Here is a 72,089-nt window from a genome sequence, read left to right as displayed (position 1 = left end):
TTACAAATTTAGACATCACGTTCCGTATAAGCAAGCAGTTGGCCATTCTGTATCTCAACTAAAGTCTTAGGGAGCATAATGAACATCAGAGGGTTTCATACAAACATACTACAACAGGCAAAACTATGCAATCATTAGCGTAGTATAAACTAGATTGCGAGCCTCATGCAATAATAGTTGGTTAATAGACTTCAAAGCTTCAGGCACATTTAGGCAGAGTAATTAAATGGTAAGGCCTTTAATTATGTCAACTAATAGTTATACAAGTACCGAACATTAGGCATGATTATTTGGGCATCTCATTAACTGAGGACAAATAAAGCAATTGAAAAGAGCAAATTAACTATGCCTGAAACAAACAAGGAATTGAACAGTTGAGTTGCATACAGTGACTTACCTTAGCAGGTTGAAGAGGCTCAGCGCAGCTCCTACTTCTCTTGCAAGGCTCCTTCCTAACATCTTGTACTTGGAAATCCTCAATCTTATCTTCATTGCACCCCCTCTGCAAGGTGACACAAACTAGGTACTCGTCTCCTTGGAAGATAAATATGCATACTTTCTAGTCTATGAACACAAAAGGATGAGATTATAACAAAACAACACCACATAATGAAACATGCCGCATCTCTTGCACTTGCACACAATGAAATGAGCATTTACTATGTCTGCACTATGTAAAAACTAGGCATACCTTCGAACTGGATCTCCAGGTACTCTTGGAGAGCCTACTGTAGTGTACAACCAAACCTTTATGTCACCTATGAGTTAGACAAGGCCCCACTACAGCAGCCCTTAGTGTTTAAATCATTGACAAGCGCTGTTAGAGTGTTAGGTCAAGAGCGGCAAGTAATCAAAGCAAACAATCCTAGTATGGTTGGCTGATGCAAACAAGCAATTGAACAGATGTGTGAGCAAATCTTACATATCAAGAAAAGAAGCAAAGAAGGAGGCTTAAAGACCATCACTTGACTGACCAGATTTAAGGGGCATTTAAACATCATGTGCAACATATGAACTAACATAAACATTGCATATTCCACATTCTACAATGGAATGCACATGTATTAGGTTATGCCATGTATGATGATGCCTAAATGTACAGATAGCAGGTATGAGTGATTCATCATTGCATGCACAATTGAATTGCATGTTAAGGGCCAGTTCGATTCCGCCTTTTCAGGGAATATTGTCAAAATAAGCCATAAAAGATGTAAAGAAGTCATTTTTGAGTTATGGGCTTGGGCTTAACTAATTTAGCTTTGGAGGGGGGTGTTTCGGGTAGAACCTCACTAAAAATTGAAGGGAAGGGGAATAGTGAAATGACTCTGTTGTCTGCCTATATTACACTCAAAATGCAACTGTTAACGCCCGTGTCACACTTGAACCTCAAGTAAAAAACAAACATGCAAGCATTCATTGCCTGCCCACTTGCATCTCCTCTCCCCTTTCCCTCTACCTCGATCCCCTGCCTGCAGCGCTAGGGTTCCTCCAGCGAGCCGTCACCACTGGTCCCATCTGGCCTGGTCCTCGATGATGCTATGTCCAGCTAGGCTACATGGCCGGTGGGTAGGGGCAAATCTCCCTGGCTGTTCCTCCCTCTGGCGCCGCCCCTCATTCTCATGGTCTCCAGCAGCTGCTCCATTGTGGTTCGTCCAATGCACTACTCCGGCGGGCGCTGCACAACTACAGCTGATACCACACTGCGGCAGAAGGCACCTTATTCCCCCTCCCCTCCTCCCAGGCCATGGCCTTGAGGTGCTATTGAAGGATGAGCTCATCCAACAAGGTGAGGATCTCCTTTGATTTTTTGCCAAATTTTCATTCTGATCCACTATACGATGAATTGCTATGAGCTGCTTCTGCTGCTGCTATATGATGCATTTCTATGAGCTGCTCCTGCTGCTGCTATATGATGAATTGCTATGAGCTGCTGCTGCTGTATGATGAGTTGCTATGAGCTGCTGTTGCTGCTATATGATGAATTGCTATGAGCTGCTGCTGCTATATGATGAGTTGCTATAAGCTGCTCCTGCTGCTGCTATATGATGAATTGCTATGAGCCGCTCCTGCTGCTGCTATACGATGAATTGCTATGAGCTGCTCCTGCTGCTGTTATATGATGAATTGCTACGAGCTGCTGCTGGTATATGATGAATTGCAGACTGCTGCTGCTGTATGATGAGTTGCTATGAGCTGCTGTTGCTGCTATATGATGCTTTCAGGTGGTGCTGCTATATGATAATAACCAGCCACTTGGACCATCAAATTTCAATAAATAATTGTTCTTCATTTAAATGTGGGTCATGCGTTCTTCGTTTAAATTAGGCAATGGGATCTCTATGGAAAACATTGACCAAAGTAGATTGTGCCAAGTAGATGGTATCTTTGTATTTGCATTTTGAGAAAATAGTGATGGTCTGTTTTCCCATCATATTAATTACTGCATTGGGTTCAATTTGTGATGTTTGCAAGTCAAATTAATTTCCATATGGGCAGCAAAATGAAAAAATATATAATGCAATCTAGACTTTCCACTGATCATACCAAAGATAAGCTGAAAACGCAATGAAAAGAACTGGTTGGCTTATTACATGGAGCTTATATTCATAGGTGCTTATTTTCTTAGGATAACTCGTAATAACTGTCCCTAAGAAACTTGGCTAATAGAACTGGCATACAAATAACTGCAATGGAGGAGTGACGTACCATAGCACACTGTATAGGCTCACCGCCGCCTCTCCTTTTTTTGCGATGTTCCATGAAATTGCCACATACATCTTGTACTTTTTCATTGTGTAACCCTATCTGCAAGTTGACACGGCTAATTTTAGACATCTCTACATGATACGACATTGCATATCCCTTGCGCATATTTAAACCACCAATTAACGATTGTGTGCGTACCATAAACTAGCCATGAATCTGTATGCTGGACTAGCAGGCACTCTAAGGGAGCCTAATGTAGTGCACTGGAATTCCTACATGCCACCTACGATTTTGTGTAATGTACTGCCCCTATTCCTAAATATATGTCTTTATAGAGATTCCAGTATGGACCACATACAAATGTATATAGATGCATTTTCGAGTGTAGATTCACTCATTTTGCTCCGTATGTAGCCTATACTGGAATCTCTAGAAAGACTTATATTTAGGAACGGAGGTACGAGGTAGTATCATGTATGACATCTACATATCTAATTTAGCAGCCAGTAGTAGAAATCATTGTCTGCACAAAGGGATTACTGGTCGAAAATCCTAGCAAAGCACGCTAGCAGGTACAGAACAACACAAGAGAGAGAGAGACGCGCTTACAAGATCATAGCAATGCCTCAGTCCAGGATCTTGGTTGGCCAAGCTGTTAGATCCAGAAGAAACATCGTCCTTGTAGTTTTTGCCAGCTGCATAATAGGTAACAGCGACCATTTAGTATATTTGAAGTACATTGGGCAGGTGATGTTGGACGGGTTTAAAGGTGACAAGTACCTAGGCCGTGGCGGGTGCTTGGCATCTCTCTAGATGGTGGGAATCAGGTTAGAAACGTCAAGGGTGATGACACTGCGCTGGCTGTCGGGGTACGGTAAGGAGATCTAGAACCGTCGAGTAGGGTGTTTGTGGAGCGGCTCCGGCAGGGTGGACTACATTGTGGGCGAAGCGGGTCTGTGGCCATGGACGAGGGCGTAGGTGAAGCTGCTCCGGTGGTTGGGTTAAGGATGCTGTTGACGACACGGATCTGCGGCCGTGGACAGGGCGTCAGAAGCTGCTTCGGTGGTTGGGTTAAGGATGGTGTCGATGACGCGGATTTGCGGTCGTGGACGGGGCGTCAGAAGCTGCTCTGATGGTTGGGTTAAGGGTGGTGTCGATGATGCGGATCTGCAGCCATGGACGTGGCGTCAGAAGTTGCTCCGGTAGGTTGGATGAGGGTGCGAGGAAGCGGATCTGAGGCCGTGGACTACTGAGTTGGCAAAGCGGCCCCGGTAGGGTTGAGAATGGTATAGGCGAAGCTACTCCGGTAGGTTTGATGATGGTGTCGGCGAAGCGGCTCCGGTAGGGTTGAGGAAGGTGTCGGCTGATACGTCTCCGTCTTATCTACTTTTGCAAACACTTTTGACCTTGTTTTGGACTCTAACTTGTATGATTTGAATGGAACTAACTCGGACTGACACTGTTTTCAGCAGAATTGCCATGATGTTGTTTTATGTGCAGAAAATAAAAGTTCTCGGAATGACCTGAAACTCCACGGAACACCTTAGAAAAAACAATAAAAAATCTTCGCCAAAGATGAATACCAGGGGGCCCAAACCCTGTCCACAATGGTGGGGGGTGCCCCCCCTAGGGCGCGCCCCCTACCTCGTGGGCCCCCTGGTGGCCCTCCGATGCCAACCCAACTCCATATATTGGCTTTCGGGGAGAAAAAAATCGGAGAGAAGAAATCATCGCGTTTTACGATACGGAGCCGCCGCCAAGCCCTAATCTCTCTCGGGAGGGCTGATCTGGAGTCCGTTCGGGGCTCCAGAGAGGGGGATTCGTCGCCGTCGTCATCATCAACCATCCTCCATCACCAATTTCATGATGCTCACCGCCGTGCGTGAGTAATTCCATCATAGGCTTGCTGGACGGTGATGGGTTGGATGAGATTTATCATGTAATCGAGTTAGTTTTGTTAGGGTTTGATCCCTAGTATCCACTATGTTCTAAGATTGATATTGTTATGACTTTGCTATGCTTAATGCTTGTCACTAGGGCCCGAGTGCCATGATTTCAGATCTGAACCTATTATGTTTTCATGAATATATGTGTGTTCTTGATCCTATCTTGCAAGTCTATAGTCACCTACTATGTGTTATGATCCGGCAACCCCGAAGTGACAATAATCGGAACCACTCCCGGTGATGACCATAGTTTGAGGAGTTCATGTATTCACTATGTGCTAATGCTTTGTTCCGGTTCTCTATTAAAAGGTGGCCTTAATATCCCTTAGTTTCCAATAGGACCCCGCTGCCACGGGAGGGTAGGACAAAACATGTCATGCAAGTTCTTTCCCATAAGCACGTATGACTATATTCGGAATACATGCCTACATTACATTGATGAACTAGAGCTAGTTCTGTGTCACCCTATGTTATGACTGTTACATGATGAACCACATCCGGCATAATTATCCATCACTGATCTGGTGCCTACGAGTTTTCCATATACTGGTTCTCGCTTATTTACTTTTCCGTTGTTACTGTTACAATCACTACAAAATACCAAAAACATTACTTTTGTTGTCTTTACTTTTGTTACCATTACTACCACTATCATATTACTTTGCTACTAAACACTTTGCTGCAGATACTAAGTTTCCACGTGTGGTTGAATTGACAACTCAGCTGCTAATACGTGAGAATATTCTTTGGCTCCCCTTGTGTCGAATTAATAAATTTGGGTTGAATACTCTACCCTCGAAAACTGTTGCGATCTCCTATACTTGTGGGTTATCAAGACCTTTTTCTGGTGCCGTTGCTGGGGAGCATAGCTCTATTCTTTGAGTCACTTGGGATTTATATCTGCTGGACACTATGAAGAACTTGAAAGATGATCGAACTACTATTTTGCCCTCAACTACGAGGGGAGGTAAGGACATGCCATCTAGCTCTGCACTATATTCTCCTTCTGTTATAAATAAGCTTGCGACACCTAAACCTGCTACTGCTATGAATTCTGATATGTCGCATATTATTGATGATGCCACTTCTGCTATGCATGACACTTATGATGAAACCACTTCTGTGCTTGATAATACTGTACCCCTTGGTAAATTTCTCGATGAGCAAATTGCTAGGTCTAGATAAAGAGAAATTATTGCACCTGAATACGATGATGATAGTGATGATGAAAATATGCCTGCTATTCCCGAGGGTTATCTTTTTGATGCGGAATCTTCTGCAGCTATTTTTGCTTGCCAGGATAGATATGAACTTAAGAGGTTGCTAGTTAAATGGAGTAAAGAATCTTTTAGAGATAGAATGAGACCCGACCCTACTTTTGCTACTTCACCTATTTGTGTTCCCGATAAGGATTATTATGATTTTTCTGTTGATCCAGATATAATTACTTTGGTTGAATCTGATCCTTTCTATGGCTATGAATCTGAAACCGTTGTGGCACATCTTACTAAGTTAAATGATATAGCCGCCCTGTTTACCAATAATGAGAGATCGCGCTACCTTTATTTACTCAAAATATTTCCATTCTCATTAAAGGGTGATGCTAAGATATGGTTTAATTCTCTTGATCCTGGTTGTGTGCAAAGTCCCCAGGATATGATCTATTACTTCTCTACTAAATATTTCCCTACTCATAAGAAACAAGCTGCTTTGAGGGAAATATACAACTTCGTGCAAATTGAAGAAGAGAGTCTCCCACAAGCTTGGGGGAGGCTTCTCAAGTTACTTAATGCTTTGCCTGATCATCCTCTTAAGAAACCTGAAATACTCGATATCTTTTATAATGGACTAACCGATGCTTCCAGAGATTACCTGGATAGTTGTGCTGGTTCTCTTTTCAGGGAAAAAACACCGGATGAAGCTGAAATTCTATTGAATAATATGTTGACAATGAAAATAATTGGGAACCTCCTGAGCCAGCTCCTGAGCCAATTTCTGAGCCAATTATTGAGCCTATTCCTAAACCAACTCCGAAGAAGAGAGGTGTTCTATTTCTCAGCCCCGAAGATATGCAAGAGGCAAAGAAATCTATGAAAGGAAAAGGTATTAAAGCTGAAGATGTTAAGAATTTACCTCCTATTGAAGAAATACACGGTCTTAATTTACCGCCTGTTGAAGAAGTATATGATCTAAATTACTTATTTACTCAAGAACCTCCCGATATCCCGACACAGGTAGTAAAGGTAAATTCTCTCTATAGATATGATAAAGCTGAAGTCCCTCCTACTAAAATTGCTAGTCAGTGCTTGGATGAGTTTGATAACTTTATGTTTAAGCAAGATGACTTTAATGCTTATTTTGGTAGACAATTAAAGCAAGATGCTTATATGATTAAACACTTGGGTGATTATATGTCGGGTATTAGAGGTGAACTTAAACTTGTTAGCAAACATGCTTCTATGGTTACCACTCAAGTAGAACAAGTACTTAAAGCTCAAAAAGAAGTGCTTGATGAAATGAATAGTAAGAAAAATGATTATGCTGTTAGAGTGGCTACTAGAACTGGTCGAATGACTCAGGAACCTTTGTATCCTGAAGGCCACCCTAAGAGAACCGAGCAAGATTCTCAGAGAAATGATATTGATGTACCTAGTTCTTCTAAAAGGAAGAAAAAGAAAAATGATAGGACTTTGCAAACTTCTAGTGAACCTATTGCTGAGTCACCTGAGAATCCAAATGATATCTCTATGTCTGATGCTGAAACACAATCTGGTGATGAACATGAACCTAGTGAAAATGTTAATGATGATGTTCATGATAATGCTCAACCTAGTAATGATAATGATGTAGAAGCTGAACCTGCTGTTGATCTTGATAACCCACAATCAAGGAATCAACTTATGATAAAAGAGACTTCGTTGCTAGGAAACATGGTAAAGAAAGGGAACCATGGGTTCAGAAACCCATGCCTTTTCCTCCGAAACCATCTAAGAAAAAGGATGATGAGGATTTTGAGCACTTTGCTAAAATGATTAGACCCATCTTTTTGCATATGCGATTAACTGATGTGCTCAAAACAAATCCTTATGCTAAGTATATGAAGGATATTATTACTAATAAAAGAAAGATACCTGAAGCTGAAATTTCCACCATGCTTGCTAATTATACTTTTAAGGGTGGAATACCAAAGAAACTTGGAGACCCCGGAGTACCTACTATACCATGCTCCAGTAAGAGAAATTATGTTAAAACTGCTTTATGTGATCTTGGAGCCGGTGTTAGTGTTATGCCTCTCTCTTTACATCGTAGACTTGACTTGAATAAGTTGACACCTACTGAAATATCTTTGCAAATGGCTGATAAATCAACTGCTATACCTGTCGGTATTTGTGAAGATGTGCCTATTGTGGTTGCAAACGTTACTATTCCAACGGACTTTGTTATTCTTGATATTCCCGAGGATGATAGTATGTCTATTATTCTTGGAAGATCTTTTCCTAATACTGCAGGGGCTGTTATTGATTGCAACAAAGGCAATATCACTTTTCATGTTAATGGCAATGAGCACACGGTACACTTTCCGAGGAAACAACCTCAGGTTTGTAGTATCAATTCTATTGGAAAAATTCCATCGATTATATTTGGAGGTTTTGAATTTCCTCTCCCTACCGCCAAGAAAAAGTATGATATACTTATTATTGGGGATGTCCATATCCCTGTTGAGGTAACATAGTGGTACTCGAAATTTCTCCGGTTCCATGTTAATCGGAATGAGTTTGTTAACAAGACTTGATCAACCTTGTTAGTGGATTCTTTTTGATGAGCATGAGATGGATGAAACTAGAAGCACAACCTTCTATACCCTCTTTATATTTTCTGTTATCTAGTAGAAATAAAGTAAAATAATATTTTTTCTGTCTGTTTCCCGACTTATCCGTGCAATAAAAAAACATCCTGAAAATTAAAGTCCTCAGAATGCCATGCCAATTTAATATGATTTTTTCAGGAATATTTAAGAATTTACTGTGCAAAAATCACCGCGGGGGGAGCTGCCACCTGGTCACGAGGGTGGAGGGCGCGCCCTACCCCCCTGGGCGCGCCCTCCTGCCTCGTGGGCCCATGGTGGCCCTCCTCCACTTATCCCTGCACCCATCTTCTTCCTCTGCCTCACACAAACACGAAAAACCAACTCAAGCACGAGTTCCAGCCCCGGTTGCTGTGATTTTTGATCTCCTTGCTCAAAGCACCTCTCGCAAAACTGCTTGGGGAGATTGTTCCTTGGTATGTGACTCCTCCATTGGTCCAATTAGTTCTTGTCCTAGTGCTTTATTCATTGCAAATTTATGTTGCATAGGTGACCATGTTCTTGAGCTTGCATGTCAAATTCATATGGTCCCAAGTAGTTCTAATGCTTGATTTAGGCTCTAGGCACTCGTGGGAGTAGTTGCTATCAATTTTATCGAAGTTGGTTCAGTTTTATTTGAAGTTACTAAAAATTTCAGATTGTTTCAGAAATAATGAAGAGACTTTTGAGTGGCTCGTCAAGCCAAAGCTCGAAGGAAAAACAAAAGGAAGAAGAGCAGAAGCCCAAATTTAATTTGCCTCGCACCGCGGAGGTCCGGCCATGTGAATGGTCTTCCGATGACTTCTTGAGGAGAGCCGGGATTTATGAAGATTTTTATTTATTAATTGAGAATGCTGGCCTCACCGACTTCCTCCGCGACCAACGTCATCAGTATCTCTTACTGACAAATACTTTTGTGCAAAATTTCTACTTCTTCCCTAAGAATTCACCTCCATCGGTAGAATTTCATTTATATGACGTTGTTAAGAGGATGCCATTAGCTGAATTTTGTGAGGTTTGCAAAATACCTTTTGAGGGCACCTTGGATGAACCACACCGTAACGAAGTAGAAGCTTTTATTAACACTATCATGGTGGGAGAAACCAGGAAGGTTTCTGATGCAAGAATCACTAGCATACATTTTCCTGTTTTACGCTACTTCGCCTTATTTGCTAGTCGTTGCTTGATAGGTCGCGGAAACTGTGGAAACCTTAGTGTTCCTGATGTTATCATTTTGTTCCATGGTTTATACCGCAATAACTCTGTTAGTATGGGTGGAATTGTTGCTACACGGTTAAGTCTGAACCGTCCTAAGGGCCCCATCTTTGGAGGCATTTATGCTTCACGCCTAGCTGAACATTTTGAAATACCTATTAGGCATGAGGAGAAAGAAGAAATGGCGCTGCCCCGTGCTTATTTAGATTATAAGAGTATGATAGCGCATGACTTTCTTGTTAAAAGTCGCGAAGGGGAGCTCAAATATAAATTGTACTTTGATAAACATCACCCTGAGACTATTACTTTGCCTGCTCCCTCTTTGTTCAACTTGTTTGCAGGTCCTCACATCATTTCGTGGGCGGCCATTCGAGCCTATCGAAATCCTGCACCTGCCCCAGAACCGGAGCCACAAGATGAGCCTCCACGACTATCTGTTTATTCTTGGGATCCAGAGGAGGTTGTTAGCCAGTGGCAGCCGGAGCCTTCTTCGTCACAGTATGACCCCAGCTGCACCTACGGGTATCCGCCAGGCCATCCTTGGCGATAGTCCAACATAGGCGAAAAGCCTAAGCTTGGGGGAGTTCGTATTTCCCACTGACATTACATTCATGTTCACACACACTCATTGCTAGATGTCGGTGTTCATACTTTTTCACTGTAATATCCATGCTAGATTATTTTCTTTTTCCTGCTTTCTACTTGTGTGTTTAATAAACCTTAAGAAAAAAATAGTAGTAGTTTATTTCTTTGTTGCAGGACTAAAAAAAGAAAACCCAAAAATATTTCCCGTTCTTCTTTTGCTTGTTGGGAGCTTTCCCGTGTAAATAGGTTTTTACTTTTCTTTCTTTTCTTTGGGGGTGAGTAGGAGAAGACCATGATTAAATTGTTGAAGTGGCTCTTATATGCATGATTGTTTATCTAACTTAGAGCCCATATTACTTGTCTTCTCCTGTTTATTGAATGCTTGCAGATTCCATCTTAGTCCAATGCATGTGCACTCCTATTATTATTCACATCGTTCGGTTGTGCAAGTGAAAGGCAATAATGATGATATACGATGGACTTATTGGGATGAGAAAAGCTGGTATGAACTCGACCTCTCTTGTTTTTGTAAATATGATGATTCATCGTTCCTAAGTTAGCTATTATGAAGTAAGCATATTTGCAATGACATTTAGAGATTATAGTTGCTTGTGCCATGCTTGATTAGTTATGAGTTATAATGGTTTACCTTGTGTGCCAACATGCTATTAGAATGATTATGATGTGGTATGATGGGATGGTATCCTCCTTTAAATGATTATGATGTGGTATGATGGGATGGTATCCTCCTTTAAATGAATTGAGTGACTCGACTTGGCACATGTTCACGCATGTAGTTGAATCAAATCGACGCAGCCTTCATGATATTTATGTTCATGGTGGATTATATCCTACTCATGCTTATACTTGGTGTGAATTAATTTTAAGTATGCTTATGACTGTTGTCGCTCTCCCAGTTGGTCGCTTCCCAGTCTTTTGCTAGCCTTCACCTGTACTAAGCGGGAATACTGCTTGTGCATTCAAACTCCTTAAACCCCAAAGTTGTTCCATATGAGTCCACTATACCTTCCTATATGCGGTATTTACCTTCCGTTCCAAGTAAATTTGTATGTGCCAAACTCCAAACCTTCAAATGAAATTATGTTCTGTATGCTCGAGCAGCTCATGTTTCAACTAGGGATGTCCTTATCTTCCATGTTAGGCGGTTATTCTCAAGAGGAGTGGACTCCTCTCCTCATTCACGAGAAAATGGCAGGTCACCGGGATGCCCAGTCCCATGCTTTATGCAAACTAACTCAAAATAATTGCAAACAAAACTCCCCCTGGGACCCGTTGAATGTTGGAGGCACTCGTTGTTTCGAGCAAGCCATGGATTGATGCCTATGGAGGATGGGGAGTATAAACTTTACCATTCCGTTTGGGAACCGCCTTTAATTTGTTTAGCATGGAAGATATCGTCATCTCATAGTTGTTGCGTTGACAGCAAAAGTATTCCGCGCAAAATGTTATTCAATCTCCATTTTAAAAACCGAGCTCTGGCACCTCTACAAGTCCCTGCTTCCCTCTGCGAAGGGCCTATCTATTTAGGGCCATTTGCATTTATGTCCCTAACTCGAACCACCTAATCAGATATACCCCTAATTCCAAAGCCTGCTCAAAAATGCCCCTCCGCCGTCATGTGCCCTTATAGAAATGCCCCTCCAAGCCGTTTCCGTCCAGTGAAGGCTGTTTGACCGCTAACGTGTCGTTTATTTGACATTTTTGCCCCTCCTTCCTTACATCTGGGCCCAACTAACCGGTTCACTCTCTCTCCCCTCTTTCTTCTTCCTCGCGACGACAGGGGCATTTTTGAGCAAGAACTGGATCGGGCGTTTCCGCCGCGGTCGAAGAGAGAGGGGCAGGGGCATGGCGTGGTGAGCGATGGGTACGTCGGGCACGGCGGGCATGTCTTCTACGACCTCGTTGGTGGCCGCCAATGTAAGTTTCAGGGTCGATTTGGGTGATATTGCGGAATTAGGGTTCATCAATTTGGGTTGCCCTTTGCTGATAGGTTGATGGCGTCGGGATAGTTCAGTTTCAATCGGAGTTCTACATCCCCGATCTGACATTCTGTGGCCTTGAGGTTCGGTCGTCGTGGTGGTGCCCTGGCCACGGGCTTATTCCTGCTTGTCGTGTCGCCTGGGGAGGAGCAAGCTCCGGCAGAAGGTTTCTCGGCTGCCCTCTTGATGTAAGTGTTTTGCCTTTTGAATGCTTGACTTGATTCTGCTCTTTCTCCTCTTTCTAATTCGATCATTGATTTTGCAGCTTCCTGACGAATGTGATTGGGTTGTCTGGATTGACCCGCCATCGACCGAATGTGTTGGTCGTGCATTTGAGGAGCTTCATGCAGGATTGGAGAAGAGCTGGCTAAAAGCTCATTATTTAGAGAGGAGGGTGATGTATCTAACCGAGAAGAACAAGAAACTGAAGCTAAAGATGAAGAAGAGGAACGAGGTTATGCAAGCCTGGGGATTTATCATAGTTCTTGGTTTTAGCATGTTGGCCACATTTGTTTCTAGGTGGTCTAATAATCCATACTAAATGGATTTCTGTTTGTAGTGTATGCTTTGATGGAGCTATGTTGTGATTTGGGAATGATGTGATATTTCTATTTGGAAATGACTGAAGAATCTTGCATGGCATTTTGAAAGTAGCAACTCAAATGAAACTAGCAGCTGACCAAATGATCTGTTGTGTTAAAACTAGCTGCTCACAAAATATTTAAAAGTAGCAGCTCAGAAGATAGCATCTCACAAATAGCATAACTTCATAATAGCATTGCACATTCAAGATAGCATCTCACAAGTTCAGCATTACATAAGTTCATAATTTCAGCAGCAATAACAGCTAACAAGTTCACAAATAGTTCTTAAACAACAAAAACAACACACTTAACATAGCAGCTAACAAGTTCACAGATCTTTCATCTTCTTGCTCCTGGTGTTGCAAGCAGGGTTAGTTAAGAGCCTTGAACTCCACCTTGTGGTGATAGTTTTGCTCACTTCTTTGCTTAGCTGGTTGCTTCGAGTTACAGATCCTATTGTAGGATCTGGTGCATACTTGAGCCTCTTCTTGGCTGGTGACATCCCTCTCTCAGTTGCCTTTTTGTAGTTCTTTCTTGGGCTACAATTGAAATGAGAACATTAAATGAAGCAAAAAGGAAATTAGAACATTAAATGAAGCAAAAAAGGAAATTAGAACATTAAATGATGCAAAAATTGAAATGAGAACATCTGTAGCATTTTCACCTTACAGCTGATGACACTGTTGGTGCATCTGTAGCAATGCCAGCATCAGGTTCAACCTCTTTAGCATTTTCGGGATAAATTTCCACCTCTGTAGCATTTTCAGCATCAGTTTCCACCTCTGTAGCATTTTCAGCATCAGTTTTAGCATCTAGAGGTTCATCTGTTGCATTTTCAGCCCCCCAGTGCTCTTCTTCCCCAAAAGCTGGGTCAATGGATTCCTTGCAGTGAGTGGCATGATGCCCAAGCCTTCCACACCTGCCACATTTCTTTCTCCTTCCTCCAAGTCCTTTTCCCTCAGATTTTGCCCTAATTCTTGTCTTCCTAGGTCTACCAGGGGCCCTGTTTTGCAATGGAGCAGACAATTTAAACCCAGGGTCCACCACATCCCACTGTTGTTTGCCCTTCATTGCAGGCAAATTTTCAGCATAAGTAGCATTGAACCTAGCAACAGAAAAGTACTCATGTACATACTGATCAATCTCACTTACTGGGCCTCTCATTGAAGTAATAAAATACAAAGCATGTATGCAAGGCTGTCCAGTTAACTGCCACTTACTACAACTGCAATTCCTACTTTCCAAATTTACTGGATATCTCCACTCTCTCTTTTCCTTGTCAACTGCTGTAATCTCTGCCTCATATGTGCTTCTTTTCACTATCTCCATATCAAGGTCCTTAGATTTTGCATGAAGCATTTTCATGACTTTGGGGATTATGATGTGGCCAATGAATGTAGCAGCTGCAATCTGCTGTCTGAGATCAAACTTTTCCATTATAAATTGTCTTATTTTGTCTAGCAAGTCCACAATGTGTACACCCTTCCATTTTCTAATCTTTGAATTGAAGGACTCAGCTAGATTGTTATTAACAAAATCTATTTTGCACACTTCATTGAACAGTGACCTTGCCCATAGCTTGGTGTGATGCTCCTCTAAGTACTCTTTCACACCAGCCTTACTGTGCAACTGCCTAAGATGGTAGTTGTGTTTCTTTATGCTGTATGTCAATGAGCAGGGCCATAAATTTTCATCAAAGAATTTTCCTCTAAACTTTTTTGTGAAATTTGCAGCCAAATGCCTCATGCATTCTCTGTGCTCCACACCTGGGAACACAGCTTCCACTGCAGTCTCCAGGCCTTTGCATGCATCAGTGTGGATAACAAGACCTGGTGGATGTCCTATAAGCTCTCTTAAATTCTGGAAAAACCAAGTCCAACTCTCTATATTTTCACTCTCTACAACTCCATATGCAACTAGGAAGATCCAGTTGCAAGCATCCACAACACATGCACTAACTAGTTGCCCTCTAAATCTGCCATTCAATGCAGTGGCATCTACTGCAAGATAAGGCCTACACCCATTCAAAAACCCTTGCCAGCATGCTTTGAAAGAAACAAATACTCTTCTAAAGCACTCCTTCTGTCTACTCTTCCCATTTAGTTTGTACTGTACAATGTGTTTATCAATGCTAACTACACTGCCAGGAGATGCTTTCTCCACTTCTGCCTTGAAGGTATACAATAACTGAAAAGAGTCAACCCACTTACCATAGATATTGTCAAGTGCCATTTGCTTCCCATAGAATACTCTCATATATGGAACTGCCAGGCCATACTTCTTCTTCAAATTTTTCTGCAATTCTGTTGGTCCCACTTCTGAATCCTCTAAAATCCAGGTCTTCACAGCATCAGCAACCCATTTACTCTTAGCTGACCTCAATCTCTTCCTCTTGTTCACACTGGGACATGTATGAGCTGTCTTGTTCACTTTAACCTGCATTCATGATAGTTCAGAAACATGTCAGAACCAATGTGTTGCAACAAACAAACAAAATACAGTATCAATGCTGCTAACTACAAATGCATTGTTAGTTGCTATATTTAATACCTGAAACAGTGTGTTGTGTCTCATTAAGGAGGCATGCATCCTCTATTGACACCTCTTATAAGCACAATGCACTGTCAACCTATTACTGTCACTCTTGTCTATCACAAATTCACTTTGAGTCTTTATTGAGAAGGTTGCAAGGGCATTTCTACAGTCTATGGCACTGGAAAATATTGTTCCCTCTTTCAAAGAAGGATCATCTCTATTGTATTGCACATCTGGTCTTTCCTCATCAGATGTTTCAGAGTACCCCATGTAATTGTCCTCCTCTTTCTCATCTTCACCTGCCTCACCAAACATGCCTTCAGGGGGTGGAACATAATCTTCCCCCTCATCATCTTTCTCCTTGCCCTTCTTCCTCGTTACAAACTATGGAAACAACCTTTCATCCTCATCATCACTTGGCCAATCATCTGGTAGTCCCTCTTCAGTGTATGGGTCACCTGAATCTTTATTATGAGAGGGAGCTGCATGCCTAGGAACTTCTACAGTAGGTGTTCCTGGTGCCTGCATGGAACTGTTGCCTCCACTATGAGTTGTTGCTTTTTTGCCCCTTGATTGGCTAGTTCTACCTTTACCTGTAGACCTAGACCGAGATCTTGTTCCTCCGCTCTCTGGCTCTCCTCTCTCCCTTTGTATGACACTGATTTCTAGTTTAGCAGGGAAAGAATCATGTATTACAAACATGATACCAAGCTCATCATCACACTGGACAGGGACCCATGCTGATTTGTCAATGTCCCAGTACCTGAATTCCACTGCATCGTATAGACCCCATGGATATTTAGCATCTATGGCAGATCTAAACTGATTGAAAGTCCATTGATTGTCAGCAACAAAAGGAAAAGAGAATCCTGTGTTGGATGCTTTTGTGCGAGCACTAGCTAGAAGTGTGGTTTCCATTCTACAATCCATCCCAACTGCTCTATCGGGGTCCATCCTACGATGAGCATGGAAAACAGACAGATCCCAACGCCATGAGCACTATGAACTAGGTCAACAAATTAAACTACAAGAACAAATCGAACTACAAATGGCATGAGACTGCATCAGATTACAAGAGATACTTACCCCGCCGAAGCATTCGTCTGTAGCTGCAGTGTGCTCCCTCGTTCGTCGCCGCCGCAACTGCTGTCCCCATCCATCCTGTCGCTCGTGTCTCTTTCACGCCGTAGCAGAGCGACACAGAGTCTAATCCGAAGCTCCACCATGGCTGCCATCAGTAGATCGAGCCTTAGGAGTTGGGATCGATCGGATCGAGCGAGCTAGGGTTAGGGTTACGGGGGGAGGCGATTTGGGGGAGAAAGAGAGAGGGTGTGGCTCGGGCGAGATAATGAGATGGAGAGAGAGTGAACCGGTGACCTGGGCCCAGTTGTAAGGACGAAGGGGCAAAAATGTCAAAGAAACGGCCGCTTACTAGTCAAACAGCCTTGACTGGACGGAAACGGCACGGAAGGGCAATTCTATAAGGGAACATGATGACGGAGGGGCATTTTTGAGCAGGCTTTCGAATTAGGGGCAAATGTGAGTAGTGGGTTCGAGTTAGGGACACAGATGTAAAAGACCCATCTATTTACTTTTATGTTGAGTCATCACCCTTCTTATTAAAAAGCACCCGCTGGAGAGCACACTATTGTTTGCATTCATTATAATTGGTTTACATTGGGTATGACTTGACTGGATCTCTTTTACCATGAATTACAATGTTTAGTCAGTCCTTGATCTTTGAAGGTGCTCTGCATTTATGTTTTACGGTCTCAGAAAGGGCTAGCGAGATACCATTTCGTTATATCATGATATGATTATTTTGAGAAAGTGTTGTCATCCGAGATTTATTATTATGGCTCGCTAGCTGATTATGCTATTGGTATGAGTAATTGTGAGACCTTTGTGTTATTGTTAGTATGGTTAATTCATAATATTTGCCGAAACTTGAATGCTGGCTTTTCATGTTACAACAACAAGAGCAAACATAGTTTGTAAAAGTTTTTCTTTTTCTCTTTCAGTCTGTCAACTGAATTGCTTGAGGACAAGCAAGGGTTTAAGCTTGGGGGAGTTGATACATCTCCGTCGTATCTACTTTTCCAAACACTTTTGCCCTTGTTTTGGACTCTAACTTGTATGATTTGAATGGAACTAACCCGGACTGACGCTTTTTTCAGCAGAATTGCCATGATGCTGTTTTATGTGCAGAAAATAAAAGTTCTCGGAATGACCTGAAACTCCACGGAACACCTTAGAAAAAACAATAAAAAATCTTCGCCAAAGATGAAGACCAGGGGGGCCACACCCTGTCCATGAGGGTGGGGGGCGCCCCCCCCTAGGGCGCGCCCCCTACCTCGTGGGCCCCCTGGTGGCCCTCCGACACCAACTCCAACTCCATATATTGGCTTTCGGGGAGAAAAAATCAGAGAGAAGAAATCATCGCGTTTTACGATATGGAGCCGCCGCCAAGCCCTAATCTCTCTCGGGAGGGCTGATCTGGAGTCCGTTCAGGGCTCCGGAGAGGGGGATTCGTCGCCGTCGTCATCATCAACCATCCTCCATCACCAATTTCATGATGCTCACCGCCGTGCGCGAGTAATTCCATCCTAGGCTTGCTGGACGGTGATGGATTGGATGAGATTTATCATGTAATCGAGTTAGTTTTGTTAGGGTTTGATCCCTAGTATCCACTATGTTCTGAGATTGATGTTGTTATGACTTTGCTATGCTTAATGCTTGTCTCTAGGGCCCGAGTGCCATGATTTCAGATCTGAACCTATTATGTTTTCATGAATATATGTGTGTTCTTGATCCTATCTTGCAAGTCTATAGTCACCTACAATGTGTTATGATCCGGCAACCCCGAAGTGACAATAATTGGAACCACTCCCGGTGATGACCATAGTTTGAGGAGTTCATGTATTCAGTATGTGCTAATGCTTTGTTCCGATTCTCTATTAAAAGGAGGCCTTAATATCCCTTAGTTTTCAATAGGACCCCGCTGCCACGAGAGGGTAGGACAAAAGATGCCATGCAAGTTGTTTCCCATAAGCACGTATGACTATACTCGGAATACATGCCTACATTGCATTGATGAACTGGAGCTAATTCTGTGTCACCCTATGTTATGACTGTTACATGATGAACCACACCCGGCATAATTATCCATCACTGATCCGGTGCCTACGAGTTTTCCATATACTAGTTCTCGCTTATTTACTTTTTCGTTGTTACTGTTACAATCACTACAAAATACCAAAAACATTACTTTTGCTGTATTTACTTTTGTTACCGTTACTACCACTATCATATTAATTTCCTACTAAACACTTTGCTGCAGATACTAAGTTTCCAGGTGTGGTTGAATTGACAACTCAGCTGCTAATACTTGAGAATATTCTTTGGCTCCCCTTGTGTCGAATCAATAAATTTGGGTTGAATACTCTACCCTCGAAAACTATTGCGATCCCCTATACTTGTGGGTTATCATCGGCGAAGAGGATCAGAGGCCGTCGATGAGGGCGTCAGTGGGGAGGCTCCGGGGGGTGTGGACGAAGCGTCTCCGGTGGGGAGTACGAATGAGCCGATGCAGATGCGCGGCGGTTGACGAGAGTACCGGCGAAGCAGATCCGGCGCCGTGGACAAGGTCGGCACTGAATGGACTGTGGTACAGTGATGGATGAGCAGTGTACTTGTTTCTAGGGGAGGTGGGAGGGGTTGATGCAGCTGCAGAAGCAGATCCGACGAGGTGGACGCCGCTGGCAGTGAATGGGCTATGGTACGCCGATGGATGAGCAGTCTATGGTTTCGAGAGGGGAGGGGAGAAAGGGCGATGAAGTACGGACGGCGTGATGTAAGATGCTCTGGTGCCATGGAGTTAGTCGTTTTTGCGGGAGGGGAGAGGAAATGGGGGTGCCGTGTAGTGGGGGGAACCGGAAGTTACCAAAGCAGCCCCGACCTATCATGTAGGTGAGGGCGGTATTGTAACTGTTGGTCTCCGTGCACCAAGGACAAAAGGGGGATTTCGCATGCTAAAGACTAAGGTGGCGGAAATTTTAGAAGGAGGCGGGAGATTTTGCCTCCCGCGGGATCGTTCGTATCTGGTTTCAACTAATTTTGGACCGTGCTAGCGGGAAGGTCATGCTAGACTGTGTACACAGGGCACGCGTCAGTAGTTAATAACTCGTGCGAAGTCCACACCAGAAAAAAAGAGAATAACTCGAGATGATGCGTCGATAACTTGGACGTTCACACGGGCGCGGCCAATCGTACGGGTGTAGTGGCGCGTTCACAAAAAAGGGATCAAACGCTCAGCCTATGTATTTCTCGTGTAAATAGATAATTTAGTGCCATTGGTTATTTACTTTAAACATAATGCATTGACGTGTTAGTGTAGAGGCGCACAAAAATAAATGGATATTGTAGTCAGCTACTTAAAAGTGTTACCTCATATTATTACATAGCCTCCATTTCATAAATTGCGTACCCGTTGAATTCATATATGAATATTACATAAATTACTTCAAAATAGAAACTTAAATCATCCAAGACTAATGAGTTTGAATGCAAGAGTAACAATGGTGCATGTACATGATAGCTACATTGGTTGTTTGAAGAAACATCACTATAACTTTGGCATGCACAACTGAAAAGGTTTATTTAAATAGAAAAAAATGTGATATGTGAGTGTCCAATATTTATAGCGTTGAATCAATATTGTACCATTGGCCACGATACGAAGTAGATATTGACTTATGTTCAAGCGATGCACGTCCACGATCGCTAGATAGTGATACGTGAATGAATTGTGCAATCTCTCTCACACGCACACATATCTCATTTCCCTGTGGGCATCGGAATCACACACGCGCACTTCGTGTATTTCTCTCCCTTCGTCAAGGTTAAATTCGTCTTTCTACCCCGTCCTACAAGTCTCTCACACAGAAACACACACGCTCTCTATGTCTAACACGCCCACCCCTTTAATTCCGCCCACCCACAACCACTAATGTCTCAAAGTATAATAATGTCTCTCACACATATGCTATCTACCTATCCCTTAATATAGCTAGATATGTGTCACACAAACTCCTTCTCCCTACTAGCAAGATGCCCATGCGTTGCACGGAACATCAAGATGCATTTGTATGAGAAGTTTATCTTGTGAAACAAAAGGATGAACGACGGAATGCCTTATTTGCAAATGCGGAGAGGGGTGTGGGTATCTTTTTGCAAAATTGCCATAGTTTCCTTCCTATCCGTCGGATATAAATCGGATGGCCTATATTGCAGGATGGCAGGAACACCATCATCACCAACTCTGCTTTTTTATAAGAGTAGAGATATGAGAGTGTCACTGCCCCCCCCCCACACACACACACCCACACTTCCCAACACCGAAGGAGTAGGGTGACACCTCGATCTTGATACTAATCTATTGATTGGCTTCTATCTCAAACATACACACACACACACTACCCGGCACCGAAGGAGTAGGGTGGCACATCGATCTTGATAATAATCTATCTACTCCTCTTTCAAACACACACACACACACACACACACACACACACTCTAGTTGTGCCTCTGTGCCTACCGTGCACACTCTCGATACATCTTTCTCCCCCCCAACAATGACAGCAGAAGGGTGACAACTCGATCTGATCATAATCTGTCAATTGGTTTCTCTCTCAAACATTGTGTCTCGGTGCCTCGCTCGGTAGCCCCCTCGATATGTAGACTTCTCGCGCGCGCACATCTATAGTGACGATGACGCTGAACCCAGTGTACCTTGTTTTTACCGGCCTCATGTGATAGTTTTCACCCTGTTTTCTGTTAATTAACAAGGCAACCTTTTCTTTGTTACTACTAGTGAATCTGAAATCATTCGGGGTAGACATAAAATATATCACTTCAACCGAATTATCGCAGCAACTATTTTAAAAGAAATTAGCTAGCTACCCGTGCATTGCACGGAACATCAAGATGCATTTGTATGAGTAGTTTATCTTGTGAGAGAAAATGCTGAACGAGGGAAGGCCTTATTTGCGAACGTGGAGAGATGTGTGGGTATTTGCAAAATTGCCATAGTTTCTTTCCTATCCGTTAGATATAAATTCGACGGCCTATATTGCAGGATGGAATGCACAACATCATCACCAACTCTCTTTCCTACTCCCTCCGTCCGAAAATACTTGTCATCAAAATGGATAAAAAGAGATGTATCTAAAACTAAAATATGTCTAGATACATTTCCTTTTATCCATTTTGATGACAAGTATTTCCGGACGGAGGGAGTATTTGTCTTTTTAGAGATTTCAGCAAGTGACTATGACCGGACCTTACCAACATACTCGAAAAAGTAGTCCATAATTTTGATGTTACCCTCTTTTCTTGGCGGTGCAGTGCCATCTGGATACCTCATAAATAAATCAAGGACAAATCTGACCCCTTCCCGAAAAGACATACGGAGCAAAATGAGTGAATCTACACTCTAAAATATGTCTACATACACATCCGTATGTGGTAGTCCATTTGAAATCTGAAAAAGACAAATATTTAGGAACGAATGGAGTATATATAAGAGTATACATGGAGATATATCTCCAGCATGGTCTACAACAAAAATATCCTGGGCTGGTTAGCGTCGGATGCTCGCAACACGATGACATGAGTTCGAATTCTGTATTTTAACTTTAGATTTTTATATTATATATTACTCTACTTATTTAATATATACTTCTTTCTCTACTGTACTGACAGTGGAACCCACAGAGTACTTAGAATACAAGATTAAGGATGGACTTGTTTCTTTTTAACTTTCTGTACGAAGCTGTAGCCACCCTGCAAGTCACGTGTACACTATACATGCAATGAACTTTTTATAGAGGGACAATCATACAGGCAATTAACTCAAATGGATTGGATGTCGCTCTATTATTTCCAGCATAAAGAGCATCTCCAACGGCAGCCGACAAATTTCCTCCCGCTTCCTTCCACGGAGGATGACATCAAACGCCAGCGGCATACATTTTTACAACTCTAACCAACCATATGAAATTCGTGCAAACACGGACTGATTTCATATAAGCATGAAGGATTTCGTATAAAAAGCTGGATCTTCATATAAACATGATGGATTTCATTACATTTACACGAACTAAGAGGTGCCAATCCGTCTCTCTTGTATAATTAATACTCCCTCAATCCGGAAATACTTGTCCTAGAAATGGATGTATCTAGACTTATTTTAGTTCTAAATGGCCGCCCGCGGATCCCTTTGTCTTTCTCATGTCCGTCAGACACTTGCGGGGTCGACGAAGGTCCTCGGAAGAGACGAAGCAGCAAAGAAACCACCTGAATCCGCGGTCGTCGCCTCGGCGGTGGCCTTCATGGGTCCCAAGTGGCGGCGGCCTCCCGTGTTCTACTTCTCCTCGATGATGGCGGCGGACACGGAGAAGCTGGCCACTGACTCGTCACTCTCCTCGCACCCGGCTTCTGTCTCTTCCTGCATGGCGCTGCCGCAGGCATGGGAGGCGCGCCCACAGACACGGGAGGCGCGACCACCGCAGACACTGGTGGCGCGGTACGACGCGGCAGCGACGGCGCCCGTACCGGCATGCTCGCCGCCGTGCCGGCGTGGAGCAACTCGCCACTCCTCATCGAGCTGAACTGGAGCGGCGAGTTGCTGAACCACGCACCTACTTGGGGCGGCAACTGGCTCCGTCGGGCCAAGCGAGGTTAGTGAAGCACCGAGCGGCCTCGCCCGTATCCGGAGGGCTCGGAGGGGCACCCAGCCAGGTAATATGCCGGAGAACGGCTCATCGGAAGCCATCGGAAGAGTGGAGAAAATGGTGAAGGAGGAGATGGGGGAGCAGCGGAAGGGTGCGATGCTTGCCCGCTGTTTGTCTGGCCTTGTGTACATAGAGGGCGAAAAGTAGGAGGTTGGCCGGCATTTGGCCTCGTTTAAACTGAGGGCGGATGGGACGCCGGTGTTGCATATAATTCCGGCCCGCTCATGAACGGACGTGTGGCCGGAGTAGGATTCTCGGTTTAAAGGAGGCGACAGGCGTGCAGCGGGCGGCGCTGTACTATTTGATTTGACAGCAGTAATGAGCCGTCAAATCACAAAGGCCCTCGCCTCTCATTGAAAGTGCAACTATCCCTAGGTCATTTTGGTAATTCTTAACAACATATAGCTCATTGGGCTAATACTATTCCAAGACAAATATTTCAGGAAAAGCTCAATGAATGGCATGGCATGGATGAGGAAAGTGGATCCCTCAAAATACTAAGGATAAAAGGATTGGCTCAAGCTCAAAAGCTCAAGACTCTACATTTTACATTTTAGTGATCCAAGATCACATTGAGTCTATAGGAAAAGCCAATACTATCAAGGAGGGATGAGGTGTTGCTTAATGATTTTCTTGCTCCGCAGTGCTTAGTGATATGCTCCAAAAACCCTCAACTACTTTCTCATATCCACATATGACCTAAACCTAAAGTCAAACTCAGCCCCACCGATTCTTTCTATCCGGCGCCACCGAGTTCAGATGTCATAGCCACTACCACAAACCCTAGGCAAATCGGTCTCACCGATAGGGATCTCGATCTCACCGAGATGGGATTATAATCTCTCTGTTTCCCTTCATAACGTTTCAGTCTAACCGAAGTGAGCGATCGGTCCCACCGAGATTGCAATGTAAACTCTCTGTTTCCCTTTCATAACTTTTCGGTCTCACTGAAAAGAGCGAATCGGTGCCACCGAGTTTACCTGACCAACTCTCTGGTTAGCTTATTACCAAAATCGGTCTCACCGAGTTTGTGTAATCGGTCTCACCGAGATTACGTTATGCCCTAACCTTAACCACATCGGTCCTACCGAGTTGCATGTCGGTCCCACCGAAATCACTAACTGTCACTAGGTTTACTGAATCGGTCTGACCGAGTTTGTTGATTCGGTCCCACCGAGATTGGTAAATTGTGTGTAACGGTTAGATTTTGTGTGGAGGCTATATATACCCCTCCACCTCCTCTTCATTCGTGGAGAGAGCCATCAAAACGAAACCTACACTTCAAACTTACCATTTCTGAGGGAGAACTACCTACTCATGTGTTGAGGCCAAGATATTCCATTCCTACCTTATGAATCTTGATCTCTAGCCTTCCCCAAGTTGCTTTCCACTCAAATCTTCTTTCCACCAGATCCAAATCCTGTGAGAGAGAGTTGAGTGTTGGGGAGACTATCATTTGAAGCACAAGAGCAAGGAGTTCATCATCAACACACCATTTGTTACTTCTTGGAGAGTGGTGTCTCCTAGATTGGCTAGGTGTCACTTGGGAGCCTCCGACAAGATTGTGGAGTTGAACCAAGGAGTTTGTAAGGGCAAGGAGATCGCCTACTTCGTGAAGATCTACCGCTAGTGAGGCAAGTCCTTCGTGGGCGATGACCATGGTGGGATAGACAGGTTGCTTCTTCGTGGACCCTTCATGGGTGGAGCCCTCCGTGGACTCGCGCAACCGTTACCCTTCGTGGGTTGAAGTCTCCATCAACGTGGATGTACGATAGCACCACCTATCGGAACCACGGCTCAAAAATCACCGTGTCTCCAAATTGTGTTTGAAATCTCCAAACCCTTCCCTTTAGGGCATGTACAATGGTTGATAAAATAGTCTTATCTTAAGTCTTGCATGTAATTAAGAGATGACAAAAAAAGATGTCTACAATGGGTCATTTCTTAGCCTTATCTTCATAACTAGTTATTCCTAAAAACGTGGTGACACATATTGTGCTAAGATATCATCTCTTGTCTTATCTTAAATAAGAGAAGACAAGCCTTTTCTTATGAGTTCTCTCTCCTCCACCTCATCATTTATCCTACATGGCACTCCTAAGATAGCACCATTGTACATGCCCTTACATTCTAGCAAGTTGCATGCTCTACTTTCCGCTGCTCATATACTCTTTTCATGCTTGCTTGAATTGTGTGAAGATTGCTTGACTTGTACTAAGATAGCTAAAATCTGCCAAAGACTAAAATTGGGAAAAGGTTAAGTTTTTTTATTGGTCAAGTAGTCTAATCACCCCCCGTCTAGACGTACTTCAAGGTCCTACAAGTGGTATCAGAGCTTTGGTCTCCATTTGCTTTGATTTCCATAGCTTTTGGTGGTCATAGCCTTGGTTTCACAACCTAGGAGAGTATGGCATCTAGCGAGGGAAATTATCACCGTAGAGGTCCTTACTTTGATGGTACTAATTTTGCTAGTTGGAAGCATAAGATGAAAATGCATATTCTTGGACATAACCCTGCCGTTTGGGCTATTGTGTGTAATGGCTTGCAAGGTGATTCTTTGATGGGAGGGAACCAAACCGTGAAGCTAGTGCAGATGAATTGAAAATGCTGCAATACAACGCTCAAGCTTGTGATATCCTCTTCAACGGATTGTGCCCCGAAGAATTCAACAAAATCAGCCGTCTTGAGAATGCAAAGGAAATCTGGGATACTTTGATTGATATGCATGAAGGTACCGACTCCGTCAAGGAATCCAAATTGGATGTACTCCAAAGTCAACTTGACAAGTTCAAAATGAAGGATGGTGAAGGTGTCGCTGAAATGTACTCTAGGCTTGCTCTTATCACAAATGAGATTGCTAGCTTAGGAAGTGAAGAGATGACCAACAAATTCATCATCAAGAAGATCCTAAGAGCATTGGATGGAAAATATGATACCGTGTGCACATTGATCCAAATGATGCCTAATTACAAGAATCTCAAGCCAACGGAGGTCATTGGAAGAATTGTTGCTCATGAGATGTCACTCAAGGATAAGGAGGAACTTCACAACAAGTCAAGTGGTGCTTACAAAGCCTCATGTGAAGCTCCTACATCATCAAATGAGAAACAAACCTTCAATGAAGAATTGAGCTTAATGGTGAAGAACTTCAACAAATTCTACAAAAGTAGAAGCAAAGAAAGAAGCTCCAAGTCAAGGTCCTACAATGACAAAAGATCTTCCAGTCGAGAGCGCAATTGCTACAATTGTGGGAGACCCGGACACTATTCCAATGAGTGTACGACACCCTACAAAAGAAGAGAAGATTCTCCCAAGAGAAGAAGTAGAAGAGAAGAATCACCGCCAAGAGAGAGAAGGAGTAGAGATGATCGTTATGAACGAAGAACATCCCGGAGAAGCAAGGATTCAGAAAGGAAGGACAAGTCATCAAAGAGCTACACAAAATGAAGACATCAAGCTCATTTGGTGAATGGGTATCCGGTTCCGACTCTGAACATCACTCCGAGAGAAGCTATCTCTCCGACTCTGAACATACTAAAGATGAAGGTGTTGCCGATCTAGCACTTGTGACAACCAACTACTACGACATATCTGATTCACCAAATGAAGGAATTGGGAGATGCTTCATGGCTAAAGGCCCTAAGGTAACAGACCCCGAGTATGTTGATTTCAATAGTGATGAAGATGACTTGTTATGTGATGATGATTTACTTGTTGACAACTCTAGTGATGAATACTATGATGAAACGTCTATTAATCATGATAATCAAGATAAAACGAATGACAATGATAAGGAGAAGATTGAGCTTCTTACCAAAGAACTAAACACTCTTAAGTTAGCTCATGAAACTATCTTAGGGAATCATCGAGAACTTTTGAGGACTCATGAGAAGTTACGCTTTGAAAAGCTCAATCTTGAGCAAGAGCATGAGTTCTTAAAAGCAATCAATGATGATCTTCGCAAGAAAAGTTCTTCTTACATTGCCAAGCGTTTACTCTTATCTACTTACATGCCTCAATTCAAGTCTAGTAACAAAAACAAGAAGGATTCTTTCTCTAGTAGTAACAATAATCATGCTAAATCCAATATTGTTGCTTCTAGTAGTTCTCTTGATTCCACTAATGATTCTCTTAGCCAAGTTACACTTGAGCAAGAAAATAGCTTATTGAAGGGAATTATAGAGAAAGGTGTATACAAGAGCCTTGCCGGGAGTAAGCAATTCGAGGAAATTGTACGCAAGCAAGGAAGGCACCCGGAGAACCAAGGTGTTGGTTTTGAACGAAAGTTCAATGCCAATGGAGTTGAGTGGGAAGAAGATCAATACCCCAAGACGAAGTTTGTTCCTCAACAAGAGAAGTATGATCCTACTTCCTTCAAGGGGACACAAGCTCAAGATGATCTTCCACCACAAGACCACAAGCACAAAGGCAAGGACAAGCTTCAAGAGATTTGAAGAAGCTCCTAAGGCCTTTGTCAAGTGGGTTCCCAAGACAAAGTCAAGTTCTACTTCATCAAGCACGACTACAACTCCAAGGATTCCCATCAAGATGATGTGGATCCCGAAGAAGAAGAACTAGAGAGTTCTTGAGGGTGACTCCACCAACATTCTTCACTCATATCATTATGGCAAGGACAAGTGCAATCAACTTCCACATCTTGCACTAGTTCAAGGAGTCACAAGCCCTCATGTTGGTAAGACAAGGGACAAGGTTACCTAATGCTTTCATGGACATCATCTTGTGTGTGCATCACTCTATGTCTATGGATATACTTCTTTGTTCCTTGTGGGACTAACCCGTGTAGGTATTGAAAGTGCAACTCACTCCAAAGGATTGCTCCAAATGATCTTCATCAACATTGAGCATCCACATCTTCAAGACCTACATGAAGTCATCATCGACAAAACCCAAGGTTAGTTCATCCCTCTAAGGGGGGATGTCACATCTAGGGGGAGCTTAACTCTAAGAATTGAGTCAAAGCAACTCTAATGATGTGAACACATTAATGCATTATGTAAAAGTGGTAACCCCACTTGAGCTTAAACGATGAGTATGACCTATGATCAAATGTTCTCATTTGACTCCTAAGTCAATATACTCATATATAGATGACCTAGTCATCGCCAATTATTTGATAGATGCTAGAATTGGTTGTGCATGCCTTGCCACATTTTCATTTGCCATTTTATTGTGTGAGCATGTTGGTTGCATATTTAACTCATTCGAGGACATCCACTTGTTGCTTTGATTGATTGCCTTCTTTTTCTTTTGCCAAGTGGATGAACAAGAATGCCTAAGAACCTTCTCCAGCTATCTATGCTTTTCTTGTCTCAAACTCTATTCATGCTACATCACAAAATTTGATCAAGTCAGATTTGAACCACTCTGTGTGAGGAGCACTCGGAGTCCCCGATTCGTCATAGACTTAAACTTAAAAAACTTCTTTGTGTGTTTCGGTCTGAATGATTCCTCCATTTCGGTCATACCGAGATCACTAAGTCGATCTAGGTTTTCAGTCTCGGTGCAATCGATTTGAACTTTTCTGTCTCACTGAGTTGCTGCAACTGTCAACAGTTACGCATCTCGATGCCACCAAGTTGTTCCACTCGGTCACACCGACAAGGTCGGGCTATATATACACACGGGCAAAAATTTGGAAACTTCTCCAAACCCCTTCGCCCGTGCATAGCTCGCTCTGCCTCCAAGGTCTCCGGATCATTGACTTCGTCGCCAGCCGCCTCCAGTCGCTGGTCTCCGCCGCTGTCGACGGAATTCAACCCCGCCGTTGCTGTCGTAGCAAGTTCATCGCCAAACTAGGGTATGGACTCGATCACAGTGCTATCCCCGTCCAATTCCTAGCACATTGTGTTCATTATGATTCTTGCCACGATTGAAATGCTTCTATCCAGTCAAAACAATCCTTAGATTAGATGTGAATTGAAAATTTAGGGTTAGGTTTCCGCCGAAACCATCTCGGACCCACCGAGTTGAAAAAACTCGGTTCCACCGATTCGGCCAAGGCCATTGCACAAGTGATTCTCGGTCTGACCGTGAATTGCAAATCGGTGTGACCGATTTTAGAACTCTGTGAAACCCTAGCAGTCTCGGTGCCACCGAACTGTGACTCGGTCTAACCGAGATCACTAGTTTAGGTTCCAAAAGCCGCTTCGGTATCTCCGAGTTTGCAAATCGGTTGATCCGAAATGCTTTCTGTGGAAAACTAAAACTAAGTTTTTGAATCATTCTTTTGCAAAAACCTCTGCATTTTGTGATACTCATCCATTCTATCTCATCTATAACTATTCACAGGGTCAGCAGTCAGTGTTTGCAGTATGTCAGACCAAAGTGACAGCCAGAACAGGGAAGAGGAGCAGATTCACATGAGTGAGGGCACTAGTCCCTCTAGTTCCTTAGATGAGGGCAGCAGGAGCACTCCAAGCAATTTGCCCAAAGCAGCCACAAGGGCCAGAAGGAAGAGAAACTAAGACTCTGAGGATGAAGACTATGTGGCAGCTAAAGATGAGGCTACTTCCAAGAAGATAGTGCTCAAAAAGGAGTATGGCTCAGCTAAGACCACAAAGCCTGGACTAAACAGGAAGGTCCCAGCCAAGAGGACACCTATGCTGAAAGTCAGAGGATCAACTCAAGAACCTGAGAAACCTAATCCCAAAGAGGCTGCTGCAGAAAGGAAGAAGAGGAAGGAAAGGGTCAAAAAGACCATGGCCAGAGTTGTTGGACAGCCTTCCATGATGGAAGAGGAAGAGGAAGAAGAGGTTGCTGCTCCAGCACCCAAGGCACAAAAGCTTATGGGTGATGCTATAAGGTCAGGGGATGCAACATCAAAGCCCAAAGAAGCACCCAAAGCTGCCTCCAAGGCCAAGTCTGCACCTAAGAGGAATACCAGGAGTATACCAACTGCTGAGAAGAACAAGGCCCCAGTGCCTGAAGTTGCTGCTAAGGAAGTAGATGAAGGACAAGTTCTAAGGAAGCTGAAACCCAAGATTACAAACCACAATGATGCTCATCCAGTGGCTGAGAACATGAAGCTGAGGAAGGATGCAGGGCTCGGGCAGTGGAGATTGTCTGATCCTTATGCAATCAGGAGGAGGACTGCTGTTGATTATAGGTTCCACACTAAGGAACATCAGGATTTCTATGAAACTGTGCTGTTGGACAAGAAGCCCATAGTTTGTGACATGAGGTGGGTAGACTGGAAATACATGAAGGCAAATGAGCATCACTACCCAGGAGTGTTTGACAGCTTTAAGGCTTGTGGAGTTGATGAGTGTGTTGGACATAAGTTCACAAACTGGAATGATGAGCTTGTAATGCAATTCTACTCCACAACTCACTTTTATCCTGATGGCAGAATAGTCTGGATGTCTGAAGGTACAAGGTACCAATCCACAATTGAAGAATGTGCTGAACTGATCAATGCACCAGAGGAGAGTGAAGATGACTTGGATGTCTACTCCAAGAAGAAGAAGGATCACAACTCTATGTCACACATGTACAAGGAGATCCCAGACAAAGCACTTGAGACTTTCAAGTTTGGGTCTGTCCATTTTCTACTGTCAGGGCTGCCAACGATCAACTGGATCCTAAGGCACACTCTATTGCCCAAGTCAGGTGACCATAACATGATCAGAGGGCATGCAATAAATTTGCTACACATATTTGATGTGCCACAGAAATTCAAGGTCATGATCCTCATAGTTGAGACTATCAAGAGGACAACAGCAGACCAGAAGAGAAGCTGTGGGTATGCCCCACAAATCCAGGAGCTGATCAACTCCAAGATGGGCACAGGCAAATACTTGTTGGATAAGGAACACTTTGCTATCTACCCGGACTTTGAGGACAACCAAGTAGTCATGAATGAGAATGGACCATCTTCAGTGCAAGCACAAGAGAAGAAGGAGAAGGCACAGAAGGAGAAGGCTGCCAAGATGCCAACTTTAGAGGAGGCATGTGAGTACTTTTTGAAGAGCAAGCAGGACCAACTTGGTTACTTAATAGCATCAAATCTGAGGATTGAGAAAGGGTTGGCCACCCTAACTCAAAACCAGGAGATCCTGGAAAGAATCATGGAACAAAAGTTCTATGACCTAGATGTGAAAGTAACTGAGATCCAGTCTGTTGTGGAGCAGCTTCAGGATGATATGCAGGAGAGGAAGGGCAGGACAACCACTGATGCATTTGCCAGAGTGTCTCGAGCTCAGAGATCAGTTGCAGAGCTAGTGACAGACACCAGAGCCACTTCATCTGCACCAGCTATAGCTCCAGTGCAACCAGCTCCAACACCAACTCCTCCAGCTCCATCCACATCAACTGAAGTCTTCGTCCAAGGAGCCATCTCTACACCACCACCTGAAGATCAAGCCTGAGAGACGAAACAGTACTATGCATTTTCTAGGAACTTTTTGGTAACTTGTTGCCAAAGGGGGAGAAAATGTATAGATCATAGGCTTCGAGAGAGAGAGAGAGTTTGTTTTTGTTCTCTCTTGTCTTCATGGTTGAACTTTACTTTATTTGCTTTTGCTTGCTTGAGATACTACGTTATTGTCTGTGTGATACAATGATGATCATGTGTTTGATCGTATGCTATCATAATGCTTATTAGATGACAATATCTCATTTATCTTTATATGATCATTCACTTTGCTTGGTGATGAGTGCATGTATTCAATCTTTATTATTTTGAGCACTCCACTAAGATGTATATGACATGGAAGAGTAACCCATGAGCCTAACTCCTTGTGCATTTGCAGTCCAAAGCAAATCTTAAACTATGCACAAGGGAGCTCTTGCTTATCACATACTTCTCAAAGCGACGATGTTTTTTCAATCTTATTATCATTTGTCGAAGCTTTGATATATATGTTGTCATCAATTACCAAAAAGGGGGAGATTGAAAGTGCAACTATCCCTAGGTGGTTTTGGTAATTCCTAACTACATATAGCTCATTGAGCTAATAATATTCCAAGACAAATATTTCAGGAAAAGCTCAATGAATGGCATGGCATGGATGAGGAAAGTGGATCCCTCAAAATACTAAGGATAAAAGGATTGGCTCAAGCTCAAAAGCTCAAGACTCTACATTTTACATTTTAGTGATCCAAGATCACATTGAGTCTATAGGAAAAGCCAATACTATCAAGGAGGGATGAGGTGTTGCTTAATGATTTTCTTGCTCCACGGTGCTTAGTGATATGCTCCAAAAACCCTCAACTACTTTCTCATATCCAGATATGACCTAAACCTAAAGTCAAACTCGGCCCCACCGATTCTTTCTATCCAGCGCCACGGAGTTCAGATGTCATAGCCACTGCCAAAAACCCTAGGCAAATCGGTCTCGCCGATAGGGATCTCGGTCTCACTGAGATGGGATTATAATCTCTCTGTTTCCCTTCGTAATGTTTTGGTCTAACCTAAGTGATCGATCGGTCCCACCGTGATTGTAATGTAAACTCTATGTTTCCCTTTCGTAACATTTCGGTCTCACCGAAAAGAGCGAATCAGTCCCACCGAGTTTACCTGACCAACTCTCTGGTTAGCTTATTATCAAAATTGGTCTCACCGAGTTTGTGTAATCGGTCTCACCGAGATTACGTTATGCCCTAACCCTAACCATATCGGTCCTACCGAGTTGCATGGTGGTCCCACCAAAATCACTAACTGTCACTAGGTTTACTGAATCGGTCTGACCGAGTTTGTTGATTCGGTCCCATCGAGATTGGTAAATTGTGTGTAACGGTTAGATTTTGTGTGGAGGCTATATATACCCCTCCACCTCCTCTTCATTCGTGGAGAGAGCCATCAGAACAAACCTACACTTCCAACTTACCATTTCTGAGAGAGAACTACCCACTCATGTGTTGAGGCCAAGATATTCCATTCCTACCATATGAATCTTGATCTCTAGCCTTCCCCAAGTTGCTTTCCACTGAAATCTTCTTTGCACCAGATCCAAATCCTGTGAGAGAGAGTTGAGTGTTGGGGAGACTATCATTTGAAGCACAAGAGCAAGGAGTTCATCATCAACACACCATTTGTTACTTCTTGGAGAGTGGTGTCTCCTAGATTGGCTAGGTGTCACTTGGGAGCCTCCGACAAGATTGTGGAGTTGAACCAAGGAGTTTGTAAGGGCAAGGAGATCGCCTACTTCGTGAAGATCTACCGCTAGTGAGGCAAGTACTTCGTGGGCGACGACCATGGTGGGATAGACAAGGTTGCTTCTTCGTGGACCCTTTGTGGATGGAGCCCTCCGTGGACTCGAGCAACCGTTACCCTTCGTGGGTTGAAGTCTCCATCAACGTGGATGTACGATAACACCACCTATCGGAACCACGGCTCAAAAATCACCGTGTCTCCAAATTGCGTTTGAAATCTCCAAACCCTTCCGTTTACATTCTTGCAAGTTGCATGCTTTACTTTCCACTGCTCATATACTCTTTGCATGCTTGCTTGAATTGTGTGAAGATTGCTTGACTTGTACTAAGATAGCTAAAATCTGCCAAAGACTAAAATTGGGAAAAGGTTAAGTTTTTTTATTGGTCAAGTAGTCTAATCACCTCCCCTCTAGACATACTTCAAGGTCCTACACTCGTGAAACCGACCGAGCTAGACTGCCCCGCCCTCTAGCCTTTTAAAAAATGTATACTTTTGTACAACAGTAGTATCGATGGATTGCGCCATGGAGCAAAACTTGAAACTAAAATAAGGTGGTACATATAGAGAGCGCTCGTCGCCAAATTATGCATATAGTACTATTAAAAAGTCTAGTCACAATAATGGTGTCCAGCACAACCCACCCCTCAAATAAAACTAAGCATCCTGGAATTCTTTGACAAAACTAAGCACCCTGAAATTCTTTGAGAACTGAACTGCTGGCTATATGATGTTGGCCATATATATTGTACGTATATAATGTGAAGAAATGAATGGTAGTACTATACCAACTAAAAGATCAAATGTAAGAAATAGTAGTATGTACGTACTGAAGAGTTAAAGTAATGAGAAGAAACATAACATAGTTCTGCTGGGGGCTCAGCACAACACACCCCTCAAATTAAATTAAACACACCTGAAATTAAACTTTGCAACTATTCCGGAGACACTGCATTAGAACCACCATGAGCAATGACACTGCCACCTTACTCGGAGTCCTCGTCCACGTCCTCGACTTCGTCCTTGTCCCTCTTCCTCTTGGCTGATACTTCTTTGCTTGAACTGCACACTTGGCTCTTGCTCTTCATCCAACCCTTGTAGATATTGAAACAAAGGTAGCCATCCATTGCAGCGTAGTGGATGTGGTCTATATCTAGTACATTCCGCTGCCATGCATAACGATGAAACGTGTATGGAGGTTTCTCCAGTTTACTGTATGAAGGATGAACCATGGCTCCTACCAGGGTCAGCATTGAAGGCTGTCAAGAGGACACCAACCGATTATTCTGGAGGTCGAAGGTGTTGCCTACAACAAGGCCTATCCGACCCAGGACTTCTTTGTCGTTACCAAAGTCTACAGTAACGAATTTGACTAGGTTGCTCTCGAGGAAGTCCTTAAAATCCAGACATTCAACGTCGGCATGGCATATGTGGTGGACCAAGCATAAGTCATGCACGCAAACCTGGATCACAGCGGGCTTCTTCCTCTCTTCGTCCTTTAGATCCTTCTCTCGTCCCAGGACTATGGTGTACTCAATATCTAGCCCAGCGACCCGCTCATCATCTGAGTCTTCGAATATGTGTCTGAAGCAAGAAAGGCATCCTTTTAGTGTCGCAGAAGAACGGGTGTAGATGACGTCGGACTCATCGCCGGTGATGGTTCTAACCTTGTACTCACCGCCAATCGTGGAGATTTGGGACGCCATGGATTTGGGAGGAGGGTTAGGATTAGTGGAACTGCCGTAATGTGAATGGACGGGACGACTAGGAGCGAACCGCCGTAGTATTGAAGGACGTGCGGGGACAAGTAGGAGCGAACTACCAGTGTGCGAACGGCAGGGTAGTGGCTTTCCATTCTCCCATGATACGGGCTTCCGAGAGCCCTTGGATCTGAGATCGAACGGTTGCATGGCATGATTCTAGACCTATGGGTGAATATCCTATCCTGGAGGGTTATTCTGCAAATTTTCAGCAACTTAGCATGCGACCGTTTGATCTCAAATCCAAGGGCTACCAGCAGCCCGTATCATGGTCGCGCCTACCATGACCGTCGCGTCACTCGCGCGGTCGCGCCCTTGGAGATTTAATATGGTGCGTTAGGCTATCTGATGTTGGCATGTCATACATAGTCATCACTTAGTCACTCATACTACAACAAGGTTAGCTATAAGGTTGGCTATAAGTGTATTTTTTTTACTCCTCTCTATCTCTTTCTTGGTACCCCCTCCGTCCCATAATATAAGGAACGTTTTTGACACTAGGACACAGGGAGTACTAGTATTTATTGCATTTGCCAAGGAGTGACCTCTTCCAATGAAATGGTGTTGCTAAGTTTGCTTCATTTAATTAGCTATAGACTCTAAATTGCCTTTTCACCTAGGTACACGCGCTTAGCACCGTTTCTTCCTTGGGTCACCAAACTAGTCTCTCTCTTCTTGATTAACTTGCCACATCATACTTTATGCCTATGTGGCAAGCTTAGCACCTGTAGGAGCAGTAAGGCTGCTTGTAATGGGAGTAGTATCATGCATGCCAACTATGCAATCTTGATGAGGTGACGTCGAATTAAATGAAGAAAAGAGAGAGTTGAGTATCATAATATGATACTGTAGTATCATATTAAATGATGTGCTACTATGTGTCATGCATGACAATAAATAAACTATCCTATGACACCAACACATGATACTATGCATTACGGATGTAGTATCATACAAAAGTATCATATGCATGATACTAGTATATGATACTCTCCATTACGACCAACCTAAGTACAATAGTGCGCTTTACATGGCATTTTTGCATATGTAGAGGAAAGAGAGGCAAGGAAAAAGTGGAGAAGTGGGCTCTCATGCAAGAGCCAGCCTCTACTACAGTCTACATGGTGGAGCATTGGGAGAGGCACCTGTATGGAGGTGGTCAGGAATCGGGAGACTCACGCCGGTCGTAGCGCCGCAGTTAAAATGATAATGGCAAATCAAATCACGGGGCCCCACCTGTCCAGCAGTAACTCGATGTCAAATCACACAGCCCGACGTTTGCAGCAGCCTACTCCCTTGTCTTCTCGCGTCTCTGTCGAACCGACTAGGCGGAACTGCCCCGCCTCCTACCGCGCAGGAAAAGCCTGCGCAGTATACTCCCAAGGAGGAGAGGAAAACGAGAGAACTTAATGTTTAGGGAGTATTTGCTAAGGCTGGTTGTAATGGTACTAGCCTTAGCAATTTTGATGAGGTGTCATAGAATTAAATGAAGAAAGAGAGAGAGAGAGTTGAGTACTATATGTCATACATGGCAATAAATAAAGTACTACACATAGTAATATATGATACATGGCGCAGGAGTACTAAGTATTATTAATACAGTTTTGCTAGAACTCATCTAGATGAGATATAATTTGGTCTCATTCATCTTTTATAGCCATTGGATGTGATGCTATAAGATGCGTGTGTGCTGACGTGGGTTGTATTTGTTCTTGTGCAACGAACTGAACACTGCACGTCATGTTTGATAGTCTCAAGTCATTAAAAGCATACAAGCCCCACATCTCTTATTGGTTGATTCCTCTATTTATGTCAAAAAATAAGAAACAACGTGAGAGTTAATGCACCACGCCTATGTGTTTACTATTTGGTTTTCGTAAGATGACTTAATACTCACCTAGACGGAGGGAGTATTCGATTTGACAGTGGGCGACGCAGTTCCTGATACGACTTTAATGCAGACGAGGGAGGGAGTAGCCGTTCCCGATATGTTGAACGGCCAATGCATCCTCCTTCAATTAATGCATGAGGGAAGTAATGGGAGGAGGTCCGGGAAAAGAGACTGCACGATGTGAATGCAATGGAGTTTGCCCTCATTGCCCTCATATAAAGGCGCCCCCCCATTCCAATGCATCTACCACATCGTACGCACCTAAGCATTTGCCTAGGCACCTACACTAAGCACAAAAGAGCTCACTCCAGACCCATGGCGGCGATGCGTGTGAGCGGCCAGCGGCTGCGCCAGATGGTCCACAACGCCGGCCTGCGGCATGGTGCCGAGGATCGTCTCCAAACGGTGTTGCAGACCGGCTGGTGGATGGCCGCCGTCGACGCCAACTACGACTCTTAGTTGGACCAGATGATCGTTGCCACCAGCAACAAGTTCACCGTCCTCAAGAAGCTCGCGGACGACATCGCCGTACTCCTCCAGCCCGCGCGCCCGGGTCCTCATTGCCTGCCACCCTAATCGTCCACCATGGCCGGAACCTCTTTCAAGCACTGGTGGCCCTGCGACTACCCGCCGACGCCACGAAGAATGTCCACCTGGAGGTCGCGCTCGCCACGAGGCGCCTCGCCCTGCAAGAATTCGTCGACCTACACATCCACGTGTACGAGCAAATCGTGTACATATGATAGAGGCAAAGGTGTCCCGTCTTTCGATGAGAGGATGGATTTCGCTTTGGTGGAAGTCGACTTTGACGATCCGACTATGAACGTGCGAGGACGTCGCGCCTTAGCAATCACTAAACCAACTCCGAGAGGCCCTGCATTTGTAAGCAAAACAAATGTATCCAATTTAGGCAGCATCATATTCTCATGAACATTAGAATCATTACCAAGAAATGAAAGTACTTGGTAATTTAGTTGGCGTGCGCGAGCTCTAGTAATTGGTCCAGTATGTATGGCAGCAGGGCTGTCGGTGTAACAATGGTATTGATGTCCTCATCAACATAGGTATCTACAAGGCCAGTGAGGACGCTATGATGTTGGCCTTCCTCAACCGGCTGGAAGCCTTGGATGCCTTTGATGAGAAGCACCTCGACCTCGCCACAAAAGCCGCCGCTCCTTAGCCGCCGGTCGGTGGCCCAGCACACTAAGTTGACGAGGAGTAGGTCGTACGTTCATGGATCCATCTTTCTTCTTGCCTTATGTAACCACCACTGCGATCACATCATCGTGGACTTAATTCTTATTGTGTTATTGCATTCTCGTTCCAGACAATACCGACATGTGCAATCCCTTTGCTTAATTATATGCATCACTGTAACTAGTACTCCATCCGTCAATTTATAAGTTGTGCTTACCTTTTCCATCAACTTCGTGCAATGCGCGGGCATCTTGCTAGACACACTAGAATATGTCTATATAATCCGTATGTGATAGTCCATTTGAAATCTCAAAAAAGACAAATATTTAGGTACAGGGGGAGTAATATATTAGGAGTATATCTAAACAATAGTGCTTTCTTTCAAGTTTGTGAACAAATACTACTATTCTACTACTTTGGATCCGTCGCAACGCACGGGCACATTGCTAGTAAAAGGAAAAGGCCTCCCGCGTTCGCATCGCACCCCCACACGCCCGGGAATCGGGAGTACTCCACGGCCCGTCCGGCACGACACATAGCTTAGGGAAGGCGTGTTGCCTAGCATTTTCACTTTCATGTGGGACCGCCATTGAGAAAACCAACACCCCGCCCGCTGCCGGGTTGGAAAACAGAAACGAGGGGAAGATCTAGTTGTAGCACAGAAGCCAAGAAATTTGGTGTCAGATGGGGCTCGTTGATAGAGTAGGAGCATTCCGTACTAGTACTACTCCTACTTGTACCAAGTTTGTACTCCTAACTATATTACTAGTACTACCACTATACAACTAGTAGGTACATGCAGGCACAACATCGTAGGGACAAAAAACGGGAAGATCTTGTTTTGGGTGATTTATCTTTTTTTCAATCAACGTAGTATGAATAATATGATGTGGGGGGCACCCATGAAGCTTATGTGGCTTGGTTGCATGCCTACAAAAGGTTAGAGAAAAATAAATAGATAATGTGTTTAGAGTGCACTCCACTAAATAGATATACTTTGGATCCATTGCAACGGACCGGCACATCTATGTCTATACCCCCTATATAGTGTGTGAAAAACTTTGAAAGTTGGTCGTTGGATGAAGCCAATCCGACGGTACAAAGATGGCAAATCCGAGCACTACTGGCCGTTGGATATCATCCACCAGACTCTGCCACATGTATAATCTAGAAGACTCCATGGTTGAACTTAGGGGTTGTTTGGATTGTGACTATCTTTGCCATATATTGCCACATGATTTTTTCCACACTTGTCTTAGTTGAGTTGCTCAAATTGTTAGCCACACTTTGGCTTGCCTAAGGGAATCTTGCCACACTGTTTATGTCTATGACATGTGGGGCTCACTGCTCATAAAAAAATCCTTGCCTTAGGTGTGGCTAGAACCAAACACCTACCTAACTTGGTCAAACTTGCCTAAGGTTAGGTGTGGAAAAGTGTGGCAAGGTGTGGCTAGGAACCAAACAGCCCCTTAATTCATGACTAACTTTGCCACAACTAAGCTTAGGCAAAGTTATTAGTTCATCAAAATGAGAGCCACAAGTTGGCAAGCCTAAGGGAATCTTGCCACATTTTGTGTGTGTGTGTGTCATGTGGGGCCTTAGTGTGGCTTGCCTAAGGTGTGGCTTGAACCAAACACTCACCTAAGTTAATCAAACTTGCCTAACCTTACATTCCACCAGATTTTGCCACATGTTAGAATCCAGAAAACTCCACATGTAGAAGCATAATGCACAAACCACCAGAATCTCATGCGTGCAATGCACGTGTACCTTACTAGTGCTAGTTGGTAGTAGTAAGAAACAAATTCCAATTTTGGCACGAGCTCGTACCGCGGGAGCACCACAAGGCCTGCCGCAGGAGTTACCTTTCCCTCTCGGGGCCCACGGGACCGAACTTCAGTGGCTTAGTGCCCGGCCTATGAGTCAATGACATGAGGACCTTAAATGTGGCTGGCCCACATGTCATTCTCATGGTGGTGGCGTGGTTCGCGACTCACTCGTTTGAGATGAACCGGCCGATGGTGACGTGGCCGTGGCGAGGGTGCCACAGCTGGGTGTCGGGGCATTACGAGGCGTAGATGGCCACACCGGTTGGTACTACCTATAGTACATAAGTACTCCAGCTGAGGATTCGATGGTGCGGGAGTACGTATCGGAGCACAACATCGGAGCAGGCAAACCATGTCCAATCAGGTGTGTCTGTGGTAGAAAGTTGATGCTCACCGTAGTTTAGTTGGCTCGCATGTCATGCACACAAAGGCAGAGGAGCGGTGGGGCCGAGAGGAACGAGGGGCACATCGGGGGGATGAGGATCCCCTGACGCGAACAATCCTACCATTCTTTCACTGACATGTGTGACCCATAAGTGTGGGTCCCACCTGTCAGCGAAGGAAAGGCAGGGCAAGGCATTGATAGCCACGTCAGAGGATCCATCTCCACGTCGGAGGACGTCGTGCCGTGGGCTGGAGCAGCGTCGTGGGAATCGCGTGCGGGTGTGGCAGTGGTAGAAACAAGAAACGTGATGGTCGTCGTGGTTCAACTTCCATGGACAAGCTGTCATGTCTGCTGACACATACATATCAAAACTAGAGTGTTTATATTTCAAGCACGTGAACAAGTATTATTCTACTACTTTGGATCCATTGCAATGCACGGGCCAGCGCATTGGTAGTAGTAGTGTCCATCTCTATCTCCAGAGGCCTTCCCTCGCTCATCCTTTTCTATCAGAAGCTAAAATACTCATACAAATGCATCTTGATGTTCCGTGGAATGCACGAGGATGTTTCCTTGGGGGTCTCTCCAGCGCGGCGTGGCCGTAGTTGCAAGTTGACGCCCCTTGAGATGCCGACGTTGAGGGGCACTCGAATTTCCTCCGATGAGCAGGTAAGATGAGTTTGATCACGTAGTAAATGCATTCTAAAGACTACTTTCGTGTCCATTTCCAAATTCCCCCTGCCCACTGTTTCACAGGTTAGGCTCGGTGCGAGTGGAGATTGGCTTGCATATGTACGGGAGGGTACCAACATCAATTTTCACAAAATTTACAATGGTGACACCATTCCCATAGAACCTTTGTCCAGCATTAGGATCAGCCATGCAACGGGCCACCGCATGAATTGGTATGATGGAACCATGGTGAGATTGAATAAGATAGCATGAACCTTGCACATGGCGGTCAAAGGCGGACCATGCTGTCTGCGGCCGATTTGTTGTCGTACGAGTAGGAAGACGTTGTGCTCCTTTCTAACCGCATCTTCGCAGTGACAAACCAGGGGACTTATTTTGTATGGGACACATCCTATGATATACTCCCTCTCTCCCAGTTTATTTGTTTTGAATCTTTTCGTTTTATAAGTTTCAAATTCAAAATTAGAGCTCCCCATCACATGTTGAGATTACAATGTCCATTAAATCGTTGTGTGCATGTATAGTAAAGAAACAAATCTCGAGTTTGGCACGAGTTCGTGCTGCGGGAGCACCACAAGCCCTGACATAGGAGTTACATTTCCCTCTCAGGGCCGTCGGGACTGAGCTTCAGCGCCTTTGAGTCAATAACATGTGGACCCGATAGGTGACTGGTCCACATGTAATGCTTCCGAAGGCAGAGGGGCAGTGGGGCCAAGAGGGGTGCGCCACAGGTCGGGGGACGTGTGGAGTCATGGGTTCGAGTCGCGTCGTGGGAATCGCGTGTGGCTGTGGTAGAAATTTGATGCTCGCCGCATTTTAGGTGGCCCACATGTCATGCACACAAAGGCAGAGGGGCGGTGCGGCTGAGAGCGGTGAGGAGCACGTCGGGGGGCGTGGTGTCGTGGGTTGGAGAGGCGTCGTGGGAATCGCGAGATGAAACGTGATGGTCGCCGTAGTTGAACTTCCATGGACAAGCTGTCATGTCTACAGACACATGCACAACATACCGATCACTGGAAGGAGTAGCAGAGAAAGCTATATATGCGGATAAATAGTTCCTTATATTCAAGCGGACCCATGCTACTACTCTGTTCCAAAGACATGCACACCATCAAAATAGTCCATCTATATCAATATACACCGAGAGGGAATATTTTTTTTACACGAGAGGAAATAGTTCATCCATCCATAATGCCCTCCTGCTGGTGCAGCCTTTTCTTCTTCTTCCTATTCTTCTTCTTCTTCTTCTTCTTCTTCTTCTTCTTCTTCTTCTTCTTCTTCTTCTTCTTGTTCTCATTCTCCATGGGAGACGGCTTCGCAACAAGCTCTTTGGACCTTGCAGCTATCTCGAAACTCACACGGGCATCGAGGGCAGCATATTTTATCCGCTCGTATGTCAAGAGATAATTCTCCCATCCAGACGACCTTAATGCCACCGTCTCGTCACCCTTCTGAAGATTTGTACCGAGCACAAATTTTGCTACGTCGAATAGGGATGGTGTCTGCTTATCACAATCTTCTACAGGAATTTTGATTCTGGTTTGTAGGTTAGCGATGCTTTTCAAATCAAGGTTGTACGGCTCCAGCTTCTGTTTGTTCCCTTTGATGGCTGCCCCACAGAAGTATATGTCCTCCCGAGACAAGAAATCGTGAAGCTCACCTGGTATGGAGGGCGAGTGTATGATGTGGTACACCAAAACATCATCTTCGAGGCATAGCTGAAGGACGGCGGTGCGCTGGATCTTTCGAGGGGCACGCTCCATGTACTCTGCGTCGAGACCGATGACCCTTGTCTCTACCTTTTCAAGGGAGTTGGATACATTGTTGATCCACTGCCGAAGAACCCTTGGGTGGACGGTGACGGTGGCAACTATGCGCATCAATCCTTCGACGAGGACATGTTAGACGCTAAAAACTTGCATCTCGATCTCTTTCGCCATTTGGAACCGCTGGAACAGAGGGCTATGGTTTGGAGAATTAGGATTAGATGGCTAGTCTAACTAAAGTAGTAGATGATTATTTAAAGAGGTTAAAACAATGTGAACGCAGTGGGGTTTGGATGCAAATGAAGACGAAGGAGAGGTGAAGAAGCCAAGGAGAATCGGTTCCCGATGGAGAAGTAAATGGGAGAAGTGGAGTGCAGGCAGTTGATTAGACGGCTAGGTAGACTAAACGAAAAGGCTATGCGGGTAGACTGATGAGTCGTACCTGTTCGTGTACATGCCCATCCTGCCTGATAGGTGGGACCTATGCAAACAGATAAAAAAATGTGTCGTAGCTTCTTTTTTTTGAGCGCGTGAGTGGGAGACACAACATTCTCTGGTTAAGGAATACTCCCTCCGTTTAGGTGAGTATAAGTCACCTTATGAAAATCAGGTTTTCCCAAAACCTTTAGGCGTGGAGCATTAACTTCCTGCTCGATCCCCTCCCAGCCTCGTTAACCAGCATTCTCTTCCTCTGCTGCCGCGTTCTACCTTTCCATTTTCCTCTTCTCAAGTGTGGAATTATCTGCATGCCGTCCTTGATGCACCAGAACAACCACTGCATGATCGCGGTAGGGCGTTGATTGGGCATGCACGAGAATTTGGTTCTGCTCGCAATATGGATGATACCTGAACGATGAAGTGAACAGGTATGCTAACACGGGAGACCTATTTCCGCTATACAATACTGGAGTACTCATGTTCCTACTAGTAGTAGTAGTAGTACAACTGTGGTACACTTGATGGTCAAAATAATATTCATCCGGTCCTCATAGTGAAGTGACAACACCCTGCGCCTGACACTAGTCCACGCGACTTGTTCGGATTACCAAAGTCAGCCTCACCCTGTGCACTGTGCAGTCTGTCATCGCTGTTGTACAGCACATTGGCGCCTCGCCTCGTCTCCCTCTCCGCTCCCATAGCACCACTCCATCTCCATCTCCTTCTCCGTCTCCATCTCCATCTCACTGTGCCCCAGTGTACCGTCGCCTCACTCGCCTCCCCCAGTACCACTATTCCCTCGCTAGCTGCTCCAGCACCAATAGCCTTCTCCCTCGTAAATCAAGCCCCCCAAAAACCCCACCTTCCAAACTCCACCATGGCCGAACGCGAACCACGCAGCATCCATATGAGCCACGATTGGAGCAATCTCCCCAGTGACATCCTCGACCTCTGTTGTTCGTGTATGGATATGTTGAGCGCCCTGCGGCTGGCTGCATGCTCAAGGGACATGCACACGGCCATCATCGAAGAGAGGCCTAAGCTTTTCAAGACACCCTGCTTGCTGCTATCTGGTCTTGCGAGATTGGCTCACCTTGATACGGAGGCGTACATGATGCCCCTCGACTTCAATCCGATCTCCATTAGCCGAAACTTCTTTGCAGGTATGTAGTGGGTCGCCGTACATCATTTCCCTCGACATCGATCCGATCACCATCGCCTGAAACTTCTTGGCAGGTATGTACTGGGTCGGCATGAACTCCCACTGGATGGCTGCCTTCAGAGAAGACGGTAAAAAGTTGGTGCTCCTGAACTTCCATACCTCCCATGAGATTATCCTTCCTCCGTTGGATTGTATAGAGTATTACCATCGCGGTCCAAGTCATCTAGATTACCATGTCAGTTGGACGGACCTTGTTCTGCAGAAGATTGTAATCTGCCAAGTGCCCACATGACATGCGAATTACGCAGACTTCAAGCTAATTGCCTTATTCGACCGCGGACTCTCCTATCTTTATGTCGGTGCCTTCTTTAGCTGGAGAGAACCCAGCTCGCAGTGGATCATCGCCAAAGCTGATACACACTTCTGTGATGCTATTGAACACAATGGCATCATCTACGAGATTGACAAAGCAGATGGCACCATGTATTGCTGGGACGGCGCGTGTAAGTTGTTTCCATCTCATGTTAATGATGACGCCATGACACTGTTTGAACTTTTATGATGATTGGCATATCCCTGTTTGAGAAGAATTTGAGTAGAACTATGGCAATGTATTAGAGACGTCGTAAATCAGCTATATTTGGAATGAGTTAATTCATGCGATTGTGACCATGTCATTACAGCCAATTTGTACCCTGAATAATCAAACGGTTAGCAATACGTGGATATTATCCGTATTTTACAGTAATCTATATACTACTACTAAATATGAGTTTGTATCAATGGCCATGTTAGTTTCCTCATTTTCATGATGTAGAAACATGCACTACACTGCTGGTTTCATCTAACCATACATTAGGGAAGTAAATGTCCATATGGAGAACTCTATATTTGGAAGTAGTGAAATCCTGCAATGCTTACCATGTGTACATACCTATATTCGCCCTTCAGCAATCAATGGCTAGAATAATATCCTCACAATTTTTGGCCCATAGAACACGAGTATATAACAATGCATGGTCTATTAGTTACCTTGAAGGATTTGTTTGTGAGGACAGAACATGATTACATAACATGCATGACATGGTAGTTTCCTGTGAAGAATCGATTGCGAGATAATATGAGTATAACCATGCATGGCACTTCTATATTTTTGAACCCAGTATATATTTCCCTGTATTTTCCTCCCAGTTCCAACAGGGACATATCAATGCTGTTTCTTGCATTATCCTACTCATACTCTGCACAATGTTGATCTTACATTAACAATGCCTGTCCTTTTTGATATGATGTAGTGTCCCTATAGTTACTGCCCTTTGTAATCACACCACCTTTGCCAAAAATAGGGAAGCACAACTGGTTCCTCGCTCGATCAGACAATGGCAAAAGACTGATGATCATTCAGACACATGAGCCGGAAAAGTTATATTGCAAAAAAAAACACTGTATACAAGCACCATGTAATACGTGAGTATCCGGACAGTGGTTGTTATGTCTATGAGCAGGATACCAGCTTGTTGGGGCCTTTAGGATTTTTTAGTTGGAGGCGGGTAAACAACCTTGGTTCACACTCTCTGTTTCTTGGACTCAATTATCCGATTAACCAGGAGATCACCGCTGGCAAGGACCTTGATGGCAGAGAGGCTCTGCTTGCTATGGAAAAATGTGTCTACACGGCGAGCCCTAGGAGTTCGGGAGCAAACTCCCTTGATTGTCAACGATACAGCCTACAGCCAAAAGAAGGTGAGAATGAAAAAGGCATCCGGATTAACTTTGATCCTTGGATGTCTCAATTACGATAGGCAGTGATGTGGTTCAAGCCTTCAGGTTGATAGGTAATTGGGCTGTTGCATCGAAAGGGTGGAGTACTGGTGTCTCCAGATCACTGGTCGCTGAAGCGGGGCTGCAAACTATGATGGTGTTGGATCATCTCTCTGAATGACTTTGTTGTCTTTGTTGCTGGTTCTGGATGGGTAGTTCTTTCTTTTGTTATGCATATTCCTTGTCATTTGGTCATCCTCGTCTATGTCACTCTTACTATGTAATAGTTGCTTCTGTTTAGAATGTCATTCTCGTCTGGATCACGAGATTCTGAGCGCTGCAGATGGGTGCGTTTTGGTGGTATAGCAAGACTTCTTATGAACTATCATGTCTTGCCGTTTATGTCAGTAGTAGTCACTAGTCAGTGTTTGAATGTTGTATATATCATTGTTTCGAACTGTTTATTGTCAGGTTCTTATGAACCAGACAACTTTCGACTGTAGTCGTTTGTTAGAATCTTCCCAGCGTTTGTTCTGCAATGGCGCGCTGGTGAGCTTTGATCGGTGGCACCCAGGATGGGGCTCGGTGCCCTCTAAGCTTGAGTTTTTAACAAAGCCTACCTTACACGGCATGCCTCGACGTGCTTGGAACAGCGAGTCCATGAACGAGCTTATCAACGACATTGGAGGTGAGCTCGTAAGTATGTTTGCTCCTCCAGACAGCTGGGCTCTGACGGTTATGGCATGGATGAAGAAGCCGTCCACCATACTGAAGGTGATTGGTGTTGAGATACCGATGGAGGAACCGGGGTTGTACTATTCGTCACCACCAAGGCTGCCGCGGACCACGTTAGGGACGTACCTGTATCGAGTGTTCGTGCATGTTGAAGAAGTGGTCAATCCATCAATCGAAGTCCTACCACCACCGCTGGTGCCAGGGTCCGTCGACGACGTCCATTACAGGAGTCAATGTCACACTTTCCCCGTGTTGCCCGAAATGATGGATGGCATGGGGCCTACTCCATCACGTGGCGGAGGCCACTGCTTCTTTGGGAGAAGAGGCAGGGCTGGCTGCCTGGATGTGCTCTAATTTGAGGTAACAACTGAATCTTGTCAGATACTAGTTAAACCCGAGCTATGGGTGTGAAGCACTGATATGCCAGTACATTTGATTGTGACCTGTTCTAATTTTGTACCTGAACTTTTTTTAGAAAGGGTTGTACGTCAACTTAATGTGCTAGCAGAACTTATTGTGTTGTCTGTCTGTTTTCTTTGCACAACATTCAAGATATTTCCCCGTCATTGATAAAGACGATGAACCATTATGTACGACTTCCTTGGTTTCAACATAGCCCTTCCCGTAGCGATCCACTGCTTCCATCCTGATTGTGCCGTCTGTGTGAAATTTTTGTATGCAAGTTCAGTGTGCTATGGTATTCTATATGATTGTTTCAATTATATAAGTTTTTACTGAGCATTAGCAATGCATATGGCTGAAAGATGTATTTACGAGCATCGACCAATGGGTCTCTCTATCTCTCTCTCTCTCTCTCTCTCTCTCTCTCTCTCTCACACACACACACACACACACACACCCACCCGCGCACACGCACAAGTGGGACCCGTTGAATTATTTATTTGCTTGTGACAGCTTTTAATTAGGTTCCACTATAATTTAACTTTTTTCTTAAGTTATTAATTGAGCTCAGTGACTTCAAAAAGTTGTACAGAAGCCTTGTTTGGGCCTTTCCGGCGTCGCTGAATGTGGGCTGAGTAACCATGTTAGGTTGTACTGTACTACACAGGCCTTTTTTTCAACATCAGCAATGCAACTGGGCCGACAGTTGTACACAATATCCGGGTCAACTTGTTATTCTCTGCCCCGCTGGGCTGCAAACTTTCCTAGGAGGTATGCATTAGGCTTAACAAGAAAATGGACTTTAAGAAATAATAAATGGAATGTAATTATAATAACTGGGCAGTAACTATGCACCAAACACGTAATTAGTTTAAAAAATATATTATTTTTGGAATTTGAAAATTTTAATTTCATTACTTGTTGCGCGCGCAATATTTTGTTGGATTTTAATGTAATACAACTTTATTTTGAAATTATATTTAACCTGACTAGAAATTTCGGATAAAAATATTTCGGATCCCATCAAAATGTCGGAATTTTTTTTGAATTCTGTTTTGAGCGGTTGTTTGAAATTATTAATCGTCGTCCTAGCTAGAAGTTGGGCTGTACTTTAACAAACTGTAAATGGGCTATAGTAAATTCCATTAGAATTAAAAAATGGGTTGTACATTCTTACAAATCGCAAATGGACTATATGTTCTCTGCCAAATCCGAGCTGTGGGCCTACTAAGTTGACGCGTACCAAGGGCTTTGTCTTTGCTCAAAAAAACCAAGGGCTTTGTCAACTTAGTCAATATAAACGATTCTAGCTGCAGTGATCGTACGATGTCCATCCAACGGCCGTAGTGCTTCTTCAATCTCTGGTCTTCTTGCTCCAGCCACCCAAAGCACGTATGGTAAAAGTTGTGTGACAAATTTGGTGCATGAGGTGCTCTTTTGATTGTCTTCCTTATGAGTGGCAGTCGGGACGAGTGATGGTCTTTTCCTACCAATCTATCCCTCTAGGGGCATGCGTAGTATTACTTTGCTTTGAGGGCTAAGTAGACTTTTGCAATAAGTATATGAGTTCTTTATGACTAATGTGAGTCCATGGATATACGCACACTCATCCTTCCACTTTGCTAGCCTATATTTTACCGTGCAATTTTGCCGGTAGCATGCACCCATTATTTACCTTCCTCAAAACAGCCACCATACCTACCTATTATGGCATTTCCATAGCCATTCTGAGATATATTGCCATGCAAATTTCCACCGTTCCGTTTATTATGACACGCTCCATCATTGTCATGTTGCTCTTTGCATGATCATGTAGTTGACATCGTGTTTGTGGCAAAGCTACCTTCATAATTTTCATACATGTCACTCTTGATTCATTGCATATTCTGGTACACCGCCGGAGGCATTCATATAGAGTCATATCTTGTTCTAGCTTTGAGTTGTAATTCTTGAGTTGTAAATCAATAAAAGTGTGATAATCTTCATAATTAGAGCATTGTCCCACTGAGGAAAGGATGATGAAGACTATGATTCCCCCACAAGTCGGGATGAGACTTCGGAGTTTATGAAAATAAAAGAGGCCAAAGAAGCCCATGAAAATAAAAGAGGCCAAAGAAGCCCATCAAAAAGAAAAAGGAAAAAAGGAAAAAAAGGAAAAGAAAAAAAAGAAAAAAAGAAAATGAGAGAAAAAGAGAGAAGGGACAATTGCTACTATCTCTTTTCCACACTTGTGCTTCAAAATAGCACCATGATCTTCATGATAGAGAGTCTCCTATGTTGTCACTTTCATATACTAGTGGGAATTTTTCATTATAGAACTTGGCTTGTATATTCCAATGATGGGCTTCCTCAAAATGCCCTAGGTCTTCGTGAGCAAGCAAGTTGGATGCACACCCACTTAGTTTCTTTTGTTGAGCTTTCGTACATTTATAGCTCTAGTGCATTCGTTGCATGGCAATCCCTACTCACTCACATTGATATCTATTAATGGGCATCTCCATAGCCCGTTGATACGCCTAGTTGATGTGAGACTATCTTCTCCCTTTTTGTCCTTACAACCACCACCATATACCACCATAGTGCTATGTCCATGGCTTGCGCTCATGTATTGCATAAGAGTTGAAAAAGCTGAAGCGCGTTAAAAAGTATGAACCAATTGCTCGGCTCGTCATCGGGGTTGTACATGATGGGAGTATTTTGTGTAATGAAAATGAAGCATGGACTAACTATATGATTTTGTAGGGATAAGCTTTCTATGGCTATGAATTTTGATAGGACATGATTATTTGTTAGTATGCTTCGAAATATTATTATTATTTTTATGTTTTATAAGCTTTTATCTTGAATCATTTGGATCTGAAAATTCATGCCACAATAAAAAACTTACATTGAGAATTATGCTAGGTAGCATTCCACATCAAAAATTCTGTTTTATCATTTACCTACTCGAAGACGAGCAGGAATTAAGCTTGGGGATGCTTGATACGTCTCCAACATATCTATAATTTTTTATTGTTCCATGCTATTATATTACCTATTTTGGATGATTATGGGCTTTATTTTACACATTTATATCATTTTTGGGACTAACCTACTAGCCGGAGGCCCAGCCCGTATTGTTGTTTTTTTTTGCCTATTTCAATATTTCAAAGAAAAGGAATATCAAATGGAGTCCAAATGGAATGAAACCTTCGGGAGCGTGATTTTTGGAACAAACTTGATCCGAAGGACTTGGAGTGCAAGTCAAGAAGCAATCAAGGCGGCCAAGAGATAGGAGGGCGTGCCCACCCCTCCTGGGCACGCCCCCTGTCTTGTGGGCCCCTCGGGCGGCCACCGGCGTACTTCTTCCTCCTATAAGCCTACATACCCCGAAAAAATCCAGGGAGCCACCAAAGAAATATTTCCTCCATCGTAACCTTCTGTATCCGCGAGATCCCATCTTGGAGCCGTCGCCGGCGTTCTGCCGGAGGGGGAATCCACCACGGAGGGCTTCTACATCAACACCATAGCCCTTCCGATGAGTTGTGAGTAGTTTACCACAAACCTTCGGGTCCATAGTTATTAGCTAGATGGCTTCTTCTCTATTTTTGGATCTCAATACAATGTTCTCCCCCTCTCTTGTGGAGATCTATTCCATGCAAACTCTTTTTCCGGTGTGTTTGTCGAGATCCGATGAATTGTGGGTTTATGATCAAGTTTATCTATGGAAAATATCTGAATCTTCTCTGAATTCTTTTATGTATGATTGAGTTATCTTTGCAAGTCTCTTCGAATTATCAGTTTGGTTTGGCCTACTAAATTGATCTTTATTGCCATGGGGAGAAGTGCTTAGCTTTGGGTTCAATCTTGCGATGTCCTTACCCAGTGACAGAAAGGGTTGCAAGGCACATATTGTATTGTTGCCATCGAGGATAAAAAGATGGGGTTTATATCATATTGCTTGAGTTTATCCCTCTACATCATGTCATCTTTCTTAATGCATTACTCTGTTCTTATGAACTTCATACTCTAGATGCATGCTAGATAGCGGTTGATGTGTGGAGTAATAGTAGTAGATGCAGGCAGGAGTCGGTCTACTTATTATGGACATGATGCCTATATACATGATCATGCCTAGATAATCTCATAATTATTCGCTTTTCTATCAATTGCTCGACAGTAATTTGTTCACCCATCGTAATACTTATGCTATCTTGGGAGAAGCCTCTAGTAAAACCTATGGCCCCCGGTCTATCTCTTATCATATAAGCTTTCAATCTACTTTTATTTCATCTTTACTTTTTGCATCTATATTATAAAATACCAAAAATATATTTATCTTATCATACTATCTCTATCAGATCTCACTTTCGCAAGTGGCCATGAAGGGATTGAAAACCCCTTTATCGCGTTGGTTGCGAGTTCTTTGTTTGTTTGTATAGGTTCGTGGGACTTGTGAGGAGCCTCCTACTGGATTGATACCTTGGTTCTCAAAAACTGAGGGAAATACTTGCGCTACTATGTTGCATCACCCTTTCCTCTTCAAGAAAAACCAACGCAAGCTCAAGACGTAGCACACCCTTGAAGAGTGGTCTATTTATGTTGAATCTTGATCGTGATGATACACATATTCATAATATTGATACCAAAAGATGCAAAGTTGATAATGATAGTGCAACTTATTTGTGGCACTGCCATTTGGGTCATATCGGTGTAAAGCGCATGAAGAAACTCCCTAAATATGGACTTTTGGAATCACTTGATTATGAATCATTTGATACTTGCGAATCGTGCCTTATGGGTAAGATGACTAAAACTCCGTTCTTCGAAACAATGGAACGAGCTAGTGACTTATTGGAAATAATACATACGATGTATGCGGTTAGATGAGTGTTGATGCTCATGGCGGGTATCATTATTTTCTGACCTTCACACAGGATTTGAGCAGATATGGGTATATCTACTTATTGAAACACAAGTCTGATTTTTTTTGAAAAGTTCAAAGAATTTCAGAGTGAAGTGGAGAATCATCGTAACAAGAAAATAAAATTTCTACAATCTGATCGTGGAGGAGAATATTGGAGTTACGAATTTGGCCTTCATTTAAAAAAATGTGGAATAGTTTCACAACTCACGCCACCTGAAACACCATAATGTAATGGTGTGTCCGAATGTCGTAACCGCACTTTATTAGATATGGTGCGATCTATGATGTCTCTTACCGATTTACCACTATCATTTTGGGGTTATGCGTTAGAGACAGCTGCATTCACTTTAAACAGGGCACCATCAAAATCCGTTGAGATGACACCGTATGAACTGTGGTTTGGTAGGAAACCTAAGCTGTCGTTTCTTAAAGTTTGGGGATGCTATGTGATAACCCACAAGTGTAGGGGATCTATTAAAGTCCTTTCGATAAGTAAGAGTGCCGAACCCAACGAGGGGCAGAAGGAAATGACAAGCAGTTTTCAGTAAGGTATTCTCTGCAAGTACTGAAATTGTAGGTAACAGATAGTTTTGTGATAAGATAATTTGTAACGAGTAACAGGCAATGAAAGTAAATAAGGTGCAGCAAGGTGGCCCAATCCCTTTTGTAGCAAAGGACAAGCCTGGACAAGTTCTTATAATGAGAAAAGCGCTCCTGAGGACACATGGGAATTATCGTCAAGCTAGTTTTCATCACACTCATATGATTCTAGTTCGTTACTTTGATAATTTGATATGTGGGTGGACCAGTGCTTGGGTACTGCCCTTTCTTGGACAAGCATCCCACTTATGATTAACCCCTATTGCAAGCATCCGCAACTACAAAAGAAGTATTAAGGTAAACCTAACCATAGCATGAAACATATGGATCCAAGTCATCCCTTTACAAAGCAACGCATAAACTAGGGTTTAAGCTTCTGTCACTCTAGCAACCCATCATCTACTTATTACTTCCCAATGCCTTCCTATAGGCCCAAACAATGGTGAAGTGTCATGTAGTCGACGTTCACATAACACCACTAGAGGAGAGACAACATACGTGTCATCAAAATATCGAACGAATACCAAATTCACATGACTACTAATAGCAAGACTTCTCCCATGTCCTCAGGAACAAACATAACTACTCACAAAGCATATTCATGTTCATAATCAGAGGAGTATTAATATGCATTAAGGATCTGAACATCTGATCTTCCACCAAATAAACCAACTAGCATCAACTACAAGGAGTAATCAACACTACTAGCAACCCACAGGTACCAATCTGAGGTTTTGATACAAAGATTTGATACAAGAGATGAACTAGGGTTTGAGAGGAGATGGTGCTGGTGAAGATGTTGATGGAGATTGACCCCCTCCCGATGACAGGATCATTGGTGATGGCGACGGTGATGATTTCCCCCTCCCAGAGGGAAGTTTCCCCGGCTATACAGCTCCATCGAAGCCCTAGATTGGTTCCGCCAAGGTTCCGCCTCATGGCGGCGGAGTTTCGTCCCGTAAGCTTGCTTATGATTTTTTCCAGGGTAAGAGACTTCATATAGCAGAAGATGGGCACCGGAGGGCTGCCAGGTGGCCCACAAGGCAGGGGGCTGCGCCCAGGGGGGTAGGGCGTGCCCCCACCCTCGTGGGTGGTGGGTGGCCCCCCTCAGGTATTTCTTCCGCTAGATATTTTTTATTAATTCCCAAAATGACTTTCGTGGAGTTTCAGGACTTTTGGAGCTGTGCAGAATAGGTCTTCAATATTTGCTCCTTTTCCAGCCCAGAATCCCAGCTGCCGACATTCTCCCTTTCATGTAAACCTTGTAAAATAAGAGAGAATAGCCATAAGTATTGTGACATAACGTGTAATAACAGCCCATAACGATATAAAAGCATGATGCAAAATGGACGTATCACTATGCTTATGTCAAAAGGCTTCGGCCTGATAAGCTCGAACCCAAATCGGAGAAATGTGTCTTCATAGGATACCCTAAGGAAACAATTGGGTACACCTTCTATCACAAGTCCGAAGGCAAGATTTTTGTTGCTAAGAACGGAACCGTGCTTCAGGAGTTTCTCTCGAAAGAAGTGAGTGGGAGGAAAGTAGAACTTGATGAGGTAATTATACCGGCTCTCAATTTGGAAAGTAGCTCATCCGAGAAATCAGTTCCCGTAATGCCTACACCAACTCGAGAAGCTGATTATAAAGATCATGAAACTATAGATCAAGTTGCTACAGAATCTCGTAGGTCTGGCAGAGCATGATCCGCACCAGAGTGGTACGGTAATCCTGTTCTGGAGGTCATGTTACTTGACCATGAGGAGCCTACGAACTATGAAGAAGCTATTATGAGCCCGGATTCCGATAAATGGCTTGAGGCCATGAAATCTGAGATAGGATCCATGTATGAGAACAAAGTGTGGACTTTGGTGGATCTTCCCGATGATCGGCGACCCATAGATAATAAATGGATGTTCAAGAAGAAGACTGACGCTGATGGTAATGTTACTGCCTATATAGCTCGACTTGTTGCAAAGGGTTTTCGACAAGTTCAAGGAGTTACTACGATGAGACTTTCTCACCCGTAGCGATGCTTAAGTCTATCCGAATCATGTTAGCAATTGCCGCATTTATGATTATGAAATCTAGAAAATGGATGTCAAAATTGCATTCCTTAATGGATTTTTTAAAGAAGAGTTGTATATATATGATGCAACTAGAAGATTTTGTCGATCCTAAAGGTGCTAACAAAGTGTGCAAGCTCCAGCGATTCATTTATGGACTGGTGCAAGCATCTTGGAGTTGGAATATACGCTTTGATGAGGTGATCAAAGCATATAGTTTTATGTAGACTTTTGGAGAAGCGTGTATTTACAAGAAAGTGAGTGGGAGCTCTATAGCATTTCTAATATTATATGTGGATGACATATTGTTGATTGGAAATGATGTAGGATTTCTGAATAGCATAAAAGGATACTTGAATAAGAGTTTTTCAATGAAAGACCTCGGTGAAGCTGCTTATATATTGAGCATCAAGATCTATAGAGATAGATCAAGACGCTTGATAGGACTTTCATAAAGCACAAACATTTATAAAGTTTTGAAGAAGTTCAAAATGGATCAGTCAAAGAAAGGGTTCTTGCATGTGTTACAAGGTGTGAAGTTGAGTCAGACTCGATGCCCAACCACTGCAGAAAACAGAGAGAAAATGAAAGTCATTCCCTATGCTTCAGCCATAGGTTCTATCATCTATGGTATGCTATGTACCAGACCTGATGTGTGCCTTGCTATAAGTTTAGCAGGGAGGTACCAAAGTAGTCCAGGAGTGGATCACTGGATAGCGGTTAAGAACATCCTAAAGTACCTGAAAAGGACTAGGGATATGTTTCTCGTTTATGGAGGTGACAAAGAGCTTGTCATAAATGGTTACGTCGACGCTAGCTTTGACACTGATCCGGATGACTCTAAGTCACAATCCAGATACGCATTTTTATTGAATGGTGGAGCTGTCAGTTGGTGCAGTTCCAAGTAGAGCATCGTGGCGGGATCTGCGTGTGAAGCGGAGAACATAGCTACTTCGGAAGCAGCAAATGAAGGAGTCTGGATGAAGGAGTTCATATTCGATCTAGCTGTAATACCTAGTGCATCGGGTCCAATGAAAATCTTTTGTGACAATACTGGAGCAATTGCCTTAGTGAAGGAATCCAGATTTCACAAAAAGACCAAACACATCAAGAGACGCTTCAACTCCATCCGATATTTGGTCAAGGAGGGAGACATAGAGATTTGCAAAATACATACGGATCTGAATGTTGCAGACTCGATGACTAAGCCTCTGCCACAAGCAAAACATGATCGGCACCAAGACTCCATGTGTGTTAGATTCATTACAATGTTATCTAGATTATTGACTCTAGTGCAAGTGGGAGACTGAAGGAAATATGCCCTAGAGGCAATAATAAAGTTGTTATTTTATATTTCCTTATTCATGATAAATTTTTATTATTCATGCTAGAATTGTATTAACCGAAAACTTGATACATGTGTGAATACATAGAAAAAACTGCGTGTCCCTAGTATGCCTCTACTAGACTAGCTCGTTAATCAAAGATGGTTAAGTTTCCTAGCCATGGACATGAGTTGTCATTTGATAAACGGGATCACATCATTAGTGGAATGATGTGATGGACAAGACCCATCCGTTAGCTTAGCATAATGATCGTTCAGTTTTATTGCTACTGCTTTCTTCGTGTCAAATATATATTCCTCCGACTATGAGATTATGCAACTCCCGGACACCGGAGGAATGCCTTGTGTGTTATCAAATGTCACAACGTAACTGGGTGATTATAAAGATGATCTATAGGTATCTCCAAAGGTGTTTGTTGGGTTGGCATAGATCGAGATTAGGATTTGTCACTCCATGTATCGGAGAGGTATCTCTGGGCCCTCTCGGTAATGCATGATACGTATCCAATGTATCTATATTTTTTGATTGTTCCATGTTATTATATTATCTATTTTGGATGTTTAATGGGCTTTAATATGCTCTTTTATATTGTTTTTGGGACTAACCTATTAACCGGAGGCCAGTGCCAGTTTCTGTTTTTTTGCCTATTTTAGTGTTTTGCAGAAAAGGAATATCAAACGGAGTCCAAACGGAATGAAACCTTCGCGAGGATCTTTCTTGGACTGAAAACAATCCAGAAGACTTGGAGTTGAAGTCTGGGACTCTACGAGGAGGCAACAAGGTAGGAGGGCGTGCCTAGGGGGGTTAGGCACGCCCCCCACCCTCATGGGCCCCTCGTAGCTCCACCGACGTACTTCTTTCACCTGTATATACTCTTATACCCTAGAAACGTCAGGGGGAGCCACGAAACCACTTTTCCACCACCGCAACCTTCTGTACTCGTGAGATCCCATCTTGTGGGCCTTTTCCGGCAATCTGCCGGAGGGGGAATCGATCACGAAGGGCTTCTACATCAACACCATTGCCTCTCCGATGAAGCGTGAGTAGTTTACCACAGACCTTCGGGTCCATAGTTATTAGCTAGATGGATTCTTCTCTCTCTTTGATTCTCAATACAAAGTTCTCCTTGATGTTCTTGGAGATCTATTCGATGTAATACTCTTTTGTGGTGTGTTTGCCGAGATCTGATGAATTGTGGATTTATGAACAAGATTATCTATGAATATTATTTGGTTATTCTCTGAATTCTTATATGCATGATTTGATATCTTTGCAAGTCTCTTCGAATTATCGGTTTAGTTTGGCCTACTAGATTGATCTTTCTTGCAATGGGAGAAGTGCTTAGCTTTGGGTTCAATCTTGCGGTGTCCTTTCCTAGTGACAGTAGGGGCAGCAAGGCACGTATTGTATTATTGCCATCGAGGACAAAAGGATGTGGTTTATATCATATTGCTTGAGTTTATCCCTCTACATCATGTCATCTTGCTTAATGCGTTATTCCTAGTGAAGACGCCGCAACCCATCTAAACAACTTCGTTGATTTGTGTGATATGCAAAATAAGAAAGATGTGGATAATGATATTGTTAAATTGAAACTATTTCCATTTTCGCTTAGAGATCATGCTAAAACTTGGTTCTCTTCTTTTCCTAAAAATAGTATTGATTCATCGAATAAGTGCAAAGATGCTTTTATCTCTAAGTATTTTCCTCCAGCCAAGATCATCTCTCTTAGGAACGATATTATGAATTTTAAGCAACTTGATCATGAGCATGTTTCACAAGCTTGGGAGAGGATGAAATTAATGATACGTAATTTCCCTACACATGGTTTGAATTTATGGATGATTATACAAATTTTTATACCGGATTGAATTTTTCTTCTAGAAATCTTTTAGATTCGGCCGTGGGAGGCACTTTTATGGAAATCACTTTAGGAGGAGCTACTAAAATCCTAGACAATATTATGGTTAATTATTCTCAATGGCACACCGAAAGATCCACTAGTAAAAAAGTTCATGCAATTGAAGAGATTACTGTTTTGAGTGGAAAGATGGATGAACTTATGAAATTGTTTGCTAATAAAAGTGTTTCTTATGATCCTAATGATATGCCCTTGTCCACTTTGATTGAGAATAATAATGAATCTATGGATGTGAATTTTGTTGGTAGGAACAATTTTGGTAACAACGCGTATAGAGGAAATTTTAATCCTAGGCCGTTTCCTAGTAATTCCCCTAATAATTATGGTAATTCCTACAACAACTATTATGGAAATTTTAATAAGATGCCCTATGATTTTGAGAATAGTGTTAAAGAATTTATGAGTTCGCAAAAGAATTTCAATGCTTTGATTGAAGAAAAATTGCTTAAGATTGATGAGTTGGCTAGAAACATGGATAGAATTTCTCTTGGTGTTGATTCTTTGAAACTTAGATCTATTCCACCTAAGCATGATATCAATGAGGCTCTCAAATCTATGAGAATTTCCATTGATGAGTACAAAGAAAGAACCGCTAGGATGCGTGCTAAAAAAGATTGCTTTATGAAAGCGTGTTCTTCTAGTTTTCATGATAATGATGATGAAGATCTAAAAGTGATTGATGTGACACCTATTAAATCTTTGTTTTGCTATATGAATATTGATAAATATGGGACTGGGGATGAGTCAACTTTAGTTAAAAGGCGTCCCAATGATTCGGAGTTTTTAGATCTAGATGCAAAAATTGATAAAAGTGGGATTGAAGAGGTTAAAACTTTAAGTACCAATGAACCCACTATTTTGGATTTCAAGGGATTTAATTATGATAATTTCTATTTAATAGATTGTATTTCCTTGTTGCAATCTATGTTAAATTCTCCTCATGCTTATAATCAAAATAAAGCTTTTACTAAACATATTGTTGATGCTTTGATGCAATCTTATGACGAAAAGCTTGAACTAGAAGTTTCTATCCCTAGAAAGCTTTATGATGAGTGGGAACCTACTATTAAAATTAAGATTAAAGATTATGAATGTTATGCTTTGTGTGATTTGAGTGCTATTGTTTCCACGATTCCAAAAACTTTATCTGATGTGCTAGGTTTTCGTGAATTTGATGATTGTTCTTTAAATTTGCATCTTGCGGATTCCACCGTTAAGAAACCTATGGGAAGAATTAATGATGTTCTCATTGTTGCAAATAGGAATTATGTGCCCGTAGATTTCATTGTTCTTGATATAGATTGCAATCCTATATGTCTTATTATTCTTAGTAGACCTTTCCTTAGAACGATTGGTGCAATTATTGATATGAAAGAAGGAAATATTAGATTCCAATTTCCGTTAAGGAAGGGCATGGAACACTTTCCTAGGAATAAAATTAAATTTCCTTATGAATCTATTATGAGAGCCACTTATGGATTGCATACCGAAGATGGCAATACCTAGATCTATTCTTGTTTTTATGCCTAGCTAGGGGCGTTAAACGTTAGCGCTTGTTGTGAGGCAACCCAATTTTATTTTTGTTCTTTGCTTTTTGCTCCTGTTTGGTAATAAATAATTCATCTAGCTCCTGATTAGACGAAGTTTTATGTTTTAATTAGTGTTTGTGCCAAGTAGAACCTTTGGAAAGACTTGGGTGAAGTCTTTGCAATCTTGCTGTAAAAAACAGAATCTTTTGCGCTCACGGGAATAGCTTTCATTTTGTACTGGAGAGTGCTTTTAGGTTGATTCTTTTTGCATATAATTAATAGAAAAATTCCTCATGTCCGCCAATTTATTTCAGAATTTTTAGAGTTACATAAGTATTCGAAAGTTACAGATTTCTACAGAATGTTCTGTTTTTGACAGATTCTATTTTTCGTGTGTTGTTTGCTTATTTTGATGAATCTATGAATAGTATCGGGCATATGAACCATAGAGAAGTTGGAATACAGTAGGTTTAACACCAATATAAATAAATAATGAGTTCATTACAGTACCTTAAGGTGGTGGTTTATTTTCTTATACTAACGGAGCTCATGTGATTTTCTGTTGAAGTTTTGTGTTGTGAAGTTTTCAAGTTTTTGAGTAAAGATTTGATGGATTTTGGAATAAAGAGTGGCAAGAGCCTAATCTTGGGGATGCCCAAGGCACCCCAAGATAATTCAAGGACAACCAAAAGCCTAAGCTTGGGGATGCCCCGGAAAGCATCCCCTCTTTCGTCTTTGTCTATCGGTAACTTTACTTGAGACTGTATTTTTATTCACCACATGATATGTGTTTTGCTTGGAGCGTCTTGTATGATTTGACTTTTGCTTTTTAGTTTACCACAATCATCCTTGTTGTACACAAGTTTTGAGAGAGACACACATGAATCGGAATTTATTAGAATACTCTATGTGCTTCACTTATATCTTTTGAGATAGATAATTTTGCTCTAGTGCTTCGCTTATATCTTTTTAGGGCTTCTACATCAACACCATTGCCTCTCCGATGAAGCGTGAGTAGTTTACCACGGACCTTCGGATCCATAGTTATTAGCTAGATGGCTTCTTCTCTCTCTTTGATTCTCAATACAAAGTTCTCCTCGATGTTCTTGGAGATCTATTCGATGTAAGACTCTTTTATGGTGTGTTTGCCGGGATCCGATGAATTGTGGATTTATGAACAAGATTATCTATGAATATTATTTGGTTCTTCTCTGAATTCTTATATGCATGATTTTATATCTTTGCAAGTCTCTTCGAATTATCGGTTTAGTTTGGCCTACTAGATTTACCTTTCTTGCAATGGGAGAAGTGCTTAGCTTTGGGTTCAATGTTGTGGTGTCCTTTCCCAGTGATAGTAGGGGCAGCAAGGCACGTATTGTATTGTTGCCATCGAGGATAAAAAGATGGGGTTTATATCATATTGCTTGAGTTTATCCCTCTACATCATGTCATCTTGCTTAATGCGTTACTCCATTCTTATGAATTTAATACTCTAGACGCATGCTGGATAGCGGTCGATGTGTGAAGTAATAGTAGTAGATGCAGAATCGTTTCGGTCTATTTGACACGGACGTGATGCCTATGTTCATGATCATTGCCTTAGATGTCTTCATAATTGTGCGCTTTTCTTTCAATTGCTTGGTAGTAATTTGTTCACCCACCGTAATACATGCTATCTTGAGAGAAGCCACTAGTGAAACCTATGGCCCCCAGGTCTCTTTTCTATTATATTACATCTCTTTTTTACATCGCATCTCGTTTACTATTTTGCAATATTTACTTTCCAATCTATACAACAAAAATACCAAAAATATTTACTTTACTATCTCTATTAGATCTCACTTTTGCGAGTGACCATGAAGGGATTGACAACCCCTTTATCATGTTGGTTGCAAGGTTCTTGATTGTTTGTGCAGGTACTAGGTAACTTGTGTGTCGTCTCCTACTGGATTGATACCTTGGTTCTCAAAACAGAGGGAAATACTTATGCTACTTTGCTGCATCACCCTTTCCTCTTCAAGGGAAAACCAACGCATGCTCAAGAGGTTGCAATGCACATCATATGAAGCCTTGCAAGCAATGTGACTAATGAGTTAGTTACAGGATGATGCACTACGGAACGAGTAAAGAGACTTGCTGGTAACGAGATTGAACTAGGTATGAAGATACCGACGATCAAATCTCGTGCAAGTAACATACCGATGACAAACGGAATAACATATGTTGACATTGTGGTTCGACCGATAAAGATCTTTGGAGAATATGTGGGAACCAATATGAGCATCCATGTTCTGCTATTGGTTATTGACCGGAGAGGTGTCTCGGTCATGTCTACATAGTTCTCGAACTCCTAGGGTCCACACGCTTAACATTCGATGATGATATGTATTACATGAGTTATGTGTTTTTGTGATCGAAGGTAGTTCGGAGTCCCGGATGAGATCACAGATATGACAAGGAGTCTCGAAATGGTCGAGAGATAAATATTGATATATTGGACGATGATATTTGGACACCGGAATGGTTTTGGAGGTTCGGGTATTTTTTGGAGTACCGGGAGGTTACCGGACCCCCCCTCCCCCAGGGAATTGTTGTGCCTACATGGGCCATAGGGGAGAGGGGAGGCATCCCACAAGGGGTGGCCGCACCCCCCTCCCATGGGGAGTCCGAATTAGACTAGGGGAGGGGGGCGCGCCCTCCTTTCCTTCTCCTCTTCCCTCTCCCTTCCCCTTTCCCCCTCCATGAGAAGGAAAAGAGGGGGGTGTTGGAGATATGCCCTAGAGGCAATCATGTATGATGATATTTCCTATGTGTTTATGCATAAAGATAGTCCTTGGACATTATCAATGATGTGTATCAGCAAGTACGTGACTTGTTTGTGGGACTATGCATTGTATGATGACTGTCCTAAAAGGTCCCTAGTCGAAAGGGCTGTGTGGACACGCAGCCGACTAGACTAGCATATGACACGGTCGATGGCTTGGTCTCACTAGCCATGGAGCATTGGATGCTAACCGGATAATATGGACTTGGAAAGATCTGGTCGGATTCGACTTAGTCAGATCCGAGTCGAGATAAGGTACGAGTCGGACAGACCCAACTATGAAACGCAGCGATATGTCATCTGTGAGTCTCTAGTACAACATACGTTCTATGTCCTAAGACCTGAGTTGACGCATGTACTCGGGATGGTGACAGACTTGCTTTGGGCCGACCAAACGCTACTCCGTGACTGGGTAGTTACAAAGGTAGGTTTCGGGAATATCCAGTCCCATGCTGTGAGACATGGTCGAGCAAGATGGGATTTGCCCCTCCGATCAGGAGAAATATACTCTGGGCCCCTCGTGTGATCCGACCAGGATAAGCATGGCCATGCAACAAGGATTATGAGATAATCTGGTTTGTGGTCGGCATCACTAGAACGAGAAAGAGGTCGGGCTAGCACAAGGATGACAGTCTCGCCTTGAGCCCGACAACATATATCGTGAGGCAAAGGAAACAGAAGTGTGACACGTTGTACAGGTTCGCCTAACCAGCTTCATAGTCTGCTTAGTGGTCGGAACGCCTTGCTAGAGGCCGCTACCAACCGTGCAAGTCGGAGGTGATCCGAACTGCAATCAAGCTAACTTGAACCTAAGGGGTCGCGCGCTTAAGGGAAGGAACCTACGAGGTCGGATCCGAAGACACTGGTCGGATGTGATCCGAGCTGTATTCGGATTGTGGCCGAGTAGACTTGTGGGCTTTAGGGTCCGTGCGAGGTCCAAGTGTTGAGCCCGCGACGGACGCCTATATAAGGTGGAGGTGCGGCACACTCATGCGGTAGATCGCTTTGGCGCTGCGACTAGGGTTTGCATGTGTTGCAAATAGACACCTCCACTCGCCGCCGACTGTGTGATTGGACCTAGCAGTCCGCCACACGGTGTTCCTCCTGCACGCGCGGATACCGTTAGAGGCGGTGCACTTGCGCCGCTTCGGCGAACTTGTACGTGGGATCAGACGACCGGTTGTTCGAGGGAGATCGGACGAGAAGGAGACGATCCACGCGGACGCGCTGCCCCAACTCTTCTTCCGCTGCACGGCATTGCGCGTCTAGTGGTAACGAACTGTGATCCATCTCCCGTAGCATGTTCTTGGTTGTTCTACGCGTAGGAAATTTTAATTTACAGTCGACGCACCCTACCGTAGATCCCAACAGGGGGGCGAATCCTACTAGGACTTGGAGTCCTAGTAGGACTCCCCCCTCCTTGGCGTGCCCCTTGTGGCCGGCCTTCTCCCCTCCTCCTTTATATACAGGGCAGGGGGGCACCCCAAAGCACATCAATTTTTTCGTCGTGTGCGGTGCCCCCCTCCACCGTTTACTCCACCGGTCATATTGTCGTAGTGTTTAGGCGAAGCTCTGCACGATCACATCACCAACACCGTCATCACGCTGCTGACGGAACTCATCGACTCCTTCGTGCCTCTATTGGATCAAGAGTTCAACAGACGCCATTGAGCTGAACGTGTGCAGAACTCGGAGGTGTCGTACGTTCGGTACTTGATCGGTTGATTCGAGAAGACGTTCGACTACATCAACTGCGTTAAGTTAACGCTTCCGCTTTCGGTCTACGAGGGTACGTGGACACACTCTCCCCCTCTCGTTGATATGCATCTCCTAGATAGATCTTGCGTGAGCGTAGGGATTTTTTTGAAATTGCATGCTACGTTTCCCAACAGATAGCACATATGGCTTCTTTGATTCACATGATTTTCAAAACGTACGACTAGGAAAACGTAAGAATTAGATGTCATGGCACATTGAATTCTGACCGAACCACTTGCTTTCTTTGGTCCCTTTTCTAAATGATTAGATGCATAATATAGCTTTCACCAGAAGAAAAAATATCCATAATGTTCGACTACATGAAGTAAAAAATATCTTTGAAATTCCAAGCAAAGTAGAGCAAAGAAAACATCCATGTATTTTCTAGGTCTACAAAGCAAACGTGCTCTTTAGAGATAGTAAAACACTACTACAAATCTGTAATGAAAAATATGAAATTCTTTTAAACCAGAGATAGCCTCCCTCACTAGGATGCTTCGGCAAAAAGTAACAGCTTGTCACGTTTCGTACTACTACCTCCGTCCGGGTTTATTAGGCTCTTTTTCATTTTAAGCCAAAATTTGACCATAAATTTAACTGATAAAATATAAACTATATTCCACGAAAACTATACCATAGAAAACCTCTTTCAAATACAAATCTAACAATATATTATATGTAGCATACACTATATATTTTTAATTAAATACACGATCATATTTGGACCCAAAATATAAAGAGGACTAATAAACCCGGAAGGAGGTTGTACTACAGGACCTCATTAGTACAACCTCAAAGGGACCACATTAGTAGACAATTAGTTTGGCAGATAGACACTTTGATAGTTGGATGACCAAATCGAAAGCACATGTCAAAGCTGACTGATTCCATGTAAAATTAACTAAAAAGTCAATGCAAGGTTGACCTGGCTTTGCAAGTAGTACTTTTGGAAGAGGGAAAAGGTCGATGGGGCGACTGATGAGAGTAGCCAGCACGCGGGCAGGGCTGCGCAATGCATTCTCCACGCCGCACGCGACCGTATCTGATGGCAGCAATACTTCTATTGGCGGGCGGACCGCTAGATACGTTTACTCGATCGTATAATGAGACACACACATGCTTTGGTTCGCTTGGCATGGCCTGGCCTGGCCAGCAAAGTGAAACGAAACGCACGACCAATAATGAGATTCTCCAGTGTGGAGAACCGGCGGCGCTTTTCGCAGTTGACGATGAAAAGTCACTTTTCTTTCACCCTCTCTCCATCTCTTTCTAGCGCGCGCAGGATCGATCGACCGACGGGAACGGGGGGAATCATGCAGATCGCCGCTCGTCGCCGTGGCCGGCTCGACGTGCTGCCTCGCCGGAATCATTAATTTCTTCGGCGCGTCCACCCTTTCCGCCACTACAGGATAAAGGTCCGGCTTCACATTGCGAGACGGCACGCTCGCGACGCATGCCGTGTTGCAAAGGCACGAGCACAGGTACTACGTAGAACTTTCACAGTCTCACGGCCGCCACATGCACGCACAGTTGGTTTCTTCTTCGGCCGGCCTCACACGACCTTTTCTACTACTACCTCGCTAAAAAGAAGAGGCGACGCAATCTATCGCCGTAATCATCAATATTCCTCCTGTTCTATGCAAGTCGTAGCCACCTTTGCCGAGCCTCCTTTTCACGGCTTACTTTTTTGAGCCATGTCCCCGCTTATGCTTAACCCCGTCGTACGTACGTTTGAACCACAATGCATGGCTCAGCTGAGAGCCGAATACCACTCTCACGCGAAAAAAAATCGCTGGAAATTAATCTCCGGTTTGGCAAGCGACAATGGGAATCTGAGGTCAGCAACTTACTCAGGGGCACACACCGATCGAGCCTGTGATCCTCTCTCGGGCAGGACGTAGGTCGAGCAAGCTCCACTTCCACGTAAGGTACGTGTCGTCGTGTTCCGCCTGCATGCATCGATCACGATGCATGCATGCGTGGCGCGACGCATCGACGTGCGGCATGCCAAAACAAGAGCGGCGCCCCGCTTCCGGCCGGGCACAGGAGCGGCCAGTGGCACGTACGTACAGGTACAGCCAAGCAATTTGACCACACGACGGCTGCCGCGTCCTGCAGGGCGCAGGTCTCTCTCCGTCTGCGACGTCCGATGAGGCGTTCACTTCCATGGTGTACACGCCTGTGACGGCGAGCCCAACGACGCCGGTCGACGCCCAGAGCGCAGTCTGCCCGTTCGTCCGCAAGTTTTTCGAACCAAGGGCGCGCAAGGCCAGATTACACGCTCACCCAACCAAAGCCGGCTGACCATCGCCTGCGCGGGAACATATTTCCACCCTTGTTTCTCTCGTAGTCGAGCCACCTCGTCCACACCGTCGTCGACGTACAGTCACAAGCGCTCTGCGGCGGCACCTGATGCGTCTTGGCCGGCAGCGGCAGCGGCGCCCGTCCGAGGACGACGACGACGGCGACCAGGAGGAGGGAGGACGGCAGGCGGGGCCGGGCTGCCGGGCGCCGAGGGAGACAGAATCCCGGGGATGTTGCGTGGCGTGACCACACCGGGGGACAGGACGTGTCACATGACGTCACCGCCACAGAGAGCTCGGAGGGAATCCATCGAAAGCACACACACCCCGGGCCGTCCCTTGTAATCATGCAGACGGGCCTTTCCACGCCTCGGCCTGCGCCACGACCCAAACAGTGCCGCTCCCTCGCTCGCAATCGCAAAGCTGCATTATTAATGGCGCCGCAGCTGCTCATGGCTGTTGCTTCTCCTCAGCTGTACCGCTACGCTGAGCACGTCACCGGTGCAGTTCTCTCCTCTGGCGGCAACGGTGTGCAGATGGGTTCCGTTTCAGGGACCGATTTTCAAGTCAAGTCGGCCGAAATTTTGTCCGGACAGAGTAAGTATGTTTTTTCCAATTTTCATCCGAGGAAGTGGCTCCCAATCCATAGACGAGCTGTCGACGTCGCAGATCATCCAGATTGTGCATTGCATGTGCAGTATCAGGTGTCTTGGTGTACAGTACGTATCAGGTGTCTTGGAGTACATGCATGCCAAGTTGCCAACGACACGCATGCATGCCTCTGGAGCCCGGAGTGTATGCAGGTTGCGTGTTAGACTATGTATAGCTTCTGTACTTATGTACGTATTGTAACACAACCATTGTATATAATGAGATAAGCCACCCCTAGAGGGTTGTGCTGGTTCCCCAAAACTTATTGTCTTACATGGTATCACGCTAGGTTACGATCGCTTCCGCTTCTAAACCCTAAAACCCGCACCGCCGCCGCAGCCGCCGCCGCCTTCACCGCAGCCGCCGCGCCACCGATCGCGCCGCCGCCATGACGAGCGCCGCCACCACCGGTTCCACTGCTGCGGGCTTCCTCCCGGCCTCTCTTGCGGCTCTGCTCAACCTCCCGCTCGATGTCGTCTCCGTTCCGGCTCCGATTGGGACAAGGAGCATCGGCTCCGTCTTCTCCACGCCGCCGGCGCCCTCGCTTGACCTCGTAGTCCACACCACGGCGCCGCCGTCCGCTGCGGACTCCGCAGGCGTCGTCCCGCCGCTCCTGCCGCAAGCGGATCACACCGCCCTGCTGGCGGGGTTGGCGGCGTCCGCCCCGGCCGCGGGCCTTGCGGCGTCCGAACCGGCCGCGAGCTTTGCGGCGCCCGCCCTGACTGCGGTCCCGCCTCCTCCCGCATCGGCTTCGGTGCCTCTGGCTGCCTCCATGGTGTTTGCACCCCAGGCAGCCTCCTCGATGGGATCGTCTTCGCCGCCGCCGTTTCACTTCGGTCATCTCATCACCATCAAGCTCTCCGCCGACAACTACATCTTCTGGCGTGCGCAGGTTCTCCCGCTCTTGGGGAGTCACTACCTACTAGGCTACGTCGACGGCTCGCTTCCCTGCCCACCCGCGCTGGTAGACAGCGTGCACGGTCCGGTCTACAATCCGGCCCATCGCGTCTGGACGGGGCAGGACCAGGCGAACCTCTCCTCCATCCAGGGGTCGCTCTCGCCGGCAGTTGCCGGCCTTGTTGTCTTCGCGAAGACGTCTCATGAGGCCTGGACCATCCTTGAGCGCACCTTTGCAGCGCAGTCCCAGGCTCGTGTCTCTGCACTCCGTCGTCAGCTTGTAGAGTGTCAGAAGCTTGACTCCACTGCCACTGAGTTCTACGACAAGGTCAAGGGCCTCGCCGACACATTGGCCTCCATTGGACAGCCCCTCACCGACTCCGAGTTCAACTCGTTTATTGTCAATGGTCTTGATGAGGAGTATGATGCCTTAGTCGAGATCATCAACGAGCGGGGCAACTCGACACCCATGCTGGCACATGAGGTTTTCTCTCGGCTCCTTCTCACTGAGCAACGGGTCGAGACTCGCCGCACCAGGGGCACTGGCTCCCTCTCGGCCAACGCCGCCACCAAGGGTGGCCGCTCTTCTTCATCACCCCGGTCTCCCTTGGGGCTGCCACTGTCGCCCTCCTCGGCCCCCCCACCTACTGCGACCTTACCGGGGGCTGGCGGTCCACGTGTGTGTCAACTTTGTGGCTGCGATGGGCACTGGGCCTCCAAGTGTCATAAGCGCTTCCAGCGAAGCTTCCTTGGTCTTGGCAATGACGGCAAAGATACACGCAACAATGCCCGTCAGGTCGCCATGGCTGATCGTCCCGCGCCGCAGAAGCAACAGGGACACACTCAGTCCTACTCCATCGATCCACACTGGTACATGGACTCTGGGGCGACAGAGCATCTGACCAGCGAGATGGGGAAGCTTCACACTCGTGAACCCTATCATGGCTTCGACAAGATCCACACCGCCAATGGAGCAGGTATGCACATCTCTCATATTGATCAAGCATCTCTTCTCACTAGACATGCCAATAGGAATCTTCAGCTTCGCAATGTTCTTCGAGTTCCATCTGTGACCCGTAATCTTCTTTCAGTTCCTAAACTCACACGTGATAATAATGTGCTTTGTGAATTTCACCCTTTTGATCTTTTTATTAAGGATCGGGGCACGAGGGACATTCTTCTTAGTGGGCGGTTGTGCCAGGGCCTCTACCGTCTGGAGCATCCTGACGTCGCTCGCGTTTTCAGTGGAGTTCGGGTCTCTCCGTCACAGTGGCATGCTCGTCTTGGTCACCCGGCCACACCTATTGTCCGTCATATTTTGCGTCGTCATGAGCTTCCTAGTTTGTCTAGTAATAAAGATATAGCAGTGTGTGATGCTTGTCAGCAGGGGAAGAGTCATCAACTTCCTTTTTCGGAGTCCAGTCGTGAGGTGAAACATCCTTTAGAACTTGTGTTTTCAGATGTATGGGGTCCTGCTCAGACTTCTGTCAGTGGTCATAATTACTATATCAGTTTCGTTGATGCTTATAGTCGCTTTACCTGGCTTTACCTTATTAAACGCAAATCTGATGTGTTTGATATTTTTGTTCAGTTTCAAAAACATGTTGAAAGTCTTCTCAAGCACAAAATTGTTCATGTCCAGTCGGATTGGGGGGGTGAGTATCGCAACCTCAACTCTTTCTTTCAGTCGCTTGGGATAGCTCATCGTTTAGCATGTCCACATACACATCAGCAGAATGGTTCAGTTGAACGTAAGCATCGTCATATTGTTGAAGCTGGTCTTACTCTTTTGGCCCATGCATCTGTTCCGTTTCGGTTTTGGAGTGATGCTTTCACCACTGCATGCTTTCTCATCAACCGTACTCCTACTCGTGTTTTAAACATGAAGACTCCCATTGAGGTTCTCCTTAATGAACAACCTGATTATACCTTTCTCAAGGTATTTGGGTGTGCTTGCTGGCCGCATCTTCGTCCATATAACAAGCGCAAGCTTGAGTTTCGTTCTAAGAAGTGTGTTTTTCTTGGCTATAGCTCTCTTCATAAAGGTTACAAATGTCTTCATGTTCCCACTAATCGTGTCTATATATCTCGGGACGTCGTGTTTGATGAGCATGTTTTTCCCTTTGCCAACCTTCCTGCGTCTACTGTCGAACCACCATCCCTGCATTCATCCTCTGTTGCTTCTGACCAATTTGATGATGTTGCATACTCTCCTTTGCTGTTACCTAACCATGGTGCAGGAACCGGACGTGGAGCTCGTTTGGAGCTGTTGTAGGATTCACCATCATCATCGTCGTCTTCTGCTGGGCACGTCGATCGCCCTATGTTGCATGGCGTCGATTCGCGTGCCCATGCATGGTCACCCGACGAGCCCGTCGCGCCGGGCATCTCCACTGCTCGGTCCGCTACGCCAGCGATCGCCAAGTTTCCAGCGGCTCGGCCTTTTTCGCCAGCGGCCGCCGAGTCGCCCGCGGCTCGGCCCGTCACGCCGTCTTCTCCTGCGGCTCGGCCCGTCACGCCGTCTTCGCCCGTGGCTCGGGTCCTCACGTCGCCTTCATCCGCGGATCGGCCCGCGACACCGGCCGCGCCACGGCCCACTATGCCGAGCTCGCCAACGGCCCGGACTGTGATGCCGGAGTCGCCAGCTGCTTCGTCTGCTCTGCTGGTTTCGCCGGTGGGCCGGCCTTCTTCGTCGACCGAGTTCGAGGCTACTGTGACTGGCTCCTCGTCACCGGCTGACTCGTCAACGTCGCCGTCCTCCAGCCCGTTGCAGGCTGCTCCGTCGACCTCGGTGGTTCCTGTGTCCCGACCACATACACGCAGTCGCAGTGGCATTTTCAAACCTAAGGAACGTAAGGATGGTACGGTTGCTTGGTTGGCTGCTTGTTTGGCTGCTGCTGTTGCGGATCCATCTTCTGAGCCTCGCTCATATCAGGCTGCCCTGCGCATTCCACATTGGCGAGAGGCTATGGAGCAGGAGTTTCATGCTCTTCTTCGTAACAAGACATGGACTCTCGTTCCTCCACCACCACGGGTAAATGTTATTGACTCAAAATGGGTATTCAAAGTGAAGAAGCATTCGGATGGATCTATTGAGCGTTACAAAGCGCGACTTGTTGCTCGCGGTTTTCGGCAGCGTCATGGTCTTGACTATGAGGACACCTTCAGTCCTGTCGTCAAGCCTACCACTATTCGGCTTCTTCTCTCCATTGATGTTTCTCGTGGTTGGTCACTTCGTCAACTTGATGTGCAGAATGCTTTTCTACATGGATTTTTGGAGGAAGAGGTTTATATGAAACAGCCACCTGGTTTCTCTGATCCTGATCGTCCTGACTATATCTGTCGTCTTTCCAAAGCACTATATGGTTTGAAGCAAGCTCCTCGTGCCTGGCATGCCCGCCTTGCCTCTGCCCTTCGTGCTCATGGGTTTGTGCCGTCCACTGCTGACACTTCATTATTTCTTCTACAGAAGCCAGAAGTCACTATGTATCTTTTGGTATATGTCGATGATATTATCCTTGTCAGCTCTTCTCAGTATGCTGCTAATGCTCTTGTCTGCTCTCTTGGTGCTGATTTTGCGGTCAAAGATCTTGGGAAGCTTCACTACTTTCTTGGAGTTGAGGTCACTTCTCGTGCTACTGGTCTTGTCCTTACGCAGAAGAAGTACTCCTTGGAGTTGTTACAAAGAGCTGGCATGCTGAAGTGCAAACCGACCACCACACCCATGTCGTCTACCGACAAGATAACATCTGTTGATGGTGAGCTTTTGTCTCCTGCGGACGCCACAGAGTACAGGAGCATTGTTGGTGGACTTCAGCACTTGACGATCACGAGACCAGATATCTCTTATGCTGTTAACAGGGTTTGTCAGTATCTTCAGGCTCCCAGAG

Source organism: Triticum aestivum, chromosome 2B (assembly GCF_018294505.1).
Source record: "Triticum aestivum cultivar Chinese Spring chromosome 2B, IWGSC CS RefSeq v2.1, whole genome shotgun sequence".
Taxonomy (NCBI): Eukaryota; Viridiplantae; Streptophyta; class Magnoliopsida; order Poales; family Poaceae; genus Triticum; species Triticum aestivum.
Note: the sequence above shows the minus strand (reverse complement) of the source record.